Source organism: Telopea speciosissima, chromosome 8 (genome assembly GCF_018873765.1).
Source record: "Telopea speciosissima isolate NSW1024214 ecotype Mountain lineage chromosome 8, Tspe_v1, whole genome shotgun sequence".
NCBI lineage: Eukaryota > Viridiplantae > Streptophyta > Magnoliopsida > Proteales > Proteaceae > Telopea > Telopea speciosissima.
Window position 1 is genome coordinate 21,648,539 of NC_057923.1, and position 72,089 is coordinate 21,720,627.

The 72,089-nt window shown below is 40.3% G+C and overlaps 2 protein-coding genes and 1 long non-coding RNA gene across 5 annotated transcripts; 1 reads left to right on the forward strand and 2 right to left on the reverse strand.

Annotated features, from left to right (window-relative positions):
- The first annotated feature begins 12,045 nt into the window (after nt 1-12,045).
- LOC122670463 lies at nt 12,046-29,445 on the forward strand. The gene is made up of 3 exons (XR_006334211.1): nt 12,046-12,059; nt 27,328-27,332; nt 29,318-29,445. It is a non-coding gene; the product is annotated as an uncharacterized LOC122670463 (long non-coding RNA).
- Nucleotides 29,446-29,568: 123 nt separating this feature from the next.
- Nucleotides 29,569-38,691, reverse strand: LOC122670462 (heat shock 70 kDa protein 15-like). Of its 3 annotated transcripts, none has more exons than XM_043867343.1 (10): nt 38,587-38,691; nt 36,869-38,102; nt 34,659-34,886; nt 34,466-34,561; nt 34,172-34,381; nt 30,952-31,149; nt 30,694-30,840; nt 30,461-30,610; nt 29,974-30,104; nt 29,569-29,783 (listed from the first exon to the last, which is right to left on the reverse strand). In XM_043867343.1, the coding sequence occupies exons 2-10, from the start codon at nt 38,036-38,038 to the stop codon at nt 29,573-29,575; spliced, it is 2,541 nt and encodes an 846-aa protein (XP_043723278.1). In that variant the 5' UTR covers nt 38,039-38,102; nt 38,587-38,691; the 3' UTR covers nt 29,569-29,572. The 3 variants fall into 3 exon arrangements, with proteins under 3 accessions (XP_043723278.1, XP_043723280.1, XP_043723279.1); XM_043867345.1 differs by having other exon boundaries at nt 30,952-31,146; nt 38,587-38,690; XM_043867344.1 differs by having other exon boundaries at nt 38,522-38,588.
- A 29,341-nt stretch (nt 38,692-68,032) lies between these two features.
- LOC122672151 (transcription repressor OFP14-like) lies at nt 68,033-68,887 on the reverse strand. The gene has a single exon (XM_043869650.1). It carries the CDS (start codon nt 68,882-68,884, stop codon nt 68,033-68,035), a length of 852 nt encoding a protein of 283 aa, XP_043725585.1. The 5' UTR covers nt 68,885-68,887.
- Nucleotides 68,888-72,089: the final 3,202 nt, after the last annotated feature.

The following is a 72,089-nucleotide window of genomic DNA, read 5'->3' on the forward strand; positions in this document are numbered from 1 at the left end:
TCGGGATGAGATCAGGCACTAGAGGGTTGGTGAGCCTGCGATTGGGTTGGTGCTAGCCTAGACGGACTATACCGACTTCCTTCTCCAAGATATAGTCTGCGTCCCCCTCACCCGCAAGGGACCTCAGGTAAGATCTTCTCCATTTTCCCCTCTTCTCCTTAAATTGTTAATCTAGCTTTTATTTTGATGTGTTTCTCTTCTTGACAGTTTCCAGGTCGCCCCATGATTCCAGGGGTCTATGGTGGTGGGAGTTCTTCTCGCGCCTCCCGAGTAGGGGAGGTGGAGTCAGGTGTTGGGCCTTCTGGAGAGGTTCCAGCCCTGCGGATTGCTAGTCCAGATGACCACATTCCAGGGTATCATTCGTGGTTCATTCGCCACCACGAGCCTGGGATAGTTGAGGTCATCTTACCACCCCCTCGGGCTGCAGATACGGACCTAGGCCTCCCTCTTCCTTATGATGGGGTAAGCACATCCGACTTTCCTAACTTCATCCATTATTTTTCAAATTCTTGACATTTTGGGTGATTATCATGTTTAGGTGGATGCGAGCCGATATGCCGATATGAGGCGCATGATGGCGAGCATGGATGAGATGATCATCTCGCGTGTGGACGCGGGCCATAGTATGGTAATGCTTCGTCTCTTTCCCCCCTTCTCTTCTTTCTTTTTTTTTTCTTTTTTTATTTCAATTTTTTATTATTATTATTATTTATTATTTTTTTTCTTGCTTATCTTTTGATTTTCCTCTCTCTCTCTTTCTCTCTCCTTTTTTAGAGGGTTGAGCTCGACCATTGTCGGAGAGAGATTGAGAGACTCAGGCTTGCAAATGATCAGCTGCAGTTCAACCTTACGCGGATTGAGGTCGAGAGGGATGCCCTGATAGCGTCCCAAAGTGGAGAGGGGGGAGGCTTGGATGTTGACGATTACTCCCCTAAGTCATGACCGCTCCTCTTTTTTTTTTTTTTTTTTTTTATTATTTGGAAATATTGTTACAACTATGTACATTTATTTTCCTTCTCTTCTCTTTTTTTTGTTTATACATTTTGGTATGGATACTGGTGCAATTTTTATGTACACTTTTCTTCTTCTTTTTTTTTGTACACATAAACGAATTGTCTATGAATTCATTGGATATTTCTTTCTTTGAAATGCACATGAGACTCCATCCCTTTCCTTAGAAGCACAAATTCCATTGGTAAATGGTTCCATTACATGAGCAAGGACAGAGAAATTGAGAAAAGACAGACAAACAAGTAAAGATAGGAACATCCAATTGATATCACTTATTTGTCACATTTTTTGGATAACAGCATCACCACTTCTTGTGTCACATCTCTGGGGTTCTGAAATTTTCCATCTTAGGTTGTTCCTGCCTCGGAGATACTAAGGAAGTGATATAAAAACTGATGTGAGTTAAACCCATGAATCTCACATAATTGTTCCCTGATGTTTCTGATTTTTCTCTCTCGGCCTTCATCCAAGGGCAGCTCCATTGGATTTCTTGGACATCTCTGTCCTCCAAATATTTCTTCCAGTCTTGGACCTTGTGGAATTCTGACTTTTCCCTTTGTATTTGATAATGCATAGGCCGGAGGTGAGGACACGGAATTGGTGTGACCAATTTTAGTTTTTCCATCAACCACATTTGGAATACCGCCGGAGATCCATGAAGGAAGTCTGTACCGTATTTTTGAGACTGACTCATGGTATCAAACCCTTTGAATGTTTCTGCTAAAATGGTAGGAGCGATGTCGCATCCTTCTTCAATTTGCCTCACCACTTCTGCAATTATTGGTGACATGCCTTTTCCTGGAGATGCTAACAAGTACCTCCCAATCATACAGAATAAGTACGCCCACTTTCTGCGTCGGATCTGTCTTTCTTCTTCAAATCCATTGTTGTTGAAGATCTTCACAACTTTCAACGCATCCACCTTGTCATAATTGAGAACTTGCTTTAACTCCTTCTTATTCATGGCAAAGAAATCTCCCAAATTTTTGAAGAGCTGTTCTTTCTTCATAGTTGGGAGGAACAACTTTCCTCGAGGGGGTGACATCATGCAAGCCTGGAATTCTTCAATGGTCGGAGCCAGCCAGACTTTTCCGAAGCGAAACGCATGCAATTGGGGGTTCCAGCATTTTGACACTTCCCTTAGTAAATCATGATGGAGCTTGAAGCAACCGATCCTTCCCAATACTATCAGATGGTGATCCTCTAGGAGTGTAGGTTCGTCCACATTCATCCGGAGAGTCCACTGACGCAACTGTTTGTCGAGCCCTTCTTTCTTTGGTCCTCTCATGCTACTTGTATCAAGGATTGGGTTAGCATTTTGCGACACAGAATGAATAAATCTTTTGTTAATAACCAGCTCTAGATGACTTTACTCCTAAGCTAGGTCAAGGAATGGAAGGCCAAATGGCGAGATTTACCCATATGTGCAAGGGACGCCGGCTGGAGGAATTTATGGGAGAAAACCAATACAATGCCTTCTTTTTTTTCTTTTCTCTTTTTTTGTTTTTTCTCTTTCTTTTTTTTTTTTTTGAGACCATACCCGAATACATCGAGTTGCCTACGTATCCCTTCGTAGTTCAAATTGCTTCACATATCTCAGACAAAATACTTCTTTAGCTGGTCCATATTGACCAGATCCCGAAGATCTTCTCCGTCAAGATCAGAGAGTTGGACCGCCTGTCCTGGCAATATGGTCTTGACTTTGTAGGGTCCACTCCAATTGGGTCAGAATTTTTCTCTTGGGTCGTGGATTGGAGCTCGCTGCTCTCTAAGGACCAAATCTCCTTCTTCAATGCTCCGAGTGCGGACACCCTTATTGAATGCCCTAGCCATTCTTTGCTGATATTTCTTGAGATTGTCCATGGCCTTCATCCTTTTCTCATCCAGGAGATTGAGCTCTTCGTACCTGGCCCTTACCCATTCCCCTTCTGGCAATTGACTATCGAGTAAGACTCGAAGAGAAGGGACCTGAATTTCTACCGGCAATACGGCTTCCATCCCATATACCAGGGAATACGGGGTAGCTTCGATAGAGGTTCGGATGGATGTCCAATACGCCCATAAGGCTAATGGAAGTTTCTCCGCCCAGTCGTTGTATGTATCTGCCATCTTTTGCAACATGACCTTCATATTCTTGTTGGTTGCTTCTACTGCTCCATTAGTCTGTGGCCGGTAAGTAGTAGACTTATGCCTCTTAATGCCAAATTGGTTACAGAGTTCTTCCACTTTTCCCCTGAAATGCAGGCCTTGATCTGAAATCAACTGTTGCGGCACCTCGTATCTGCAGATGAGATTCTCTTTTATGAACTTTGCCACCTTAGCGGAAGTTAGAACTGCATAAGATTGAGCCTCTACCCATTTTGTGAAATAGTCGATGGCGACTAACACGAATTGATGTCCATTTGAAGCCTTTGGAGTTATTTTTCCAACTACATCAATTCCCCAGGAAGAAAATGGCCAAGGGGCATTTAATGAGTGCAACTCTGTCGGAGGAATATGAATGATGTTGGCAAATATCTGGCATTTATGACATCGCCTTACGAAGGCAGCACACTCAGCTTCCATAGTGACCCAATAGTATCCCATCCTGAGAATTTTCTTGGCCAGCATCCTTGCATTCATGTGTGGTCCACATATTCCTTGATGGATTTCTTCCATAATGATTTGAGCCTGATCCTCATCTACAAATAATAGTTGGATACCATCATAAGACCTCTTATACAACAAGTTTTCTTGGAGGATGAATTGAGTGGCATATTTTTGTAAATGCCTCTTCTCTCTTTCTGAAAACTCTTCAGGATATCTCCTTTCCTTGATGTAGTCTACCACTGGAGCATACCAAGGTCTTCCATCCTCGGTGAGTGTATTGACTGGTTCTTCATATGCTGGGTAGGTCCTTCTTTCTATTAGAAGGGCTGGATCTTGTCTCGAGTGTCACATTCTACCATGGACGCCAAAGTGGCTAAAGCATCGGTGAATCGATTGCTATCCCTGGGCAGATACTCAAAAGAAACTTCCTTGAAGCATTGCGTTAGTTGTTCCAGATAGACTTGGTAGGGCTTCAACTTCTCATCCTTAGTCTTCCACTTTCCTTGTGTTTGACAGATCACCACAGAGGAATCTCTGTAAACTTTAATTTTGTCAACTCCTACAGACAGAGCCATTTCTAACCCAATAGCACAAGCTTCATACTCTGCTATGTTATTGGTACAACTAAATTCCAATCTGAAGGCCATTGGCAAGTAAAAGTCCTCTGGGGTTATCAATAACACCCCTACGCCAAATCCTTTTTGATTGGCGGCTCCATTAAAGTACAGTTGCCACCCCCTAGTTGGTCCGGCTTCTATGGAGTGCAAATCTTCATCTGGGAAGAGGTCCTCTATTACTCGGGAATCATCCTCTGAGGGAAATGCTACTAGATGGTCAGAGATTGCTCGCCCTTTCACAGACTTTTGACTGACATAAATTATGTCGAATTCTGATAATAGCAACAACCACCTAGCCATCCTCTCTGTCAATGCTGGTTTCTCAAAGAGGTACTTAATTGGATCCATACGAGAGATCAACCTAACGGGATGTGACACCATGTAGTGCCTCAGGCGCTTAGTTACCCAAACCAGAGATGTACATGTCTTTTCTACTGGGGCATATCGAGTTTCATACTCGATGAATTTCCTGCTCACATAGTAGATTGCATGCTCTTCTCCATCCGCCTTGCCAACTTGGGCCATCATTGATCTGACCGCTGTTTCTCCTACTGACAAATATAGGAGCAAAGGTTCACCGAACACTGGAGGGATAAGTATAGGAGGAGAAAGTAGATACTCTTTGATTTTCATAAAGGCATCTTGACATTTCTCGTTCCATTCTTTCGGCTCTTTCTTCCTTAGGAGTTTGAAGATAGGTTCGCAAGTGGATGTCAACCGAGATATGAATCTGCTGATGTACTGGATGCGGCCCAAAAACCCTCGTACCTCTTTTTCTGTCCGGGGTGGTGGCATTTCCGTGATGGCTTTTATCTTGTCAGGGTCCACTTCTATCCCTCTTTCGCTGACAAGAAATTCCAGTAATTTTCCTGCTTTGGCCCCAAACACACACTTCTGAGGGTTCAGCCTTAGCTTGTATTCTTTGATTCTTTCAAAAAACTTTCTGAGAGCTGCAAAATGGCCTTGTCGGTCAATAGATTTGACTATCATATCATCGACATATACCTCTACTTCTTTGTGTATCATGTCGTGTAGGATAGCCGTGGCCGCTCTTTGATATGTTGCCCCAGTATTTTTCAACCCAAAAGGCATTACTTTGTAACAAAACGTGCCCCAAGGTGTGGTGAAGGCGGTTTTCTCCCTGTCCTTCGGGCACATACTAATTTGGTTATATCCTGAGAAACCATCCATGAAGGATAGTAGAGCATGGCCTGCAGTGTTGTCTACCAAAATGTCAATGTGGGGTAACGGAAAATCATCCTTCGGGCTAACCCTGTTAAGGTCACGAAAATCCACACACATTCTGACCTTCCCATCTTTCTTAGGGACTGGGACAATATTGGACAACCATTGAGGGTACTGGGTTACTTGAAGAAATCCTGCATTCCATTGTTTGATTACTTCTTCCCTGATCTTCTCACTCCATTCCGACCGCATCCTTCTTAACTTCTGCTTGACTGGGCGAGCCTCCGGGTATGTTGGTAATTCATGTTGCACAATCTATGGATTGATGCAGGGCATATCCTTGTAGGACCAGGCGAAGACTTCCTCAAATTCCTTGAGGAGAGAGATCATTTGGGATGTTTCGTTATTGTTGAGAGAAGCACCAATTTTGATTATTCGAGGGCATTGATCGGTCCCTATATTTACGGGGTGGGTATCCTCTCGGACGGGTTGAGCTCTTCTTTGCTCCAATTGTTCTAACAGATTACGATGTTCTAAGACATTATCATCATCAGAAGAATAGGAAGAAGAAGAAGAAACATACTCAGAATCAGTAATTTCATTCATGATAAGGGGAAGAGTACAGACAGACTCAATGGACTGGACATTTCCACCGGACTCAGATACAGACTCAGAGACAGACTTAGACAGGACTATACTAGAGCTAGTTACAACTTCAGACTCATTAATATGGAAATCTTCCATCATTCTTGCCCAATTCGCTATGGATCCTTGGAGAGGTTGTATGAGAAGATGTGGTGCCGGTCCTTCTTCTTCTTCTTCAATAATCACCGCTACTTCGAACAGTTTGCCGATCCCTTGATCCCCTGTGACTTCCTTCTTGCTGGCTTGATCCAATTCCATGGCTATCCAGCCTACTTCGTTCTTAAAGAATATTTCAAGTCCTGGTAGATGGTTCTGGATTTCCATAGTAAGGGAAGTCTTCTCCCTCTTTCACAAAGTACCCATTCAGAGTCTTGAAATATGGCTCACCATTTGCCGTACTATTCTTCTGTCCTGTGGCTTTCTTCCTTGGGTTCTTTAGGTTAAACCCTAATCCACAACGGTTGGCATTGGTTGGTATCTCCGGGAACGCCGGTACCCCCTGTTGGTTTTTTTCTAGTCCTAATCCAGGGAAATATTTCATCTTTCTCATAATCTTTACAGAGGCCTCACTCCACATTGTCAGGAATTTTCCTAGACTTTGGTCTTCTTCACTTGCAGAGGTAGTACAAATGTGGCCGATTTCAAACCCACCCAGCTGCACTTCTTGCGAGGATGAACCACCTACTTCAATGTTGGCCAAAGTGTGTACCATTTTCAGGTCTCCAAAAATGGTAATCACTTTCTGGTCATATATGAATTTCAGCTTTTGATGAAGACTTGATGCTAGGGCTCCCGTTGAATGCAGCCATGGTCTTCCAAGCAACATATTGAAGGATGCTTGAATGTCGATGACTTGAAAGTCTATGGTAAAGCAGGCGGGTCCAATCTTGACACTGGTGGTAAGAATCCCAATTACCTCCCTTCTGGAATTGTCGTATGCCCTGATGGTTTGACTAGACGACTTCATTTTGTCTAGAGATAAACCCATGCATCTGGCTGCTTTGAGGGGCATCACATTGAGGGTGGACCCATTGTCTATCAGAACCTGGGGGACCTGATTCTTGTTACATTTCACCGCAATGTAAAGCGTCCGATTGTGATTCTTTCCTCCTGGGGGTAAATCCTCTTCTGAGAAAAAGAGTGACTGAATGGCATAAGTGGCCCCCACTATGTGAGATAATTCCTTAGGCCCCATTTCTATGGGCACTTGAACCTTGGTAAGAGCTTTCAAAACAGCTTCTTGGTGGGTTGGCGACGCCATTAATAATCCCCAGATTGAGATATTAGCTTGGGCTTTCTTCAATTGGTCTAATACTCGGTTTTCTGGCTCCACAACCGCCGTTGATTGGCTAGACCGATATTTTTCCACTGTCAACTCTTTATTCTTGAAGTTTCGGCCACTCCTGGTTTCGGCCACCCCTGACTCTCTTTCTTTAATGACCAACCGGACTGGGCAAAAGTCCCCATCTTCGTCACTATCAGTGATGATAAGAGGACCCTTGGGACAAATTCGGGTTTTACCTCCTTCATCAGACAAGGCCACGATAGACTTCCGGGCTTGATTTAGGATTCTTGATAGGGTTTCTCGCTTTTCAGCAGCCTGCTGGACTGTATGGGATTCTTCTGGTATCAATTGGCCAATGGCATGAAAGGCTTTCGAAGCCGCTTGGTACATCTTTCTTGCTTCCGCCAATGACTTATAGAAGCTGAGATCCTTCTTTTCTCCTTGAGAAATTAAACTTTCGGACCTCTTTTCTGGGGTTGAAATAACTGGGTGGATATTCCCTGTTGGGTCATTTACTGCTTCTCCCTCATTGACATGACACATATAGAAGTCATCATGTGCTCTTGCCCACTCACGGTATTCTCTGTTACCCTGATACGGAGATGGGGGAGGAGTCCCACATAGGTCTTGTGTCAAGGCCAAATTTAACTTTACAGAGTTTTCCAAATGGCGAATTGCTTGAGGGAGCGCCCACTGTTCTCTAACAGGTTCCAGCTGTCGAAGCTCCTCCTGGTACTTATCATCCAAGACCGCCATTCTCATGAGTGTTTCCTGGATTTTATCTACATCCCGGTGGATCTTGTTCACTCGGAATGATAATTCCCATGGTGCGGGTCCTCAAATGTTCTCATACTTCTCCAGACGCGTCCTTGGTTGCCAAGGTTCCTCATCCTCCGTTTCTTCTTCCCCTTCGGACACTTCAACATTGGATTCCTCTGATGCAGATTCTTGCTCACTTTCATCTTCTTCAGATGATTGTTCTTCTTCCAACGGCTCTTCCCTTTCATCGTCGATGTCCATAGGAAAGATACCTCTGCTGGGGTCAATCTGAAATTCCCCGAGGCTGATATCATTGATCCATGTGTCCCATGTTTCACTTCTTCGGGGTGGATCTGGATAGGAGAATGAATCTGAATACAAGACCAGGTCTTCTGGAGGAGTTCCGAACAGATCACAGGCCAAAGCATTGACTAACCAAGTCATATTTTTTAGCTCATGAAGGGTTCGAGCGAGTTCATCGCTCTCATTTGGCATCACCAAGCTCTCACAATGTGCTGCGAAGTTATTACACACTAGATCTGGAAATAGAGAAGTAGCCTTGTACAGGATCTCTTGAGTATGGGTGGAAACATCGAGTATATCTGTGACCTGGTAGAAGGCGCTCATGTTCCAACGCTCAAAATCTTCTCTGGACACAGTCCAATCGCCTCTGGGAACCTTTGGAGATGATATCTCCTCATCATCTCTGCTTTCATACTCATCTGATGATACGGGTTGAATAAGGCTGGTAGGGTCATTTTATCATCGCTTCCGATGTTATTTACCCAATCCATCGCTTCTACTCCTTCGTCCTCCATCGTTGGACTTTGCTCGGCATACTCTATCCATCCCTCGTGGATATCTTGGTCGTCTTCCTCATCTGAGCTGTTGTCAGTATCCTCCCCTATATGGACAAGAGAGACTTCTTTGGTCAGAGCTTGTCCAATAGCTAGTGCTGAGACTGCTTTAAGGAGCTGAGGTGTGACTCTAGTGATTTCAGTCCCTTCTTCTTCTTCAGGAACCAGGTGAGATATTTCGGATGATGAGAAACCATACTTGCATAATGGTGTCATTATCTCGAGACCCTCTAATCCATACTCCAAGAAATCCAACTTTCGAAGCCGGTTGATGGATGCTATACCTCTACCTTGGTCACATGGTTGCCCACCTGTTTGGATATTCCCGTCACAGTTGGTTCGGGCGCAATAAACGTAAATATGCATCCTTTCTACCCGTGTTTGTCGTGACTGCTCATCTCTTCCTGAATACCACGGGATGGGCTGGATCAATGTAGTAGGATCTTGGAATGGTGTCTCTTCCTGCAGCATGTTCACTGATCCTGTATATGACTCTGGGGAATAGGTCCCCTTCACCAGTGGTTGTGAGATTTTCCATGCAGGTATCTGGTATTCCACCCATGTGGCACCTTCTGACTTTGGATGATAGAAAGGGGAATCGGGCCGATCCACTTCCTGAGACACCTCTTATCAAATCTGTGGTTCTTTTTCCTCCTTAAGTTTCTTGGTCAACATTGCTATATAGACTTGTGCCTTCATTAGCTTCCTCTTCCCGACTGGATGAATCAAGGTGGTAGGATCTGCTTGCTCGGCATCCTCTTGAAGCATATTTACTCTATGGTTAGGTAGAGGATTTGTGGTGACATTTGGCAGCCGCTTCTTCTGAAGTTCAATTTTTCCCTCATCAATCAAGTCCTGGATCGCATGCTTAAGAGCTAGGCATCTATCCGTATGATGGTCTTGTTGGTCGTGGTAATGATAGTACAGATTGGGCTTATACCAGGTAGGTGGATTGTTCAAATCCACAGGCTTAGGAGGAACGGAATTGATCATTCCCTGCTTCTTGAGCTTGGTGAATAACAACGAGGGTGTCATTCCTTCGAAGTTGAAATTCCTCCTGGATGCTTCAGATTCAGTTTGGATCACAAGAGGGGTGGATCCTGCAGCTACCACTTGGACTTCTGCCGCCTGGCTGCTTGTCCCTACAGTATTTCCTCCTTTGGCTCTTGGGCTTTTCCTTGCCGAATAGCTTCCTGATGCTTCACGGGTCATACCCTGATTCTGCCTTTCTGTAAAGATCTTATCTTCAATCTTCTTCCCAATTGTCATAAGAGCATCAAATGTTTTGATGTGCTGGTAGTATATCTTCTCACGGTACTCCCCATACAGATTTTCTAACAATATCTCGACCTGCTCCTCCTCAGTAGGGTGGTTCCACATTTTTGCGGCCTTCTCCCTGAACTGCATGATGTAGTTTGAGAACTCTTCACTTGGTTCTTGCCTCAAGGTTTCCAATTCTCTTCGAGTAATATCCATCTCAGTGTTGTATGAATATTGCTTAGTGAAGGCTTTAACCATAGAGGCCCATGATTGGGTTTGGGTGTGATCAAGCTGGGTTAACCACCTCAAAGCAGATCCGGCCAAAGAATACAAGAACGCCTGTCCCATTTGGTTTTTAGAAAGTCCCCATGATCTGGCAATGGTAGTAAAAATCTTGAGATGAGCCCTAGGATCTCCCGATCTGTCGAACTTATCCAATTTCCATTTGAAATCTTCGGGGATTTTCCCTTCGGGAAAGAACACCAGGTCTTCTTCATCTTTTTCTTTGACTTTGCCCTTGACAACCACTTCTAGCTCGGCTACTTTTTCTCTCATTTTCTTCTCCCTTTCAGTCTCAGGAGGATCCATAGGGTGGCTATCTTCCCCTTCTTCTATTGGTATGATGATTGGAGTCTTAAGAGTTGCGGGGTTAGTTTTTCAGACTTCTTGCTCTGCTGGTCCAGCTATGGATCCGCCCCTAGATAGTTCATTGACCGACTGAACTAGTTGTGCCATGAGTTGCCGCATTTCAGCCATGTCTACTTGCAGCCTATCCACTCGATCTTCGACGTGACTTTCAGACAGGTGATCCTCCGGAGGATTCATGTTACTCACAAGTGATATCTCAGAAGATGAACTAGAAGAATGAGAAGGAATCAGGGATCTTGAGGAGAATGGTGGGTTGGCTCGAGTCAACCTTCCGTCGCGTCGGACCCAGATGGATAAGGACGGAATCGTGATTCTACGAAAGAGAGAAGAATACCTAGTTTAGACCCTAAGAAGGCTAAAGAAGAATTTTATTTTTTTTATCTTTTTTTTTTTTTATCTTTTCCTTTTGAGTTTTTTTTTTATGATTTTTTTTTTTGGTATTTTATAACATTTGTTTCATTTTATTATTTTATTCGACTCAAGTAATCGGAGTGGTCATCAGAGTTTCAGCAGACTCCTCTGAGACCAGGCTTCGAATGCCGTCATTGCCCAAGCATTTTTGAACACAATAACAAAAAACAAACAAAAGAAAGATCCTAGTTACCGGGTTATTGATGATTATGTTTGGAGTCAAGATGAGATGCCTTCTTTTTTTTCTCAAGGGACATGTAAGGTTCCATTATATGGAAGTGGACTTCCATTTTTCTTTGAGGGACCATCGTGGGACTATTGAATTCCTTATCTTTGGTGGTATCTCATATCAAAACCAGGTTAATCGTCAAATGACCCTAAACTCGGTCTTTCTTACAGCTAACAAAGGTTAGTTTGTGTCGTACCCTAATCATATGTGGTCTATTTTCCTACATGATGCATGTAATGGGTAGGCTTCCATAGGACAGAACAAGGCCACCCTTGACAGAACTGATATACCTATCGCTCGTGGTCGCGAATTGTAGGCACATGGTTCTTTTGATATACCTGGAGAATAGGTCACACAAACTCAGAGTAATCGAGCTAGTGCCTTTTTTGAGTGGCAAAGCACTCCACAGCACACTAGTGAATACCCTCATTGGTGATTCTAAACTCGTACAGTAAATACCAAGGGTTGTAGCTTTGCCGCGAATTACCCATGACTACTCATGGGGTCCAACGACTAACTACAGGGGTAAGAGGAGTTTCCATGCAGTGTATGTGTGCAAGAAAGTGGTACAGGAAGCGGCTATCATCCGATCTCAGAGTACTTAGCATGACGTGCCTCACCTCCCCGGGGGTAAAGGCACGACAGAGAGTACCCTCGCCGTTTGATTTCACTTCGAGCACTATGCATGATGCGGTTAGTACACACAAGGGTTAGCCAGACAAACATATTATGGTATTTATTTATTCATTTATTTTTTTTTTTTGTATTTTATTTTATATATATATTTTTTTTTATTCTTTTATTATCATTATTTTTTTCCTCTTTTTTTTTTATAAAAGTTTAGAGAGAACATTCTGTCATTTATTGATAGTACCTATTTAGAGAGTTTGACCTCGGGTGGACATTTGCCCACCACGTCCCCAGTGAAGTCGCCACTGTAAGTACCGCGGTCCTTCGGGACGAAGGTTTCCTCGGCCCTTGCCCTTTGTGGTATATGGCGACATAGGGTTTTGGGAGATACATGTGTGTGTGTATGGATGTGGATAACATTGTCAATGTATGATATCGATAAATGGGGGATTGGGATCATGCATTAAAATATGCTAATATAATGAGAAGTCGCCACCTAGGGTTAGGGCCTAGGACCCATTAAGTGTAGCCCTACCCGTGGTGAGCGAAATCGGGCTACGTGACTCCATATGGTCCGACCAAAGGTTCGGGTAAGGGGTCAGTTACGAGTGTGGGAAGGTGTTAGGCACCCACCTCGCCGCCGAGCCGGTCTCTCTCGTGTTAGATGCTACATAAGGACGAATGTTGTCTCTCTCTTATTACGGGGATGGGGGATATTATGAACTACATTCAGATGCTATGAATTGAACTAAAGCATAATAAACTACATTATATATGTGAAAAATGCGGACTAAAACGGTAAAATATGAAAGGACTACATTGGATCAACAAAAATGCAATAATTATACATGTATGGTTGTATGCCCCTGGCTCAGAGGAGATGGACGAATGGACCGACGCTGCTTCTTTCTCGGCAGAGTAACAGCTCTTTCGAATGATTTGGAAAAGAGTAACCAGACAGAATAACGTTTGTAACAAAGGAGTTTCGATGGTTATCCGTGCACAGACGGGATACCAAAGCCAAGGAGCCAAAGCGCTCCATACTCAGAGGGACAATCGAAGGATCTGTCCGCCACAAGAAAACTTCAAGCACTCACACACTCATGAGAGAAGGAAGGGAAATGAGGGTGAAAGGGGGGAAAAGAGGCTAGGAATCACTTGGGGAGGGTCTCTCCACCCAAAATTCCTTGGGAAATGTGGGAGGGGACCCTCCTATTTATAAGGAGGGACCCTTTCTCTCTCCTGGCCGGATAAGTCCTCCACGGCGCCGAGAGTGATGTCAGCAGGCTGATGTCACACCCCCTCATGGCGTCGTGGAAATTCGGTACACATCCCCACGGTGCCGTGGGAAGAGTCCACGGCGCCGTGGGAGCGCACTGCCATTTTTCCTTGTTTTTGGGCCTAAAATGGGCCATTTTGTGCTCAGTATGGTTCTTGGTTTTATGGGTCAGGTATCTTTGAATCTGAAAAGAGGGAGAGTGCGTCGTCCATCGTCCATGTCCCGTTGTCATCATCGCCAATTAGGGGGTGACAAAAAATCAGCGTCTACATAGGAGGATATAATAACCATCAATAAACTACAAATCATAGATATATACAGAAAATTAGGGTGGTTAAATTAAAAGAAGCCTTGAAAAAGATGAAAAAAAATTTAAAATAATAGTCCAAATGGTATCCTGATAGACATTTGGAAGTGTAGGAATTTGTGGTTTATCGTGGCTAAGTAGATATTTAATAAGATTTTGACCACAGGAAAAATGCCGGATGAATGGAGTAGAAGCATCATGGTACCGATTTATAAAAACAAAGGTGATATTCAAAACTGTAACAATTATAAAGGAATTAAATTCATGAGTCATTCTATGCAATTATTGGAGAAAGTAATTGAAGCTCGCTTGAGACAAGAAACTAATATTTTGGATATAACCAATTTGCTCTTATGCCAGGAGTTAACCACGAAAGCTATTTATTTGCTTAGGATACTGGAAAGATTTGGAGCATATAAGAAAGATCTTCATATGGTCTTTATTAATTTAGAAAAACTTATGATAGAGTTCCTAGAGAGTTAATTTGACCAGTTTTTTTTTTTAAAATGATTTGAATAAATATGTGGACATAATTAAAAAGGGAAAATTACACGTCACCCCTGGTTTTCAAATGAAACTCAAATCACCCCCTGATTTTTGAAAATACTCAAATCAGCCCCTATATTAGACCCCAATATGACAAATTAGTCCTACCGTTAGTTTTTTGCTATTAAGTGACGATGTTAGCCAATTAAATAAATTTAAATCCCTAAATTACCCTTAACACCCTAACATAGATTTTGAAGGGTAGTATTGTAAATTTAATTCTAATGTTTTACTACAAAGGTAAAATAGTCCTTTCACACCAATAAATAACGGCAGACTAACACCATTACTGTAGAGGGGGACGGATGAGTATTTTCAAAAACAGGGGGTGATTTGAGTTTCGTTTGAAAACCAGGGGGGGACATGTAATTTACCCATTAAAAAATATGTATCATGCTGTAGTGACTAGCATATGAACTAAGGAATTAGGGTAGTGAATTACTACTAAGAATTGGATTATACCAAGGTTCAAATCTAAGCTTGTATTTGCTTGCACTAATCATGAATGAGTTGACTACAACCATTCAAGATTAGATCCCTTGGTGTATGCCTTTTGCAAGTGATATTGTTTTGGTGAATGAAATAAATGATAGAGTACATATCATCTCCCTCCTCTCTAGTATCCATAATATCAAACCCCTCCCTCAAGTTTTGAATAATGATAATGCCCTCCCCTTTTTTTGAAAGATTCTATCAATCATACCCTAAGAGGCTAACGGTGTTAAAACAGCAGTTCAAAAGATGATATTACCCTTTAATTGGAGTTAAAAAAGGCAGAAGCCTTTAATTGGCTAACCTCATACTTTTTTTTTGTATGTTTTTTTTTTCTCTTTTGCTTCTTCTGCTTCCCATTGCAACCCATGACCGAACCCATCTAACTACCGCAGCCACCAAATCCCCAACTTCTTCTTCTTCTCCTCCACCATGGCTGAATGCACCGAATCATCTCCTTCTCCTTCATCTCTCATCTTCTCCGTTTTCTAATATAAAAACCCAACTCAAACCTCCAAACTCCATGGCTGCCACCAAACAAACCCTCTTCTTCCCCTCTGCTTCTTTTCTTTTTCTTCTTCTTTAATATACTAAACCTGTAAGACCATCTCTATGGATTAAATAGGTAATTCCAAACCCTATGGATTCCAGGCCTTAGAGATTCCAGCACCAGACCATTATTTGAGAGATAAATTCCTTGAATTAGATCTGGCGGAAGAAAAAAAAAACAATGTTTGGCAAAGCTTCTAATTAAGGAACATGTATGTGAATTAAAAAAAAATGTTTTGGCCAGCCAAGGCTGCCATTACCGTGAATAGTTCACTAGGGACCTGAAAAACCAGTGTTTTGTTAAGACGACAGGAAGCATTAGTGCACGCAACACATTCACAGACCAAGCCACATGATGTCCGCACTTGCAGGCAGCATGCGGCCTAGGCTGCAAGCTTGGTGCAGCCGTTGTTTGCCCACTTTTGATGTTTCTCCCCCCTTATGGTCGACAGATAGCTAGCCTTATAGAGGTCGCCAAGGTGGAGCTACCCTTCCTCCGGTGACCTGAAACATATTAAAAAATAAATATCTTGCAATTTTGGGCGGCGGCAGCTTTGGGAAAAAAGGGCTTAGGGAAGAAGATGAAGTCGATTATGATTGGGTTAGGGTTTTATTGGATTAGGCTTTTATGTTTTACTTTTATTTGGTTTTGTTGCCGCTGGAATGTAGCTGGATGACGTGGAGACCTGCAAGAGGTGAAGGGGCACTGAAGAGACCCGGAGTGGACTCCGAGGGAGGACTCTTCGATGCCATAGTCAATCCGGCAGAACAGTAAGAGAAGGGTACATAAAGAGTCAGAGCCTGAAAAGTGAACGTACCTCTTTGTGGTCCCCCTTCCTCTTAATAGGGTTTACGATTATCGAGGCTATGATGATTCCTATTTCTGTATGTCTCTCACCTGATCGTTTGGTTGGGTTACGTGTCCCCCAAGTTATGGGATTGTTTCCTGTTATAGTCACGTCAGTAGTTTGAGTCCAACTAGGAATGTGGAGCATGCTTTTAGGTGTCGTGTGACCCAAGTCTCCCTCCACGTTTCGTCTTCCTGTTAGTGGACCGTTATTTGGTATAACAGATGCCCCCCACTCCGTGGGGCGCCATAGGGGCCCTGGGGAGTAATCCTTTTCTCCCCTGAAGCCCGATCTTGGCCAAAAAGTGATGTGGGAAATCTTCGGAGTGCTGTTTCAGCCTCAAAACGCCTCTGAATGGCCTAAAAAGCGTGTACATCATCACCTTTAGCGGTGTATAGTATAGGGCTTGTCGAGAGCTTCAAAATGATAGGTATTTCGACATATATGGTGTTTTGGTCCGACACTGACCGGGTGGCTTTTTTCTCTCCTCTTTTTTTTTTGGCTGGTCAGGTCTACTCGTCTGGATGCTTGGCCTGGTAGAACGACTCGGCTAGTTCTGCTCTTTAGGGCGTCTGGCTGGGCAGATCTGCTAGGTTGGTTCTGGGCATCTGGATGCTTGGCCGGGCAGATTGCTCGCCTGGTTCTAGCCGTCTGTGATGCTAGACGTTGCTGGGCACCTGTTCGGTGCATTCTGGTCGTATGCGGCGCTGGACGTGGCTAGACAGACTTGCTTGGTGCGCTCTAGCCATCCGTGGCACAACGCGTCACTGGGCAGGCTGGTCATTTGCAACACTGGGCATGGTTGTGTGGGTGGTGACGTTCCATCTCATTGCCTATGCCATTTAGCCGCATTAACCCATTTGGCCTCCTTAAAGCGGTGATTTTGGAAATTCACATTGATTACTTTTACTTTTACTTTTTTTTTTTGTTAGACCTGCATTGATTATGGAAACTGAAATCAAAATATGCCACGTCAGCCCTACTAGTGGAACCCTAAAGGCGTGACTTCTGGCCTTCCTTCAACCTCTATAAATCGGTGGGAGCTCATTCCTTTTTCACTTAAATTTTTTTCTCTCTGGCGTCTTGGTTATCCTTTGGTGTGCTCAGTTGGCCATCGCTTGCTTGGGTTGTTTTGCTCTACTCGTCCTAGCTTGGGTTGCTTTGCTCTATCACCAGTAAGTCATTCTTCCCTTAATTTATTTAATGGCTTCTGATATTTCGGCCCATCCAGCCACCGAGGTTCCCCTTGAGGATTCTTCATCGAGTTCTGACTCAGAGGAAACACGGTCGGATTTGGCCTTTGATGGGTTGAGTGCCACAGGTGAGGCGCAATCCCCTTCCCTTCCAGGTGAAGAGGATGAGGGTGAGAACTTTATGGAGGCTTGTGCCACAGCTACGGGCTGGACAGACCCCATTTTAGAGGTAGCAGCGAAGGATGTTCCATGTAGCCTCAAGAAGCTAACCTGGTTGGGACCAGGGATTTGTATAGTATCCCTGACTCTTTTAGAATTAGGGCGGCAAAGGATGGGGAAAGGGCCAGCTTTAGGAACCGGGATGAGATGTGTCTCTACAGGGATCATTTGGAGGTCGGTCTTCGTCTGCACTTCCATGACTTCTTCATTTTGTTGTTTTGCTATTATAAGTTAGCCCCCCGCCCAGTTTTCCCCAAATGCTTGGTGTCTGGTCGTTGTGTTTTGCATATTTTTCTCTCACTTGGAGAGAAGGGTGAACATGGATCTATTCATTCATTGTGTCACCCTGTACAGTTTTCCTGAGGGAGATGGTGGATCTGTTCAACCACCATTGCAAAATCCAAATAAAGCATTAGTACTAGATCAAATACAAATAACATGCATTGCGAAAATCAGTCTAAGAACTCACCAGAGTTCAACCCACACTCAACCAAGATAGACTCCTTCTCAATCTCAAACGACCGGAGCTGTTGCAAGCTGCCCGACTTGGCTAGAGCCAACGAGGTTTCATCTTCAGCATCGAGAAAAGGTTTTTCATTCACCTCGTCGCAAACAACCGCCACCCACAGGATACTAAAAGAAAACCCTTCCTCGGATTTGATGAAGAAAAATCGGTTCTTCCACCCATGGATTGACGACTTAACCCTGTCAAGAATTTTAATGTCGTCTCTCTGGCAAAAATAATACCGACCATCGCCCTCGGGAAGACTGTACAGGGTGAAATAATGAATGAACAGATCCATGTTCACCCTTCTCTCTAAGCGAGAGAAAAATATGCATATGACCAGACACCAAACATTTGGAGTGAAATGGGCAGGGGCTAACTTATAATAGTGGAACAACAAAATGAAGAAGTCATGGAACGGCAGAAGAAGATCGGCCTCCAAATAATCCCTGTAGAGAAACATAATTTTAAAAGTCAGGGATACCATACAAATCCCTTATCCCAACCAGGTCAGTTTCCTTGAGGCTACATGGAACATCCCTCGCTGCTACCTCAAATGGGGTTTGCCCATGCCGCAGCTGTGGCATGAGCCTCCGTAAAGTTCTCACCCCCATCCTCTTCAACTAAACAATAGGGGAATGCACCTCACCTGTGGCACTCGACCCATCAGAGGCCAAATCTGACAGTGTTCCCGTTGAGTCAAAACTCGATGAAGAATCCTTGAGGGGAACCTCGGTGGCCAGACGGGCCCCAATATCAAAAGCCATTAAATAAATTAAGGGAAGAACAACTTACTGGTGATAGAGCAGAGCAACCCAAGCTAGAGCGAGCAAAGTAAAACAACCCAAGCAAGCGATGGCCTACCAAGGACACCAAAGGATAACCAAGATGCATAGAAAAAAACTTTTAAGTGAAAAAGGAATGAGCCCCCATCGATTTATAGAGATTGAAGGAAGGCCAGAAGTCACGCCTGTAAGGTTCCACTAGAAGGGCAAACGTGGCACATTCCTAATTGATTTCAGTTTCCATAATCAATGCAGGTCTGACAAAAAAAAAGTACAAGTAAAAGTAATCAATGCGGATTTCCAAAATCACCGATTTAAGGAGGCCAAATGGGTTAATGCGGCTAAATGACACAAGCATGGAACGTCACCACCCATGCAGCCATGCTTAGTATTACAAATGACCAAAACTCGCTGAGCAGTTTGCCCGACCATGCCCCGCTAGGGGTGTCAACGGTCTAGGTTGGGCTGGGCTTGCACTAAACCCTAACCCAACCCTAGGAGCCTTAACCTAAACCCAAGCCCAGCCCAGCCCTGCCAGGGCCAAGCATACCCTCAATCCAGCCCGACCCTGGCAGGGTTTTCCCAAGCCCGACCCAGCCCTGAATATCTTTGCCCATGAGCTTGTGGAACTAACAAAGCCCACTCAGTCTACCCACTTAACAAAGCCTAAGCTATAAAAAAACATAATTTTTCAGAAACAGGCTATTACTAGACTTGAAACTTCGACCAATTGGCCATGGTAGAATAATTTTAACCGTTATAACGCGAGCCTCTCTTTGTATGTTTTTAAATATATAGTATATAATACAAGGTCAGGCTGGTCCTACCAGGGTCGAGGCCTCAACCTAGACCTGACCGAGCCCTGCCAGGGCCAATAAAAACTAAACCCAACCCGGCCCTATATTAAACACAGGCCTGGCCCGACCCTGTTCGGGCTCAGGGCTGGTTAGCACGGGTTCAGGTTGGTCGGGTTTTTCCCTACACCGTGTGCCACAGACGAGTAGAGCGCGCAGAGCAGGTCTGCCCAGCCACGTCCAGTGCCACATACGACCAGAATGCATCGAACAGCTGCCCAGCCGCGCCTAGCGTTGCTGAGGGCCAGAACCAGCCGAGCAGTCTGCCCGACCAAGCATCCAAATGCCTAGAACCAGCCAAGCAGATCTACCAGGCCAGATGCCCTAAAGAGCAGAACTAGCCAAGCAGTTCTGCCCGGCCAAGCATCCAGATGAGCAGACCTGACCAACCAAAAAAAAGAGGAGAGAGAAAAAAGGCCACCCGATCAAGGCCAGACCAAATACCGTACCTGGGTCCCTTCTTCCCTTTTATACCTAGAGTGATTATCGAGGCGATTGGGAGTCTTCCTTACCTCCATTATCTGACGCGTGGTGGAGTGGAGTTGGTTATTCCCTCTAATGAGGGATGATGTTTCCTAGTGGGGAACAGAATCTTCTCTTATGCGATGTTGGTTTCAATTGCTCTTTGAGTTGTGCCATGAATCAGTTGCTTGCCCCCCCAAGGCAAGCTTCGTGACACGTGTTGCGTTGTCCTTCTAGTGGATTACTTGATAAGATCCTACTATGTGTCGGCCGCTTATTGGCTTGCTATTTTTGGACGTATCAGATGCCCCCCACTCCCTTGAACACAGAATGGGTGTATGGGAGTAAGTTTTTTTTGTCAACTCTGCTCGTCTAGGTGTTTGGCCGGGCTGACCTGCTCTGCTGGTTCTTCCCATCTAGATACTTGGCTGGACAGTGCTTGTCATATTCTCTTCGTATCTAACCTGGAGTTCCATTAGATTGCTAGGATGTTTCTTGCAGAGCTCCCAATTGAGGTCCTTGTCGCGGATCCTGGCAAGTAGAGCAGTGAATTCCACCTTGGGATCAAGGTCCTCTACTTCCAACTTGACCTGGTTGAACCAAGTTAGGTAGGATCTCAGAGTTTTTCCACTTCTCTGCTTTACAGTGGTGAAGCTCACTGGTGTCTTCTTGTAGCTCCGACTACTCGTGAAGGCAGAGGCAAAGGCTGTGCTAAGCTACCTAAATTCATGAATGGAGTTTGGTTCTAGGTGAGTGAACCAAGTCCTGGCGGCTTTCCTCAATGTTGAGGGAAGGCGCGACACATGATCGTGTTAGAGGCCCCACAAAAATCCATTATTGAGTTGAAGCCTTCCAGGTACTGAACAGGGTCGGTGGTGCCGTCGTAGTATTCGAATGCTGGCATTTTAAACTCCCTGGGGAAGGGGACAACCATGATTTAATCCGAGAGTGCTGTCTTCCCAGAGAAGACAGATTTCTCGGGCAATGGCTGTCTCTCGGCCATCTTCTGGATCTGCTCCTGGAGGTCCTTCAATTGTTTGTTCTAATTGTCCTCTACCCTTTTCACGGTCATCCTTGGGCTGATGCTTTGAATGTGCCTCGTTTTGATCGGCATCTTTCTCCTTCTATTTTTCGACCTCCCGGTTGTGGCTGTGCTAGCTCGCATGGGTGGAGCCCGAACTGCTTTTATCGCTATTCTCGTCCTGACTGTGGATTCGCAGAGGAATAGGAGTGGTCCCATGATAGGCAGCCTGCGCGAGGGCCTTCGAGTTTTGTTCAAGAGCCTTAGTCAGCCTCTTGACCTACTACTGAAGGGCCAGGAATTGGCCTTGAGTCACCGGTGCCTGAGGATATAATGGGGGTAAGGCCCGGCTTGGATGACCTTGTTGCTGCTTTATCTTTTGGGTTTCGCCCCTTAAGGTCTTCCCGTCGCGATTCGCGTTTAGCGGTGCCAGGCGTTGATCCTCTAGGGGTGTAATGGCTCAGCTCCGGCTACTGTTGTTCTCAGCCTCATTGTTTGATGTCGATCGTTGAGTATTTCTGGTATTCACCATAGTGGCCTCTGCTCTTTCTGTTCCCATTGACGATGTCAATCTGTTGCTGTCGGAATGTAGTTGGATGACATGGAGACCTGCAAGAGGTGAAGGGGCACTGAAGAGAAGACCCGGATCTGACTCCGAGAGGGGACTCTCCGATGCCAAAGTCAGCCCGATAGAACAGTAAGAGAAGGGTACAGAAAGAGTCAGAGCCTGAAAAGTGAACGTACCTCTTTGTGGTCCCCTTCCTCTATATATAGGGTTTATGGTTACCGAGGCAGTGATGATTCCTGTTTTCGTACGTCTCTCACATGATTGTTTAGTTGGTTCCGTGTCCCCCAAGTTATGGGATTGTTTCCCGTTATAGTCACGTCAGTAGTTTGAGTCCAACTAGGAATGTGGAGCATTTTGTTAGGTGTCGTGTGACCCAAGTCTCCCTCCATGTGTCGTTTTCCTGTTGGTGGACTGTTATTTGGTATAACAGGTTTAATTTACATACATGTTCTTCAGCGGTTGCGGTCTGAGCATATACAACTAGCAACCGATTGAGGCAAGAAGTAGGGGTGGCTATTTCAATCAAGTAGGCTAAGTTGGGAGGAAGAAGAGGAAATGGGGTGGTGGTGTTCGTCGCTTTTGCGAAAGAGAAAAAGGAGAGGGGCAATGTTGCAAGAGGTGGGGCATGCAAGGAAGAAGAAGAGGAAGAAACACAAAAGGGGTTTTAGGGGGAAGAAGACGCAGAAGGGGTTTTGGGGTTGAAGAGGGCAAAATTGGAATAAAATTACATTATGGGTATTATGGGGTTTTAAAAAATTTGTAAATGCCCACGTCATCACTTAATGGTGTTCTTTAACTATTAGGGTACAACTGATAGAATCTTTCAAAAGTAGGGGAGGGCATTATAATTATTCAAAACTTGGGGGAGAGGTTAGATATTATGGATACTTAGAGGGGAGGGGGGGTGATATTTACCCAAAATGATAAGATAAATGCAAAGTTGGATTTACGGAGATCACCTGAAATGAAAAGGTTTTGAGATAATTAGAATAAAAACAGAGTATATGTGTATAACTTTAGTAACAATATGACTGAGAGTGATGTGGTGAAAAATGATGATAGCGAGTTAACATAAAGTGCTAACTTTAGATACCTAGGTTCAATCATAAATAAAGGAGAAATATATGATGATATTATACAAATAATTAGAATATGGTGGATGAAATGGAGGGACGCATCAGGAGTCTTGTATGATCGACACATCCTTTTTATAAAACAGTTATACGACCAACAATGACGTATGAGACTGAATGTGTTTTTTTTTTTTTTTTTTGGGGTAAAGTATGAGAATGAACGTTGGACAATAATAAAATACAGTTAGACAGACTTAATGTGGCTTCTACCCAAAAAAAAAAAAACTTAATGTGGTTGAAATAAGAATGTTGTGGTGGATGAGTGGTAAAACTAGAAAAGATAAAATTCATAAAAGTTGAGGGTACCCACTCATGGTGGATGCCATCTGGGCGTAGGGGTGCCAATTTTGGATCAAAACTGGGAACCGGATTAGAATCGGAACAGACCCACCCAATAGCTTATTGTTCTAGTTTTGGATCTACCGATAAGTTATTGGTCAGGTTCCGGATCTACCAATTAGGAACTGGTGGAACTGGTAGAACCAGAATAAATTCATATCCCAACATTAATTTAAGGCTCGAAGTCATGAGAGCTAAGGTCAAACCCTTTTTTTTTTTCCAATTTTGGTTGGTACCACTTGTCTCATATACTATTTTACCAAAGATTTGGCTGTAAATTTTTAAGGTCTATTTGGGAATGCTAAATTAAGAGCATACCTTAAAATAATCATAACTTATGAGGGTGGTGGTGTTCCTACTTATTATTATTATTATTTGGTAAATTGGTGTTTCTAGTTATTAATTAATACAAAACAAGAGGTAATATAGACTAGTTATGTGATTTGAGGAAAAAAAATGAAGCATATCTCGTGTGATTGAAATTAGTATCTTATTATAATATTATTAAATATATGTAGCATGTTATAGGGAATTTTTTTATTTTTTATTTTGATTGGATTGCTTGGAACCATTTAGGAACCGGAACCAGCCCACCCATACCAAGGTTTTGAGTATTTGGATAAGGATTAGCTAGACAAGACAATGTATAATGGGATTAGCCAGAGATTGATTTGATATTATGTCTTAAATCTACCAATCCATTGATTAGGGCCTGAACAAGATCGAGGGATGAAATTGGTCAGGCTTAAACAACCATGACATCTCCAATTTCAGGCCTTTAGTGGTCCATCAGAGTCTAGTCAACTCTACTATGATGAAGACAAAAGGAGAGATTATACCAGTGAATTGGTGAGGATTGGTAGGTGGAACCAATTCTAACCCTATATCCCAATCTTTATATCCTTGAATGAGAGCCCTGATCACCAATCCCAAACATATTATTGCCAGAGTAAGGATCAAGCAAATAGACAATGCTCCAGTTAGTGAAGACAACCATCCACAAATCAAGAAAAAATAGGTATTCGTCTTAAAAATCATTGATGCACCATTCTTAACTCTTAGTTAGTAAGTTCGGGAACGGCAATTGAACGGGAACGAATACGTACAACAATTAAACGGACTAGACGGTAATAATATTTTTCAAAAATCCGGCTTCATAAAATGCATACGGTATTAATACGGTACACGTTTAATACAGGTATAATACGGCATAGACGGCAATAATACTTTTAAAAAAACGGACATATATTCATTATATAACATGCATTCATCACCTAATAAACAAAATAATATCATAATTTTATGAACTAAAATAAACACAATAATATAATATGCTATATAACATCTCTAAGATTATCATTTAACATACCAAAATATCAATAATCTACAAGAAATGAATGTAGATTGTCTGAAAATGAGATGAGCAAGTTGATTACCTTATCATTAAATCATTCTTCCAACATTACATTTCTTTCTATCTACAATGAGATAATCATATATTTTTAACCAGATGTGTTCTTGTGAAGGGGGATGAGTTCCCACTAATTAACCAACACAAGACAAGAGACAGAGTTCCAGATATGGATCTCCACTGTACACATTAGCTACAAGAGACAGAAAAACAAGAATAAAATAGAATAGAGATTGAGCCGTTCTCACCAATATCACACCAGATTCATTTGCTTCACTACCACCATCAAAGTTCAAAGACCAGAGAAACAAGAGGAGAGTACAAGACTTAAGTGCCGCTTTGTTGAACGGAGATGGGGAGGATGATTGGAGATGGAGGGCGGCTACTGTTGCGGCAACAGTGTTGCCTGCTACGGTTGGATGTTCAACGCAAATCGAAAGGGACGAAAGGGAAAGTGAAATCGTTTCCCTAAATTCTAATCTTTTGGGTATTTTTTTTTTTTTTTAAATGTATAATACGCTTATTATATGAGTATAATACTCGATCGATTAAAAAATATGTTTTTTTATAAAAATATGGGAAAATACGGGAACGGGAGTATTATACGTTTAAAAATTCAGGTACGCATATAATACGCGTATTTACTAACTAAGTTCTTAACTCATTCAAGCACTCTTAGCCAAGAAAGTTTGGGAACTAGTGGTGAAATAGGGCCGGGGTTGGGTTGGGTTTTTAAAATCCTAGCTCAACCCAGAGTTCTCTTAGCTCAACCCAAGCCCAACCCGACCCTAGGTCGGGCTGAGATATCTCAGCCAAGGTCCAACCCTCCCGGGGTCAGCCCAGCCCAACCTAGCCCTGAGTGATCCTGATTGGGTTGGGCTGGGCTGGGCCGGGTTGGCCTGACTTGCCCTGCTTTTTTGCCATTTACGTTGTCTATGTATTAAAAAAATGACACATGTGATTGAGTATTGGTTTGTTTCATACTTATTTAACTAATAGACTTTTCTTTGGATTAAAAACTTACCCTAATCTTAAAATTGTAAAAATTTCCGTTCAGTAGATAATTAGCCATTTTTTTTTGGTAAACCAATAGATAATTAGTTACTAAATAAAAATTGTAAAATGTTAACAATAAATTGTAAAGCATAACCTAACATAGGGCCAGGCCGGGTTGGGCTTAGCCCGAGGCCTCAACCCAGGTCCAACCCGACCCTAACATAGGGCCTGAAAATTTCAACCCTAACCTGCACTCAAGGTTGAAAAATCAAGCCTAGGCCATGTTCGGGCTCAAGATGGGCTTGAGCCGACAGGGCCAAACTTACACTCCTATTGGGAACACTACTGAATCTGAATTCCTCTTTTTTGGGGTAGACTGATGAAAATTAAATACTTCCCTACCGCTATTTTCTTCATGTAGATTGTCCTATGAGTGCTTCAAGGGTGGAAATCAATTATAGGGGGCACATTCCTTTCTTCTAAAGGGATTATTTATCAAGTGGATAATGTAAGAATTATTAATACATAGACTAACCCATGGATTCCAGGAGTTGCAACTTCCTCGGCTCCTTTCCCACTTCCTTAGACAACCCCCCCTAATTGGGAGATAAGTTAATTGATGACTCCTTCAATTCCTGGAATTCTGATTTGATTTATCATTTGTGGCAATTAGATATAGCTGAAAAAAATTCTTGATATATTTGTGCTGTCATTGCCAATGGGGAATATACAAATGATTTTGCTTACAGATTATCAATTCAAACATCTGTTCTCCTCCTAATCACATTTGGCAAAAAACATGGCATCTTTCTATTGCTCCTAAAGTACAAATTTTCATTTAGAAACTTTACTTGGATAAGTGCCATTACCAAAGCTTCTGAATTTATGGGGCTTCAACATTCCTAGTCAATGTCAACATTATGATCATCCTTCTCAAGACATGGATCATCATTTTAAGAACTGTCGTTTTTCTCAGGAACTTAGGAGTACGTAGAGATGGATTCTACTTGCTGATTAGCACATGAAGCATTTTAGAGTGGATTGTCTGCTTATTAATTCATCCCATGTGATCATCCATTAATAATATGAGATTGGCTCTAATGTCTACTATAATTTAGCACATATAGATCACATTTACTGATAATATATTTAGACACCAATGAAGAAACGTAAACACTATCTTTTATCTCTCAAATGTTTTTGCTTCAGAGTTTATGTAGCTCTACAATCGTTAACTCAACATTTCAAAGGACTGTCTTCCATATTGCTTGAACTCCTCCAAGTACCAATGTCGTCAAAGTTATTGTGGATGGTGTGTATTTGGGGAATTTAGGTCCAACAGGTATTGGAGTTGGTATTAAGAAATCATGATGGTCAGTTCCAATGTTAATTGCTTTGCAAGATATGTGGGGCATACTTATGCTTATGTACGTGGTAGAAGCAACGGCTATTCGACAAGATCTTATGGTAGTCGAGTTACACGGATATCATTATCTCTGTGTAGAAAGTGATAATCAACTTGTTATTAATCTCCTTAATTGAAACTTTCATTCTATTCCATAGAGAATATCACCAAACTTAGTTGACTGTTTCTACTTATGTAACCGTTTTAGTCAAGTAGTTCTCCAGCATGGTGAAGGTAATATCTCTTACAACTTTCATCTAATTGGATATGATCAGACAAGATTCCGTAGCATGTGTTTTAGGAGTACACAAACATCAACACTATCTTGGAGCAAGATTGTAGCAGATCTCAATTTTATGACTTTTCAGGGAACTAAAATAAAAATCCAGAAAACTTCAGCTTTCCACCAATCTAATCCAAAAAACTTATAAACCAAGGTTATACTTAGTTATTTGGTTGTTAAGAACATATATATGACTGAAATCAGCTAGGATGCAAAGAACATCTGACTGTTGATATCAACATCTGGCTCTCCATACTCTCAAACCAAGTAGAACAAATCCCTTAGATCAGATTTTGTTATTTTTTTAAGCCTAATCTCACAAGGAGATGTGTGTGATGGTGGGTAATTTTCTTCATCAGAATAGTGGAAGCTCTGGTTTATTACTTTGTTATGAACCTACCCCATTTTGGTTGTATGTAAAATCATTCTGTTCTGTATGTGTTAGATTTTTTTTTTTTTTGCATTTTTCTTTTGCTATTGTTATTTTATTGTATTATTAATTCCTCCCAGAGATTGCTTTGATACTGTGTTTGTTAGTATCATTGAAGTAAAGAAGAGTAAAGAAGAAACAAAATGGATAGTGGGAGTTCAATGTGAGCCTATTCAGAACATGTGACTAGTGATGTTAGCTAATGACTCCATACATTCCACAGATGTAGGGAACCATAATACTTCAACTTGAAGAAAACTGTCGTGAAAGCCCTCTCTCGAAGGGTGGGGATTGGGGACTAGCGTAGAAGCAAGCTACTCCTCCGCAACTATTTTCCGGTGATCTTGCAAGTTTTTCCGGTTCTCTAGATCCACCACCATAATTAATAACATGCATTTATTATCATGAAGCATCAAGGCATGTTTGGGTTATCAGATGCATTAATTATGGGATTTCTTAGCGTATCAATGATGCATATTCACTAATCTCATTTTTATTGATCTTTCTCTCTGTACCCCAGGAGAGAGAGAGCTCTTTATTCATGTACTTCTTCCAATCCTCTCTTAAACTGCTTAAGCATTTTATTGTCTTTCTTATTTGTTATTGCTTGCTGGGCATATCTTCGTCTACATCTGGATTTCGTTTATTGTGTCACTCTCCTTTGGGCATTGCTTATTGGTACCGCTAACGGTGGCGAGGATTTTGAGTTCCAGTCTTTTATTAGGGGCCTAGTGAGGGCTTTTGTTTCCTCATCCTTGGGTCCTTCTTGTTATATCGTGAGGATTCTTGGGGTCATTCTACATCCCCTTATCGCACTTGTGAGCTGGGTCTCATCTGTCTTGATGGTAGTTCTAGCTCTCTTCGTCATATTGTGGAAGTAGTCCTATGGTGAATCACGAATCCTTCTCCTTTCTCCTCAACTGACCCGGACTCTCTAGTGGGAAGGAATTATCCATCACTCGCGCATTCAGAGATTGGCTTGAGCTTTGGTAATCTTTTGATTGAAGTCAATGCAATTCATCCATGCACATTGTGAGACTATTTTTGTCGCAGACTGACGTTAGCTGGGTTTCCTCTCCTCCGGACCTTATTTGTAGTACTGCTTTATATTTTGATTGTTGTTTTATCTGTTTTCCTCCGGACTTTAAAAAAAGGTAGTGGGAACCATCTGCTAATGCTATTTTCCCGCTCCTACGTTCGGCTATTTTGTGCTACTGAATTTTTTTTTTTTTTTGTTTTTTGTTTTGTGCTACTGAATTTAAATGGCATAAAAAGACTCCAAAAGGTCACTTAAAACGTGGATCACATGATGCCATTCATGCTTCCTCACTCGCAGAACACGAGACACAGCTGCAAGACTTCTTTCCCTTGAACTCTGTTCAATTAACGTTCTCTTAAACTTCAAAACTTGGACCGATGGAACAATCCATATTTGCTGCAGAGTTGAAATAGAAAAGCCAGCAACGAGAAAGCTAATAAAGAAGGGGAGATGAATAGAAATATAGCTTAAAAAAACACAAAAATCTCTACCTGCGGAAGAAATGACAAAAAAAACAAAACACACAGAATAACAGTAGCTTTTCTCTTAAATCCCTCTTGAAAACCGGATTCTAGAGATCATCCTAATAAAATAAAGGTGATGGCCACGGGTCTAGGTTGATGGTACAAATTCAAACACGATAATTCTTAGAAGTTAAAAATCCCATATTAACCCTTGCACCTCAGCTCTACTGAGACTCTCACGCTGTAACTGAAATGATAATACAAACGAACCGATCTTTGGCTCAAATGAATCATAAAAAATATGCCTCTTTACTCCACTTACGCTGCATTTTGGGTGCCCTCTGATTTATCAGTTTCCATGGGCTCAGAAGTAGCTGGAGGCACCTCACCATTGCCTTCTACCTGGTTTTCACCACCAGATTCACCACCTTGGGATTGAGGTTCATTGCCCTGGGGTGGAGGTGGAGGTGTCTCAGTTGGAGTTGATGGCTTGGCTGGCTTAGGTTTCATCATGATAGGCCTGCAGAACCTGTACAACCATAACCAATTTCAATATATTGAACACAAGTAAAAAGAAAAAAAGACAGGTAAACATCCATTGCAATGAGATATGACTACTCTCAAGAAGAAACCAACCATGCCAATCACAAACAAGATGAATAACATAACTTGAAGAAGACACAGGAAAGAATTTAAATCTAAGGGTCATTTGCTTGTACCTGTCAACTGCTTCTGCTTTCCTTCTCACATCAGCTGACAGCAAAACGGGGGGTGAATATTTTGGGAGGCTTTCCTGTTGCTGCATTTTCTCTCTCAACCATGCCTCTGCTTCCACACACTCATTTACCACCTACCAGACATCAAGGAATGAGCAAAATAAAGTCGTACCCAGCCATTAAACCAAATCAATGACATTCTAATAAAACCGAGCACATTAGGAAAAGTCCAATAGTATTTTTTTTTTTATTTGGGAGGGGGGGTGGGAGTGGGCGTGCGAGTAGGGGAGGATCTCATTTCTTAGCAGTTTTGCATTTCATTTGTTGTAAATAAATATTGAAATGAGATAAAAGGGAAACAAGACCACCTTAATACTACCTTCATACTGGTGTTGTATGGCGTACTGGTGAGTTTGAAACCAAAACTCAACTACAAGCCAGGGGGAGGACCCCTTCTACAAAAAGAGAGAAATGATGATAAAAGACTCACCTTCTGTTTCTCAGCAATGTCAATGTGATCAAATTTAGGATCATTCGACAATGCTGCCTCTCTGAAACTGTTGATGCAATAGATAAGTTGTTCAATTGCTGGTCCTCTCTCCAAGTTGTCCTTGTAATGCTCCTCAATAGGATCCCCTAGCTGTCACTCCATTGAACCATATCAGAAGACATCTCTAACCACAGCTGCCAGTAAAACTGAACATAACAATGGGAAGTCTTTACCTTCTTGAGTTCCTCAAGCTTAGCAACATAGACACCCTTGGTTTCATCCTCACCATCTTCATACAGCCAATCCTCAACCTCCTGTAGTTTAGCAATCAATCCCTCCCCCTCTGAAGAAGTCACAAATTCTTGTAACTTGTCATTCAACTGGAAAAAACAAGAGAAAAAACTCATCAAATCAGCAGCTTGGCACACAGAAATAGATCATATGCTCCTAAATGTAACACAACATTATCTATCAAGTGTGCACAGATTTACCTTATTTCTCATGTCATAAACGTAAGCCTCCACTGCATTCTTCCTGTCCTTCGTTTCTTCCATCACTCGGTCCTGGAGGGCCATTTCAAACTCTTTCTCCACTGCTTTTTGCACATCAGCAGGTGGCATTCCCCCATAAACAAACTCTGTAACTGGGACATTTGTCTTCTTTACCTTCTTCTTTGGCGCCTCAACCTGCTGAGGAAGAATGTCAGCAAACTCTAGCTCAGAATAGGTAGAATAGGAAATACCAACTGAAGCAGAATCAAGTTCAATTATCTCATTAAAAAAAGCTCAAAATACCAAAATATGCTTTCATTTACTTTCATTTCTCTTTTATTTCTTTTTCGCAGTTCTCATCTCTCGTGTCTTTCATTCCTTCTTTTCTTTTACTTTGATGTGCAAGGATCCATGTAGCAGAACCCATTTAGATGGGATAAGGCTTAGTTTGTTGTAGTTTGTTGTTGTTGTTGTTGTTGTTGTTGTTGTTGTACTAACAAAACCATAACATATATACAATACAAGTTAAACGAAATTGACAATTCCGGTGGAGAAGTGACAGATTCAATCTAATGCCATGGTGTGGTGTTATGGTTCAGAATCCTACCCACAACAGATTTGTATGGCTCACAACCAGTAAGCTATCACCCCACATATAACTCCCCATTCTAGGGTTTAGAAAAACCCAAAATTCAGTTCAGTTGAAGGTAATCAGCAGTACTTCAATCTCCCAAAACAAGATGAAAATAACGGTCGGATATCTAGTGATGTAACAAAATAGAAACTAGCTTTTAAATTTAGAAACAGCACTATATCTCAGCATCCATATGGCAGAATAACATGAAAACATGAATGTAACCAAACCAGTGGCTAGATACCTCAGAACAACAGGACACAATTATTAATTTGGATTCAAATTCAGCAATCGCCAGTATACACCAATCTGTAGGGAAGAAAGCTGTAAAATTCCAATCAAAGGACAGGTAGGTCCAGCAGTAATCAACCTCAAAATTACACCTCAATCTGATGGTAAGGTATGAGAATACCCATACCCCATTGCTGCTTGCCAGTAAAGATATAAACAGAAACCAGAAGCTTATGTAACCAGTACTTAGATAATGGAAGCATATGAAGTAGGTTCAACAGTCCTCAATCATCTTCAACAAAGTAGCATTCAACTTAGAATAAAGTTGATTTACATACTTCAGTGCCAGACAGTTTAAATGTCAACTCATATCACAGGTTAAAAAACTTCAAAACAGTACAACCACAAGTCTTTATTGACGATCAGCGGGAATCACAATAAGGGTAGCACAAAACTGAAACTTTTAGAACGGGAAAATTAGAGCAAGCTGAAGAAGAAAGGGGAAGGGAAAGGGGGATATGATCAAGGCCTCTAACCTATGGCCTAGGTCAGTCTCTCACTAACCCCAATCACAGTACTCCAAGTTTTGCAAAGAATCTCACCATGCTCACCAACTCCCACAGCAATGGAGGCAAACAAGCCAATTCATTCTTAACTTCAAAATCATTGAGCTTTACAGCCCACCTTTCTTCTATTAATAACTTTGCTCTATTACAAAATAGAAGTCTCTTAAAATAGTAACTAAGATGTAGTAACATATTAACAATAATCTACTACTAACATGTAATAATGAAAATAGAAGCAAATAACTAAATAAAATCCTCTATTGACTTCCTATGCAAGACATAGCTAAGAGTCCATAATGGGCCCAATCCTGGCCCATTAATTGGGCCTAAATCATGAACAGCAAGTGACCTTTAAGGTGCTGGGCTCAATGGAACTTATGGCTGGCTGGCCCCTCTTCTCTTCTTCCTTCTTTGAACTACATCAAGAAGAAGTTAGGACTACACCCATTTCCAAACCAAACCACATATGAAAGAGAGAAGCAACTTAATATTGTGACCTCCCACATCTATATACAAAGTGAAAAACAAAAACCAGCCATAAGAACACCATTTTGTAATATAAGTTTCGAGGAAAGGATTGGCCAGCTTATACTATATGGAATCAATTAAAATGAAACTGCAATTCCCAACTCTGGGAGTTAAAACCTAACTTAGATGGTTTCTTTGTTCTCTTCCAACATCGACTAACTCTGTTTCAAGGGTACTTGATTGGTAGTTTCTTCTTTTTGGTGAGGAGGGGGGGGGGGAGAGGATGAGCAAACACTTGGCAACACAAAAAACTAGTACTTGATTAAAATTCAACAATGTGACAAATGATTTAAAGGGATGTCCAGGAAATCATCCAGGACAGGACTGGGATGCCTGATAGGTTTTTACCAGCCATCCCCATTTCTGTGGTCACTGGCATTCCCTCCTATGTCTAGGATGCCAAAACAGCCATCCATGATGCTCAGGACAGGCAACACGTCCCCCGGTTGTAAGGAATTCAAAAATGTTTTTCTGAACATTGATTGTATCCATTCCACACCCCAAGAAACAGACATCAGAGTAAATAGATAGCATAAACTGGTACATTGAACACATGGCCAGCTCAACTCTCAGTGTGTCATCCATCTGATGGGCAGTCCAAATTGACTGTTCCATTCCCTTATTTGGTTGAACCTGCCAAGCACTAGATATCTTCACTAGCCCATATAGAGAAACATAAACCAACCCCAATCCAGTAAAGGAATATGCATCAGCCAGCTAAAGAATATCCTGGAGCGCATGTTGATTGCGCAGTTATAAACCACTAAAGGTATAGTGAAGCACAACCAACTCCACTATTGATTGATCATAAAAATATTTATCAAAAAATCAAAGATGATATTAGCAAACTTGAAATCAAGGAAAACTCAAAATGATCTGACAAAAAGAAACAAGAAAGGAGAAGATACACAGCAGATTATCCACGTGATCTGAAATTGAGTATAAACTCTTACACATCGTTATTCATTATCATATCGACTCCCACTTAGAAATGCAAACATGCACAGATGATTTGCAGAGTAAAAGAGAGACACAATCACATGGTATGTCTCATCATGTACAGAGAAGTAAGCCAATCTTTTAAGGTTAATTGGAAGATGTAAATTGTCAGGTAATGCTAATTTGAAAAACCGTTTAAAAGAAGCAAATGGACTTCAGCCAAACTGCATCCCACACAGAACCAAGTGGAAGCAGAAATTGTGAATAAAAAAGATCTAAGAGAATAGAAAAATATATGTGAAATAGGAAAACCACAACCAACCTTTGCATCTGTTTCCATCTGCACAGGCTTATCCCCAGACTCAGGAGCACCATTTTCAACACCAGATGCATCAGTGCTACCTTGGGCATTTTGCATGTTTACATCACTTTCAGCTGCAGTGTCAGCAGGAGCCTCATCAGTCTCCATCTTTGTACCTTCCTTTGCTGGCTCCTTTACAACTGGAACTTCAACTTCTTCTTCCTCCAGCAACTGAAATAAAATTTACCATAAAAAACTGGAAAGAATGCCAATAAATAGAAGTTGAATACAGCTACTACTACATCCAGCACTTACTGTTGCAGATTCCACAGACACAATGCCATGCAGATTCAAACGAGCTTTCACTTTCAGTTTTGCACGTTCACCTTTTGCAGATTGGAATGGACCAAGCTGAGAAGGAAATTCAGAGTATAAGTGAGAAAATAAATGTCGTACATACAGGCTAGAACTTAAGTCTATGAGTAAACCCCATTAGCAGCTCAGTTACCGTGTAAGTGCTGATCTTTGCCGGTGCCTGCAATTCGCTCACATCAGCATAGTGAACATCAATTGTAAATGTTCCTGACCTATAAAATGTCAAGGCCTTGACACTGGGCAGTGGATTTCCCTTGGGGAAGACTATGGTGCTTTGCTGATGATTTGCAGAACCAATTTGGGAATCAGGTGCAGACCCTTTCCATGACAAGGCAATTGGAGAGGGAAAGTTCTCATTGACCTGAAGAAAAAGAAATGCAACACTTAATAGTACGAACATTGAATTATTTAAAAAAAAAAAGGCCAAGAGAGGAGGGGGAGGGGGAACCATAAATTGATTCACCTCCTTGCAGTAAGATTTGAAATAAATCAGAACAATTCTAGTTGTAACCAAAACGAAACCAACCTTCCAAGAACAACATCAACAAATTAAAACACAATACCCACTAATGCAACAGCAAAAGCAAAAAAAATGTTGCGAGTATATTCGCCAAGTAGTTGAGAACAACTTGGGTAACAGTTTAACATTTCTTAATACTAGAGCATCAACTGCCAAGAAAATGAAGATTGCACAAACACCAAACCTAGTGTGCGCATACAGTGTGTTGTAATAGATGGGGAAATAACTGTTCCAGGCTACCTAGCAGGTACCCAAGCCCAGCACACCTAGCCCTTGTGTGTTTGTGCACTAGATGTATTTATTATTGAAAAAGAAAACAGCTAAACTAGACCAGCAGTTAAGGGAACATATTCCTTTCACATCCAACTTCCTCAAGTGACTCATTTTCTGAAGTACTTCTTTAATTCTTAGTTCTTACTAGTAGCTCTAACACTAAATGATCCTCACAAAGGAGTGAGGAAATGGTTCTTTTGTACACAAAGAATTTTGTTTACTTAAACCTTTAGAAAAAATCAAAACAGCAAAAATCTACAACTCCAGAGAATCAAATATTTAGCCAAAAACATTAGAGGGGAGAGGAGGGAGGAGGACCTCAGACTCGCTCCATAGAAGTTAAAAGCAAATGCACCCACATATCCCAGACCATTAATTAAGTCTTAGGCTGAGCTGGGGCAATCAAGGCCAATATACAAATAAAACTGGACTAGGTCCTAGCCAAACACAGTAGGAATATACAGCACTTGTAACAAAATCAAATATTGGACACAAATTCTAACATTAAAAACAAACATCCAATCACTGGACGAAAGTCAATAAGCCCAAACAGTGAAACAAAATAATAACAAATCTCAAGCCAACAACTAGTGGTTACCAAACAAACCTCCTTTCAGTACGCATTCCCATCTCAAACTATGGAAATATGGGTTGACATATAGATATCTATTGAGATGAAATTCCCAGTGACATAAATAACAGATAGGAAAAGGACTCAACTTAGTAGAAATCATTATTACAGGCCGTTCAAGTGAAGATGCAGATGGCAGGCATGAAGGATAAAATTGAAGCAATAATGCACCTCACGTACTCATCTGACCATAGTTGTCAAGGCAACTAGGCGACTCAAGGCGATGAAGGGGGCCTAGATGCCTAGGCAACACCAAGAAGGCACTTAGAGGCAATCCAAGGCATCGTCCAACAAGGGACACCTCGACACCTAGGTGGTGCCTTGGCAACGCCTTGACAACTATACAACTATAGACAATTGCTGCATGTGCAGAACAAGGTAAATGTTAAAAATATAACAACAAATAACATAAAATGCAGCAACTTATCTCCCAGACCATCATGTACCCAATACTCAAACAACTTTTCATTGGGATTCTAGGAAATTGGAAGAAAAAAAATTGAATCACAAATTCTCATTGGTTACTTCATTATTTTTCTTCTCAGCAGCTCACAACCTTAAGACTAAGAAACTAAATAACAATATCCCTGGACTTAGAACACTCAATTTAATTAAAACTACGATCCCTTCCCCCCCCCCCCCTCTTTTTACCTATTTTAGAAAGTACCTCTCTCTCTCTCTCTCCACCCCCTAACAATTTATTGTGTATGCATAGGTTCTTCACCAGCATTCTTTCGCCTGCAAAAGCAAGCCCTGAATACGAAAATCAATTTATTTCACATAACTTGACCAAGTAATTAGAAAATCAGCTAGAACTTGCAAACACCTGATTTGTTTCAACATCCCAAATTCTAGGATTAGATTAATCAAGAAGTTCAACACAGCAAATGAAACCTGAATAACAAGAAGAAGATATTACCTGGAACTCCCGCACTTTGAAAGTTGGACTGAGGATTGCACATTGAAGTGCACAACCTCGGGCAACACATTCACTGGCATTCATAGTGCGCCTTGGTTCCTTTTCAAAAAATTCAGTCAAGATTCTAATGATTGCGGGAACACGTGACCCCGAACCAACAACTTCCACTGAATGGACATTTTCGACAGTTAGTCCAGCTTCTGCAAGAGCCTTCTGTAAAGGTACCTTCACACGCTCCAAAATTGGAACACTGAGCTGCTCAAACTCCTCCCTCTTGATGATGCCTCTGACATCCTTGTCATCCATTAAGCACTCTATGTTCAACGGTGCCACCGGGTTTGCACTAAGTACCTTCTTCAGCTTCTCACAAGCAGCACGCAGCCTAAGGCAAGCCCGTGCATTTTGGTAAACATCCATCTTAAGCTCTTCTTTAAACTTTGCTGCAAAGTGCTGGAACAGAACTTCATCGAAATCTCGACCTCCAAGTGACCGGTCAAATGCATGTGAGAGAATCTTCAGCTGCCCTTTCTTGAAGCCTGCAATGCATACCTGCATGCTTGCATGGCCAATGTCAACAAAAGCAACATTTAATTGGTCGTTCTCAGGCAAATCTGTCTTGTATATTCCATAAGCTAACGCTGTGGCAGTCGTTTCATGAATCAAATGGAGAGGATGCAAACCAGATATCGTAGCGGCATCCAAAACTGCTCTTCTTTGAAGATCTGTGAAATACACCGGAATACCAATACAACAGTCCACTACTGCTGCATTCAGATTCTTCTCTGCTATGCTCTTCAGATTTGACAATACCATCCCCAAAAGCTGCGTTGGTGTAAAGGCTCTTGCTTCTCCCAAGTATCGAGCGTGAATTAATGGATAACCATCAGGCCCTTCTGTAACGGTGAAGGGGAAGGCTTTAAGATCAAGTTGGAGCTCGGGATCAGAAAATTGCCTCCCGATCAAACGTTTAATCTGAGAGACCGAATTTTTTGGGTTCATCATTGTGGAAGCGGCCCCAGCGGTTCCAATGAACCGCTGTTTCTCACCAAAGCAGACGATAGCAGGAGTCTCACGTTTTGATTCATCATTAAGAACAACGTCTATGCCTCGCTGCCGAGCAACAGCAACAATGCAGCTTTCGTTGCCGAAATCAAAACCAACAACGCTCATTTTCGCCGGAATAAAACCAGTCCGGTTGGGCAAATTGGTCTACTCCGGACGAAGAAACAGAGATCTGAGCAACAATGCAGAAAAGGGAAATAGTCACAATTTAAAGCCATTAAGAACATAAAACATATCAAGATTACCTAACAAAAAAAAAACAATACAGCATGATCCACGTAAGAGTATGCTTCCGATGCAAATATGTAAACATGTAAATCAAATTAGGTGAAGAAAAAGTTATCGTTTTTACACATCTAAAAGACCTTGAAAAAAATCCGATCTGATCACGAATCAACGCAGGCTCTATAGACAATGACTCGCGTCAAGTTCTAGGGTTTATAAACTGGAATATGGGGAAATAATCATAGATTCTATTTCGGAGATTAAATGAATGAAAGTATAAGAATACGAAATATGAACACCTTAAACTGAACAAAAACAGTTTAAATTCAGAAAAAGCTGCATAGGTTACAGATCCACAAAGCTTACATGTTTCTGACCAGAAGAACTGACGAATCGAATTCAAGAAAATTAGGGTTCGTATCTGAATGTACCTTTAGGTCTTCGCCGAACTTCTGTATCTGTTTTGGAGAGATTATCAGGTCGGATGTCTAATCGTGGACGCACGGGAGGTCTGAAGCTGAAATATTGGAGATGTCTGTTTCTATAATCCTCTAAAGACCTGGAAATTTTACGAGAAAGAAACCTAATTAATAGATTTAGCAAAGAGAAGGAGATGATTTATATGAAAATTTGTCAATTTACTGGATTTTCGTTTTGGGGTTGCATGGTGGCGCTGGAGAACTCTAGATACTGTTTCTAGAAAGATCTATTGGTATATATGATGCAATATATATAAATGGGTTTTTAACAAATGCCCCTGAAAATATCCATTTGTCCAAATGCCCCCTATAACTTTTCTAATTGCAAATACCTCTGTACATTCAAAATAGTATAACATTTTGGTCCAATCCATTAATTTGGAACTTTAAACGTTAGTTTCAACGAATCTAATGATCAAAATGCCTTTCTAATAAAAATCCACCAAAATTAAAGAATAAAATAACCAAATTGTCCTCATCTTCCCCAAATGAAAATCAAATCATTTGGGAAAGATAAACCCTAAATCAAACCTCCAAAAACCTATTAGAAGTTCTTTGTTTAGATATGATGACAGGGCTTTCTTTCATTTTGCATCCATAGTAGGGCTTTCTTTTCATTTTGCATTCGGATCTCTGTTTTTTCGAGATCACTGATTGACAGGGATTTCTCTGATTCTTTGTTCTGTCGCCCCTTTTCTTTTACCGTCTGTGGCTACTGCAGCCATGACGGACACATATTGGAATCAACAACAGCCTATACCTAAACGCCCTCGGGCTGACTACGGTAAGTTCTTCTTGCTTAAACATGGATTTTAGGGCGAGTTGTAGCTTTCTGTTAATCTTTGTGCATTGATGTAGTTCAATTTCTCCCTTGCTTTATTTGATATTTTTTCCAATCAGTTCTTTTTGTGGCTCAATGAGGCTCGTTTATGCGTCTTCTGCTTCCTTTAAAAAATGTTTTACTATTGAAATTCCCAATAACGAGCTTTTGAACCTAGGAATATCGCATGAGAGGAATGTGATAGTAAGGTTCAAGGTCTGGAGAGTGGCTTGAGCAACCCAAACTGTTATCCCCCCCCTCCCCCCCTCCCCTTTGGCATTTACTTAATCATTTATTAGCTCAATTGGGTTTGATTTTCAATTTTGGAGGTTTGAATTTAGGGTTCTATCTTCCCCAAAATGATTTAGGGTTTGATTTTTAGTTTCATACCCAAAATCATTTGGGGAAGATGAGGGCAGTTTGGTCATTTTATTCTTTAATTTAGGTAGATTTTTATTAGAAAAGCATTTTGGTCATTAGATTTCTTGAAACTAACGTCTAACGTCCCAAATTAATAGACTGGCCCAAAATGCTATACTGTTTTGAAAGTAGGGGGAGTTTGTAATTAGAAAAGTTATAGGGGGTATTTGTTAAAAATCCTATATAAATAAAGTTGAAAGGTCTGAGGACTTTCACTGTTGATTTAGTTACATCTCAATATTTGGAAAATTATTCTCTTTAGTTCCTTATAGATCGGCAGTGATAATGTGGATGTTCGACACGTGGCAGTTCAGACATCCAACGGTCTGAGCTCATTGACTATGTTGAGCTTAGACCGTTGAATGTCCGAACTGCCACATGTCGAACATCTATACTAGCACTGCCACACTACCGAGCTATATGGAATTAGAGAGGATAATAATCCCTCAATATTTAGAAACAACGAAGGTACAATTCCGAACAGGATGATTTTTAATGGGATTATACTTATTGAAAGACTTTGTAATTATTTTTGATTTGGTAAAAGGTTACATGCATGCCATGTATATACATAGTCATGCCGTCAACCATTGGATGAGAGATGGATTATTATACTTTTGCCCCCCATTCCCATCCAACAGTTGAAAGGTATAAAAATTGAGTCTTGCACAGATAAGGGAAAATCTTGTCATTTTCACAGATTGTGGGTACGATGACCTCCGGAGCAAGTGTTCTCCGTCTTGCTCATGGGCAATTTGAAGTGTTTTATTAAAATCCCTTAGTGACAGGGGGATTTAGGCATTGGGGTCATGATATACATATTAAAATAAGGGTTTTTGACAAATGCCCTCTAAAAATATCCATTTGTTCAAATGCCTTCTTATAACTTTTTTAATTGCAAATGTTCCCTTACTTTCAAAACATTATAGCATTTTGATCCAATCCGTTAGAATAGAACATTAAAGGTTAATTTTTGAGAATCTAATGACTAAAATGCTTTTCTGATTAAAATCCACTAAAAATTAAAAAATAAGATGATCAAATTGCCCTCATCTTCCTCAAATCATTTAGGAATTGAAATTAAAAATCAAACCCTAACCATTTAGGGAAGATGAATCCTAAAATCAAGATTTTATCCAAAGAATCCAGAATAGATGAACATGAAAGAAAAAGTAAACATAACTGATTGAAATTATGAAACAAATTTGATAAAGAATATGAACTTTTATTAGTAAGAAAGGGCTGTCTTCAACCTCTCGATAGAATATGGAGGCGGAAGAACAAAACTTTCTTTGAAAGAGAGAACTCTCTCCTATGAACATCAATCGGATTTAAATTCAGAATTAGTTAGCCAACCTATAACCCTTTCAAATCAACCAATTATCTCTTGAACCAGTAGTCTGAGATTTAATTAAAAATCTCTGAACCAGGACCTGGGGGTAAAGCAAGGAATCAGGTCTGTTGTGGGTTTGATCTCATTGTAGGAGATGATTCGAGAAGCAAGCTCTACAGTTTAGGTCGCCTATAGAAGGATTTTCTTCACCACAAATCTCAGACCCAATGGGTTAGAATCCAAGGAGTTATAACAGTGTCTGCTAAAGGGTACAACAGACAACAGGAACAAATAAGAAAACTGAATATTAATAGGAAAGAGAAGAAGAATAAGAGATGAAAGAGAATAGACTGTACCTTGGATTCAAGGAAGATGGAGGAGACGAGAAATAAAGCAGGGAAAAGGGGCAGGATCGATGATGAAGGGGAAGGAAAACCGTACGGCCAGTACTTGGCTCACAACAACTCAAGTCAAAATCATTCCATTCGTTTCATGGATTTGTTCTTCATTTTGTCAAATTTGCTTCATAATTTCAGTCAGTTATGTTCTCTTTTTCTTTCATGTTCATCTATTCTGGATTCTTTGGATAAAATCTTGATTTTAGGGTTCATCTTCCCCAAATGATTTAGGATTGGATTTTCAGTTTCAAATCCTAAACGATTTGGGGAAGATGAGGGTAATTTGATCATCTTATTTTTTAATTTTAGGGGGTTTTAATCAGAAAGGTATTTTAGTCATTAGATTCTTTAAAACTAACCTCTAACGTCTCATTCTAACGGATTGGACCAAAATGTTATAATGTTTTGAAAGTAAGGGGGCATTTGCAATTAGAAAAGTTGTAAGTGGCATTTGGACAAATGGACATTTTCAAGGGGCATTTGTCAAAAACCTTTAAAATAAAAGGAATCACCACTTAGGATTCAGGCCTAGGACTCAATGGAGGGGTAGCCCCATCTAGGGTGAGTGGAAAGACGTATGATTCCATATGATCTGGTCAGAGAGTATGAGTAAGGGTAAGTGGTCAAGTTATGAGCGTGGGAGGATGTTAACACCCCATCTCGCCCGATTGAACCGTTCTTTGTACTAGATGCTTATATGCGAACATTCTCTTGTATGATGTGCCCTATCTCAACATGCATGACTAATTATAATGCATAAAATGTAAAAAAAAAAAAAACAAAAAATAAACATGTTATTTTTGTAAGTTAAAAATTATTATTAACACTAAAACAAGTTACTTTAATGGTCTACATTGTGCTAAAAATAAATGATAAAGTGGGAATGTATACCTGAAATCAAATTCAACGAAATAAAATAAAATGATGAAAACTTGTCCTCAATCCGAATGTGAAATGCGGAGCATCTCCCCAACTTAGGTGGAATCGGACAAATGGACCCGTCCTTCGTCTAACTCGTCTATGTTTGTAAACAATCTTAGTTTCATGAATCTTTCTTGAAAACTTACCTCTCTTCTGTTGGATAGAGTAACAACCATGTAAAATAAGTTTGGGTCACTTGGACTTCGGGGCAGAGTAACGATTGTAAAAAGGACTTAGACCACTCGAAACTCTGGCAGAGTAATTGTTATAATAGAGACTCTTACCAGTAGAATCTCGGGTAGAGTGACGGTGCTACATGGGCATAATGGGGACTACTGAAAAAAGTATAATGAGTCTACTAACTTGAGCCACTCTGAATGCAGACAGAATATCAGGAATCAAAAGTTGAAGTGAGGAACTGACGAATGACAAAGGGGATCACTAATGTGGACACAATCAAGAAAAAAAGAGAAAAAAAGGCCTAAATCGCGCTTCCTGAGGCACCAAGGGTCTCCTCTCGAATGGTAAGGGGACCCTCTATTTATAAAGGGCCCCAAGAGACGACGGCACCATGTGTACAGAACCATAGAACGCTTTGCATGCTAGATTCCTAAAAAGGGGATTTTTGGGTCTGTTTTGGTCATTTCATTTTTATTTTTATTTTTGGCTATCTTCTTAGGATTTTTGGTCCTTCATTCTTTTTACTTCATAAAAAAAATTCTGTCGGGGGAAGGTAAATAGTACCTCCTTCAGAATTTGGTTAAGTGGGTCTTTTGAATCATTTTTAGGTATGTGAGGGTGATAGGATTTAGGTGTAGGATCAAGAGTCCTCCTTGAGAGAGATGTCAATGTTTATCTGTGTCCTGTTGTCATCATTGTCGGGGGATGACAAAATTTAATGTCTACACATATATACTCAAAAGCATGCTAAATAATGGCAACACTTGAGAATGACATGATGATTAGTCACATTCAATTTTTTTGAGAAAAAAATGTTTTTTTGAGAGGATTTAGCATGCCGCCCACTCAAAGTAAGCTAGGGAGCGGCAGACACAGGAGGGGATAACCATGAGTAGGGAGTCTTTTCACTAGGAGGGGAGAAAGGTAGACACATGGCTGGGCAACCTGTTGGCGTGCCCAACCTTATTTATTTATTTTTTAATTAAGAAAAACCTTTTTTTACCCCTCGTTTAAAGAATTTTTAGGAATAAGGTAAGGGGCAATCAAAAGAAGGTTACATGTTCTGAATCTCCGTCCTTATTTGTACTATTTACAAAATGTCTAACTTCTTAAATTGTAGGGTAATGGATTTAGGTCTATGTTAGGGTATAAAAGTTCGAAGATATGGCCTCCTATAACTCATTCTTTTTTCGTCGATGATTGTCTCCTCTTCCTGGAAGCCAATCATAGCTCCCTTCACTCTCTTAAGCCCATTATGCGCATTTATTGTGATGCATTCCCCAATGTATCAATCTTCAAAAGTCTTTGGTAACATTCAGCTCTAACACCCCAATGTGGTTGAGAAGAATTATTGCTCGTATTATGGGAGTGCAAGGGCCTACTAAGCCTAGCAAATACTTGTGGCTGCCTAGGGAGTTTGGAAGGAAGAAGAAAGAGACATTTCATGAGGTCCAGGATAAGACTCAAAAGAATCACAGGTTAGAAAGAACAATTGCTATCACAGGCAGGGAAGGAGATTCTTCTAAATGTTGTTGCCACAACCACTCCATTGTATGCCTTGTCACATTTTAAACTTTTGAATGGGCTTACAAATGAGTTGAACAAAGCCGGGTGCAAGTTATTTTGGGGTCAACGCCAAGATGAAAGGAAGCTTCATTGGATTGCTTGGAATTGTCTCATTCATCCAAAAGTTGGAAGGGGGATTGGGACTCAAAGATCTGAAATTACAAAATGATGCAATGCTAGCCAAGGTGGGGTGGCAGCTGATTCAACATCTAGAATCATTATGGGCTCGCGTATTGAAAAGTATTTACTTTCCTTGTTCAAATTTTCTCAATGTGGGTACAACATATTGCACATCTTGGAGTTGGCGGAGTATTCTTTCTCATGCAGGTCTTTCTTTGGATTGTTAGGACTTAGGAATGGCCACTCCATTAGAGTATGACATGATCCTTGGGTTCCATCAATTTATGGATATTGGATTTAGTAAAGACCTCCAATTAACACACAAATTACATGGGTAGCTGGTTTCATAGACCAAAAGGGCAGATGGAAGGTTGCATTGATGAGGTGTTTGTTTTCCTTTCTAGAGTGTGAGACAATCCTAAAGATTCCTATGAGTGTGGAGAGATGTGATGACAAGCTTTTTCGGAGATGACACCCTAAAGTAACTTTCACTGATAAGCCAACATATCGACTAGCCACAACAAGAGTACAACCTTCATTAGTTTCATCTCAAAGGGCCTCTCTTATTCCTAAAAAGATATGGAGAATTCTCTGGACTTCTGAAGTTCAACCTATGATTAAAAATTTCCTGGGGAAAGCATGCTTGAATACCATTAGTGTTATGGCAAATCTAAAACAGAGCAGAATAGTAAACTCGGATATCTACCCTCGTTCTGGAATTGTGGGGTAGACTATTGAGCATTTGTTATTTTATTGTCCATGTGCACAACAAATCTAGTTCGCATATTGTACCACATTGCAGATATGCCCTCAACCTCAAAGGAAAATGTATGATTGGTTGTTTCAATGGGGAAGTATGTCGGGTCTTATAGAGCTGGAGATTCAAAGGCTAGTTGTTGCCTACTTTTCGGTGATTTGGGAAATCTGAAAAAAGAGGAATGCACGATTGTTCCATGTGGTTGTACCTCCCTTCTTTCAATGATTTCTTGGGTCGATCACCGAGTAAATGAGTACCTTTCTATAATCTATTATATAGGATCGAATGCAACCCAAAAGAGGGTGAATTGACATGTGACTATTTTAAACAAAACATAACAAACACCCAAAAACAATCCCATCATCACACAATGACAACTAATAGAAAATAAGCAACAAGTATATTGAGTGCTGTCATGAAAGATATTATCAAGTGTTTGACATAAAGTGCATGTAATGACGAAATAGAGACAAGGATGCACAATGTCAATTTAGAGTGGCTCAGATCCTACTAATCCTACATCCACTACCTTGACCACAGACCAAGGATCTAATCCACTATCAGATTCCTTTTTCGTAAGAACCAAGCCCTTCTCCACTCAATCACAGTCCTTTGCATTGAGGAGCCAAACTACACAGGCTAAGGATTTCCTTACCCAAGCTACATAGGACAAGGATTTCCAACCGAACCACATAGGTTAAGGATTTCCTTTCACAAGTGTACAAGGTACAATATGAGCTACACAAGCTCAAAGTACAACAAAATGGCTTGTTCTTTTCAAGTTTGTACCTGTACAAACTTTTAGCTCAGTTGACCAGCACAAGATATAGAAGTCAATGCAGCTCAGTTCGCAGCCCTTTCAAGATGATTTGGACAATATAGCTTTGGCCACAACTTCTTAAGATGATGAATTGATATAGTTTGTCCACTTGTTGTTCTAGTAGTTTTTTCCTGACATCAAATGACTCCATCTATTTATAGACAACAAACTAGTTGCTAGGATCAAGCTAAGTTTCTCATTCAAATAATTTGAATTGTCTTTACATTTCAAAGAAAACTAGCTATTGGAGGTCCACTTCTATTCCAAATTTGATGGAAGTATTAAATATTTTTGGTCTCCAATATTCAACATTTATTTCCTAAGAAAAACTAATTGTCAGAGCTCCTCAACATCAGTGAAGATGTTTAGAAATCCCACACAAGTAGTTAGAGTTCAAGTGGACCATTAATAATCAGTCAAAGCTCAGTTAAAGCTTAACCGCACAACACTAATTTCTATCATATGAAAAAGCGTACAATTTTCACTTAAGACTGTGACTGTAAGGACTCAAGATTATCATTCTCGGGTTCAGAACGATTTCGGGCAAGGAAGACTGTGTGATCGTTTGTCTTAAGGTGACTTAGATAATTGCTCTCGAACATAGATGGAAGCTCATCATGAAACATTGTCAGGTCCTTATGAGAACTTACTCTTTTAAGCACGCTTGTCTGTTTGAGGTGACAAAATTTTTCTCATTTGCTCATTCAAGCACGATGTGAGAACATGTGGAGGTTGGGGGGTGAAACCAGCCCTCAAGGTCTCAATGACAAGGAGTCACCACCTAGATTAGGGTCTAAAACCCTTATTAAACATAAAACAAAAATGACTCCATCCTAACTTATCCAATCCAAAGGTTGGGGTCCATGTTAGGTTGCAGTCCGGGAGTAGGTGTTTGGCACCCGGTCCACCTGGTGAAAACTGAACTTTTACCCTAGGTTGAATGTTTTTGGTTGATCCTAAATTGAAATAATGAGGATGATAAGAAATCACACACAATCACAAAAAAAGGGATAAATGACGTACCTTGATCCAGCTTTGCCCTACATGATTAGTATACTGGAATTTAAAGCATACATGACATCATGTAACGAAGTCCATCGGCTGCTAAGCATGCTGAAAATCATATATACATGCTGAAAATTATAGAATTGCCATTCATAACATCAAGGCATGGAAAATTGGCAAGCATTATAGACATAAATGTAAATATTCTAAACATGATGGAAAGCATGTGTAACATCAGGACTAATAAAATAACAAAGGTAAATTCATGCATGGAAAATTGCAAAAATACCTTTGGTGCTAATTTTAGCCTAAAGGGGGTGAAAAAATGAAAAAGAAGGGGAAAATGGATCTATAACTTGAATTCAAAGAAAATCGATCAAAATAGCGATGAAAACATGATAAAAACATCAAAGTATCAAAATCTATTTGAAGAAATCGAATCAAAACATTGAAAAATGGTAATACCGATGAAAACTTTGATTGAGGAAAAATAATGAAAATAGTCTATTCTAGGAAGAAGAAAATCGATAACAAAAAAATAGCAAAACAATGGCATAAAATCCGATAAAATTAGAGTGGATAGTTGAAGGGGTTGGAAAAACATAATGAAAAGAGTTCTTTGAAAAACCTATTCGACAAAGCAATATAAGTGTGCACGACACCACTGCCCCATTACTGGCAGCAATGAGTTATGCTCAATAGAAGTAAGATATAAAATCACAAAAAATTAGAAAAATATGAATAAAATACTAAAATGAAGAAGACTCACCTGCCTAGAACTTTCGTGAAAGAAGAAAAATCTTTTTAGTGGCCTAGACTTAGGTTAGAGAAGCTTGAAGTCGGAACTGACATAGTAGCACAACAACTTAGGCTCCAAAAATATGTTTCAATATCCACTTATTGAAGTTTTTATATACCGGAATTGTATCGGAATCCCATCAGAATCCCTTAAAACGTATAAGGGTTCACCAATTTATACTGTAAAGGTCCCAAAACCGAACAAGGTATGGGTTCTCAACTTCCATTTGGAGGGTATCTTCTTACCATAAGAAGAGGGGTTGATCTTGACTTTGGATGGAAGGGAATCACTTTGATCTACCAAAGGAAGGTTTTTAGGGTCTTGTGGAAGGTCTTTTGAGTCCTAAAAGGTATATATGGGGATACTAAGGTCTTGGGATTGGGAATACAAATCGAATCCCAAACTAGGATTCACAAAATCCTTGGATTTTTGCCAAAACGGAATGGGATGAGCAAAATGGCATAGAGTGAAATTCAAATGGTGCCATTTCTAGGAGAATGACACTGACTTAACTACATCAAGTGTCGTTTTGATGGTATTGGGTGCTATTTTGGGACAGAATGTACCTGGTCCTAATGCAGCACCAAGGGTTTATTGTAGTTGATTCTAAATCTATACAAGCTAGGGTTTGGGTCTATGGGGTCAGTCTGAGTCTATTTATATTTGTCAAAACCATTTACCATTATTTTTAAAAATCATTTTGATTCATTTTAATCACCTATACCATCATGAGAGTTGAGAACACTGCCTGGAGGCAAGGGGGATACTACGAACAATAACAAGGGAACTACTTCCATACTTTAGGTAGATTCCGAGCTCATCATCGTCTAGGGCCATAATGGGGTATCTAGAGAATGCCCCTCTTTGACTGAGATTGTAAAACCGTTGAAAGTCAAAGAAGTGATTTCTTGAACACAACACATTGCCTTTGTCTCCTCCCCAAGGTAGTATTGCCGAGCGGGCAATCCCTGTCTTGTTTATCCAGCTAGCTTTTATCCTTGGTACTAAAAAACTATTTGTAAGAGAGCCAGTGTGTGAAAAATGACTTGATACCTTGCTCAGGGATACCAAGGTGGAAATCATGTAAAAACACTTAAAAAAGCGTGTATTAAAAGAAATCATGTTTGAAAATAAAAATGCCTAATCGATTCGGCATAGCCAACAATAATTCCTCATAACTTATCAGTCTTGTATGATGTAACACATCACTTCACTTCACTTCACATGGGAACTTTCTAAGAAATCTGGGGGTAGCTTTTTGAGCCTTGAACCAAAGGAGTTCCGAAGAAAGAAAACAAATCTACATTTCTTGAGAATTCTGGGGTAGCTTTTTGAGGCCTTAAACTAAAGCAGTCTTGAAGAAAGAGGTAGCAGATGTTTCTTGAAATCCCGGGGTAGTCCTCTTAGACCTTGAACCAAAGGAGTTTCGAAGAAGATAGATTATATCTCATTTTTTTTTTTTTATCTTTTTGATTGTTTGATCTTTTTACTTTTTTATTTTTGAAATATAAGGTAAGGGATACTTACCTGTGACTTAGGTGCTTCTTTTGATCGGGTCACGAACAATGTGCCATTTGCGAGGGACTTCTATATCACATTTCACAAATTCGACCTATTTGTAAGACTTGGTTGAACTGTAATTCACCATAATAATTTGATGAGTCTTGCATCCAATGGTAGGTGTATCCTAGGATGTGCATGCATTGCACAGTGTGGGTGTGTTCACCCTCTTCTCTTTTTCTTTTTCTTTTTTCCTTTCCTTCTTCTTCTGTTTTTTTTTTGGTTTTGAAACGACACCAGCAGACTGGCACGGGGTGCCGTCTAGAGTGCGTTCTATGCCATTTTGGCGATGTGTTGCTTGGGCTTCTACAACTTGATTTTGGGGGGTTTTTTAAGTGGACCCGAGCCACTTTGGCTCACTCTGTCCTTCTTCTTTTGTTTGTCTAAGTTTTTTCCTCTGAAAACCTTCTTGGAATCCCTTGATTCAAGCTTTGATCTTGGGGATTTTTGAGATTCTTCTCTGTTCTTGCGATTTCGAAACCCTAGGCACAGTAGTGCTTGGGTTAGATCTTTTGAAGCCCTTGGAGTTTGGTCCTTGGGAGGGAAATCTATTGGTTTGACCCCCTTTGATCATCCCAAACCTCTCTTTGAGTTCTCTTCTTCCTTATTTGCTTCTATTTGGGTTTTCTTGTTTCATTCACATTCTTGTTTGAGAAACCTCAAAGACTTAGGGTTTTCTCTAGTTGTGGTACCCTACGTCACCCAAGGACAAGGGTAAACGCCATATGGTTGCTAAGGAGGAGCCTCCCAAGATGCTGCGTACATGTGGGAGTGGGATCACTATCCCATAGAGGGTCCCCGAGGCACATGTTGCTTATGAGGTTGAAGATTCTTCCTCTTCTTCAGTTTCTGATGCGTTTTAGGAGGAGGCTCATTGGAGTGACGATGAGTACGAGCCCGGCATGCATGTTCCATGGTATCACGGGAAGCACCCAAAGAACACCGCTGCCCATATTTATAACTGCCAGTGGATGAAGGACGCGGTAAGTGATTTTACCTTGCTTTTTTTATTTTCTTTTTTGTCTTGATTGATGATGATTGTTTGTGCTATATTCCCTGATTTCCATGCACCATTGTGTTATGGATGATGTTTTATGAGTATTGTGTTAATCTCACCAATGATTTGGTTAATATATTCTTTTATGCTTTCCCTTTTTGTAGAAAATGATCTACATTATTATACGGGTCCACTAATTAGGTGTTGGAGTGGTACAACTAGCTATGCCCCATTGTATAGGGGAGGATCTGCGAGATGGGCTTTAAGGATTTTGTAGTTGCAGGTGTGCAACTGTGATCCCAACCCTTACTATGCTTTGGTGGAGAGGTGGTGGCCATCAAGTCGCACTTTCAATTTTACCTGTGGGGAGATGACTATCTGTTACACCCACACCCGAAATATACCCCGGGGCAATTTAGACCTTACCAAAGGGCAATGCCATGGTGGCACTGGCCAATACCTGTGACCTCAAACTTAAAATATTATTATAATTATCCCCTTGAAGTCTTGGAAGTACGGGTCAAAGCCCCGCAACTTTCCTTGAAGTTTGGGCCCTGACAGCAGCACTGGAGTCACGAACGGACTCACTTGAACTGAATCCTCTCAAGGATCCACCCGTGCTGTTACCTGTCCTTTTGATTTATTTTCCTGTGGGACCCACATCCCTGTGTCCCGGACACCATAATTAGGTCCCCGGACCAGATAGACCCCCACCCTTACCATTAATTGGTTAATTGGGCCATAAAAGTGGGCTCACAAGACTTAACTTGATTAATGAATGGGTTTTATACCCTAACTTAAACCAAATGGACCTTAGAGGACAAATAGGTCCTATGGACTTAGGGTGCACCCCAAACATACCCTAACTAACTAAATGGACCTAATGGTTTAAGACATGGACCAAACCAGACCTAAGGCCCAAACTAAAACCCATTTAAAGCCTAAGGGGTTAACTATATTCTAAGGACACCTAAACAAACAAGACCTAAGGCCCTTCTACCCCTTAAAAGACTAACCTAAACCCCTTTATTCCCTTATCTCTCCCCCTCTCAAGCAAATCGTGGAGGAGAAGAGACAAGGAAAGGAGGAGAAGGAGGAAGGAAGAAGAAGAAGTAGAAGTAGGAGAGGAATGAGAGGGGAAGGGAAGAAGATGGAGGCCATGCCAAGATGGCTGGCTGCCCCACATCTCCTCCTCTTGCTGTCCGAACAAGGGGCGAAGGAGAGGAGAAGAAGAAGAGATGGAAAGGAAGGGAAGAAGGAAAAGGGGGTGGGTCTTCAAGGCTGGCTAGGGCTGGAATTGGAGCTCCTCTCACCAAGGTAAGACCTGAAACTTGGTACTTCTTCATTCCCATTTCCATTTTGGTAGATTCCTTGAGCTTGAGCTAACCTAGGGTTCCATTTGGGACTCAAGGTGATGCTCGATCCTTAATGGAGCTCAAATGGTGTTGACCAAGCCCTAATAAAGACCTATATGAGCTGCTTTGCAGCTATTGCTACTAAACTTTGGTTCTAAGCTATGAAACCCCACCCATGCACCAATTTGAGACCAATCCTTGTGTGATCTTGGATCCATGAGGTGAGCCTAAATTCTAGTGACCCTAGGGAGACTTAGATACCCCCTCCATGACCCTGAAGTGCTAGGGTGCTCCAACCTCTAAGCTGGAGAAGAAGCCCTTTGAAATTTTGGAAGAGACTGCCAGCGGACGCACGACCGGATCCACCAGTCGTGGTACCGTTCGTCAGTCTGCCCAGTATAATCCCTGTGATTTGACTTGAACGGATGAAGGATCGGATTCAATCTGTTACCTCTGACCATGGGTTAGTTCACTTTCGGGCATGTCTCAGGGATCGAACAGATGTAGGGGCGGAGTAAGTTATTTCATCCGCCCATAGGTTCGCTCGCTCTCATGTGTGTCTCAGAAATCGAACGGATGCACAATCGGATCCAAGTAAGATGTTCCGCCCGTGGATTCGTTCCTTATATTTTACCTTTTGGCCTGAGCGGAGTCAGGGGCGGACTCACCTTGATACATCCGCCCTTGAGTCCGCTCGTGCTGTCTTGGTTGAAACTTGATTTTAACCTTGGGGGCCTAGCATGGGACCCTTTTATACATGCTTTAATGATTGCTTTTGTATGTTTAGGCTACCCAACTCGATGGATAGCTGGTGCACCAGTGAGATTCATGTTAACCACGCCGGGTGACACCCGAGTTAGGTGAGGGAGTTTTGGGTGACTTTGTTGGGTTTGAATATATATATATATATTTGGCAATCTTAAGCATGCTATTATATAATTATAAGCATTGTGCACATTACATTATTATTCAAATGTGACTGTTATGAATGTGATAATATTCCCACCATTGTATCGGGCTACGGTGCCGGGTGTGCCGGTATCGGAACCCCAATTTATTTAATTATGAAAACTATTATATGCCATCTTGATTTGTATGTACCGTGCCGTGCTGGTACCCGGGTACTAGATGGAATGGGACGTTGATGCATTCGGAATACCTCTCGGGACGATAAGACTTGCATATAGTATATCTGTGGCTAGGATGCTTGCTCTCTTATGCTACAATCCTTGCCAATAGGGGTTTATGTGTTGGATAGTCTGAGCACCTATGGTCTGTGGAGGTGGGAGAGGCCAGGACAGGGGTAGTAATGGCTATCGGGGTCTGCCACTGGGTGACCTGATGGTTTCTACTGGCATAGGCTCCCGTGTGATAATTGAGGATTCCCTGGGACGATAAGTTAAGTGACCCTTAGTGTCTCCCGAGTTATCACAGTAGCATACACTTGACTGATAGAATTTGTGTGCTAGGTGGAAAATGAATCTAACATTAGCATGCATCATTCTGCTTGATATTGATTGTGTGTATGTGTGTGCATTCCCCTTTGCTCCCTCACTAAATGTGGCTAGGATGCTTGCTCCCTTATGCTACGACCCTTGACAACAGGGGTTTATGTGTTGGATAGTCTGATCACCTGTGGTTTGTGGAGGTGGGAGAGGCCAGGACAGGGATAGTGATGGCTATCGGGGTCTGCCACTATGTGACCTGATGGTTTCTACTGGCATAGGCTCCCGTGTGATAATTGAGGATTCCCTGGGGCGATAAGTTAAGTGACCCTCAGTGTCTCCCGAGTTATCACAGTAGCATACACTTGACTGATAGAATTTGTGTGCTAGGTGAAAAATGAATCTAACATTAACATGCATCATTCTGCTTGATATTGATTATGTGTATGTGTGTGCATTCTCCTTTGCTCCCTCACTAGCTGGTGTAGCTAACCCCGTTGCGCAACCCCTTTTTAGTTTATATGCAGGAGGTACTACTCTTGATGAGCACCGTTGAATACGAATCAAGTGAAGCTGGTGGCTGTGACTTGGATGTAGATGGACACCCAAGAATGGTGCCCTTGTGGTAATTACTTATTATTTAATTTCTGTATTCATTCCACAATCATGTATAAACTTTATGTTTATTTATCAGGAGAGATTGAATGGTTACAATGTTGAAATTGTACTATGTGTTATCATTAGAGAACCGATGCTCTATAATTTCACATGACTTAATTAAATTTTGCTTCCGCTAACTCTGTGATTGGAACGATTTATTCCATTTAGGTACGTTCCTTGCTGTTATCATAATGTGATGACAGGGTGGACTGTGGCTCAGGACACTGTATCTGTGATCCTGATAGGTATTGGGCTGATGTATGTTGTCCCAGTCACCCCTTATGTGGCAAAATATCTTACATCGAGATGGGGCTGTGACACTATCACCCCTTGTGATTTCAACATTTGCACTGGCCTGCCTTTTATTGGCAAGGTTGTGGAGTCATGTCCCAATTGCTAGGACTTCTCTAAGAATGATGAGGTTAGAGAGATTGTGGGGAGCGTGTCCAGGTCTACTAGGTCTTAGGTCACATAGTTCAAGTAGATCTAGGAGAGTAGGAAGACCATCGTGACCGACTCTTCTCCTTGGGCCACCCAGGATCAGCTGGATCGATCCTTCTGTGAGGACAATCGGCTATGGCGGGAAAATCGTCTCATGTCCTCTACCTCATCCCTCTTTGGGGAGAAGAGAGGTGAATTGAATGTTGGAGTCACCACCTAGAAGAGGGTCTAGGACCCGAAATTGTAAATGTATGACTCTCATAAAAATACCCTTTTGGGGATAAATGGTCTGTTGGTCTGGGTATGGGTCAAGTTACGATTTGGGGAAGGTATTAGGCACCCCAGTCTGCCTGGAATTGCCAGTCTTTCTATTGCTAGGCAGGGTAGAGTTATAACATGCTTTTGGGGAGAGAATATAAAGCACAAAGAGTAATAAAAATGAGGAGTAAAGTACAAGAGAAGATGAGGGAACACATATCCGGAGGTTTGGCTACAAAACAAAGGTTAGTATACTTGAAAGTAAAGAAAAGGACTCAAAGCCTATATGACTTAAATATGATCAACATTAACCCTAGCATGGTAGATTGGTGGGGAGATGAAAAATAAAAGAAGAATGGCTTAATTTACATGCATAACATGGGGGAACTAGAGAATATGAGGATGCACCCATAAGTTAAGATCGATGATACATAGAATACGTGAGCATGATATATGAATTCGAATATGCATGAAATATAATACATGAAAGCGAATATAGGGAGTCTTAGACTACATGGGATGAGGATCATACAAGATGCATGCATGCAAAAAGAGAGATTCATCATGGAGAAGGGGGATGTGTGATCACCATCTAGATAGATGAGATCACACTCCACCGGAGATGCAAAATAAATGGACTGAACAATAAACAATAAATTGGTTAAAAGTACTAAGAGAGAGAATCTACTACCTAGTTTGGAGAAGATTGAAAACCAAAGATGTGAAGGTTTCCCTTTTGTGACTCAAGAGGTTTGTACATTGAGCAAGTTTCGTTGCTTGTGGGGCTTCTCTTGTCTCTTTATAACCGCCACTTCTTTGTCCAAGCACCGAAATCACCGGATTGATGACTCTAAGCTTTGATCTTGAAGTCTCAAGTGTGGGTGGTAACACTCAAAGGGCAGAGAAGGTAGTAGCTAAGGCCAAGTAGAGAGCCAAAGACTAAGGACTCAAGGCACTTGAATGGGGGAACTTAACTTGGGCATCAATTCAAGAACAACTAAGTAGGGAATTGAACTAGGGGTTAGGGACCTCCTCAACGTGAGAGGGGTTGTATTTATAGATGTAGAGGGGTGTGTGCACTCCTAATTTCGTGTAAGGATTTTGGGTTTGATCCAGATCATCGAAAGTAGGTGTCTTTGCATCAACGGTGGGTGTATGATCAAGGTAAGAGCTAATTGGGTGTGGGGAAGTGTTTATGTTACAGTTTGGTTCAATTCCATCCCGAACCCTAACCCGAATCCAACTGTAGGTCCGAACCCAAAGTTGTAGCCTCATGTACACTATGGAATATTGGTTAGGTAACGAGTAGAAGAGGAAGAAGGAACCCTTGTGTCAATATGTCAGCTGCCGGCAAAACGATGGATACCACCCCCGTGCAATTGCAAAGTTCACAATCAAATGTACCATTCATGGTAAGCAACTTTAATTCCGTATTGGGTATTTTAGGCATATAAATATTGTTGGGAATGTGTTAATGCACGAAAACACTAATGCTCGTGGTGTCCCAACACTTGAAACAACATGGGACCATCCACTGGTCGATGGACCTGGTTGACCTCTTCCATTGACCTGTGCTGTTGTCATGACAAATCTCTGTCTCTGGAGTACGAGGCCCGATGTCTCAAGTTAGGTATCTCGCCGCCGCCTTCCATTTACCTAAGTGGAATGTTTCCCCAACAATGTTGGAACGGAGGACCCCGTATCAAACCATGTAAGCGATTTTGGCTTAAAAATCTATTTTTGACCAAAGGAACCTTTGCCAAACTAGCCCTTAGGCCCACACCTATATAAACTCAATAATTCCTAAACCCATCACTATTCAAAACGTTGAGTAAGAGTAGAGAAAGAAGAGAAGAAAAGAGAAGCGAAACGGAAGAAGAAGAAGAAACGGAAGTAGGCTTTGGAAACTAAATTCTAGATTTAGGTAAGAAATCCGTCATCCTCTCTTCCCATTCCATCCTAGTTGTTCTTCCCACCAAACCCTCTCTGAAATCAATTTGTAATTTCTATCCAGCTTGTATGTGAATGGTTTAAGTGTGAAACCCAACAAATTATCTCCAAGCAATCATAATTGTGAAGGTAATTCTTACCTTTTCTCTACACACTTCCTTAATTTCCTTTCTAGACCTAAAATCCTAATGCTAACCCATCTCTGATTCCAGAATTTAAATACCAACTTGCATGCATGAGAATTAACTTGAAAAATTTATGAAATTAAATCAAACCTTTTGCATGTATGCTCAATACCAATTAGAAGACCTAACTTTGATTCTAGTTTGAACTAATTACCATCAATTATCATCTTATATACTTAGATTATAGTATTAAGATCCAATTGCAGCCATGCATGATTGAATCCATGTGATAGGAACCAAAACCCCAATGCATGGGTGATTCCAACTCTAATCCACCAAATTGCCCATTTCCCTAACCCAATTTGAGTCTTAATAACCCAAATTCATATGTAATTATCATCTTTGGGATCAATTGGATGAAATCCAACCAAAACTCCTTCTAAAACCTTGTTTCCTTTTAAAATTCAATTGTTGTACAACCTCTAGTCGATACCAGTGGTCAACACCTTCCATAGTCCTGAGAATGCAAATCTCAGGAAAATTTATAAGCTTAAGTACTATAACCCTCTGGTCGATAGGGGTGGTCGACTGCCTCCATCGACCAGAGGTGCTGTCAAATGTGAATTTGATTCCAAACCTATCCTAACCTGATCCTAAGGTTACCATAGGACCCCACCTTCATAAGACGTAGCTTCTCAGTCATCGAACCTATCGGTAACCGACTCGAGAACCAATCCAGCTGCACGAACACAAGTATAACAAGGTGAGTGGGGATAGACGATTGAATTCTTTTTGGGAATATTTAATCCATTTTAGATTGTTTGTTAGGAACCATGCATATGTATGAAATTGTTCTTGTTAGAAACTATTCTATCAATTATTTTGTTTATAGCTTATGGATATGGAACTATGGAATGTCATTGATGTGATGTGGAATGTATTGGAATGTAAATCTTGTTATATTAGAATAGGTGCTTTAGTCGGCTCGGAAATGAGAGGTATGGTGCGCCGTAGTATGGGATACAGGAGCATTGTACTCCTCATACTCTACCATTTAGTCTGCATAAGGCTAGGAATGTCATTCTTTGGTGCTACAACCCTTACCAGCAAGGGTTCAGGTGTTGGGTAATCATGGCCCCCTATTGCTTGAGGAGTGGGGTGGAAATCCGGGATGGGGTCCAAGCTATGATTATCGGGGTCTGCCCACGGGGAGGTATGAGAACTACTACCGATGCAGGCTCCATTCAACAATTGAGGTTATGTCTCAGAGAAAGGGGAAGGATACGAGAATGTTTTCCCGAGTTGTTGTTGTAGCACAGACTTAGAAACTTAGGCATTTTTGATAGGTGGAATTAAGAATAAAATTGAATTCATGCATATAAGAATTTGTTTGTTTATGCTTGTATGTGGTTTATCATTTACTTGCTGGACTTGGTGGAGCTCACCCTTATGAAACCTTTTCTTTTTAGATGATCTTGTAGGTAGAGGTTATGGTAGCAGGGAGGATTACTTCGAAGCGAAGGCTGATGATATTATGAGCATGCTAGTTGTTTATCCTTTACTTGTTTGTTTTTTAGAAGATATTGTTTACTGAGCTTTACCAGGGCACTAATGTCCATTATTTGCTTCTGGTGTGAGAAAAAAAAACAAATATACAAACTGAATTTTATTAGAAAATTCATACATACAGAGATTCTGATATCACCTTCCTTTGTTGTTAGGATTTTGGGGGAAATTGGCAATCCACAAAAGCTGAAAGGTGTTCTAGCTCTTTTCTTTTAGAATCTAGTTGAGGTTTTACTATGTTTTTTCATTGATGTGAGCTTACTGTCCTATGACTAGACCTCTTCAAAATTGTGAAGGGAAAAAACAAGAGGAAAATTGGCTAGTTACAGTACTTGGGTTTTTTTTTTTTATCTTTCTTTTATACTGGACTTAAGGATCAATTTTTTTTTCTAATGCTTCCCATGAGGCTTGCAAGTACCAGTGACTAGTTGCAATACTTGGGATCTTTAGTCCCTGGTTTAATAGACTTTTAAAATCCAGGTGAAGCTATCCTTTTTATGCCTTCTACTTGTGGATGATCGCAACACCCAGGGGACAGAGCCAGTAAAGTGAAACAGAGATTCCTGCAGATAAAACATGTTAGGAGACATGGAGGTATTTTGGAGCACACTAAAACCCTAAGAGGGTTTTATGAACCCTAGGAAGGTGGGTGAACTATCTTCTATGGGTGAAAGAAACTTTGTCCTTATAATTTTATGTTTGTTTTCCGTTTGCTGTCAATGCCTTAACTGTAGCAACAAGGGTCCACGAAAAAAATTCAAAACGACAGCAACTAGCACGAAAGATCATAAGCAATGTATCCTTCCATCATGACCCATAAGTCCATGACCAAGTAAAAAAATCTGCCAAAGGTATCTAATGAAGTGGTTTGGAATTAATCGGGGTTTCTATAGTTTCATGGTACCTAAATATCAACAGGGTACTTGGAGACTATGACAAATATTTCTACATCAAAGAGATCAATCAATCTTTGCTGCCATCGATCAAGAGCCTTGATATAAGAAGACTCACTACAAGACTATTTACGACTGGTATGTACTGAAAAATAAGTAGCGGTTACTCAATAATATTAAAATACGTTTTTAATGGTGAAAAATTAACATCATTATTGAGTTGGGGTATTAATACCATTATTGAGTTGGGGTATTCATCACTTGGTTCCTTTTTTTTTGGGGGTGGGGGTATTGTTAGTGGGGCTTTCAATCATGCAAATAATCTTGAAGTACATACACTAGAGTTATTTTTACACTATTTTACATCTTTCACACCTTATGTATTTTGCATTGGACAACAAAACTAGCCTTCCATTCATCAGAAATGTGACATATTTCACCATGGAAGGCAAAATTGTCCTAAGCAGAAGCCAAACCTTTGATGGTGCTCAGAAGATACAAAAGGGATGTGGAATAGACATGGATACAAGGGTAATACATACCAAGAAACGCATGCATGAACACAGGCACATGTATGTCTTTCCTAAGAATAAGTAAATTACACTACAAACTTTTTCATTCCGTGTCATACATTACAAGTCTTGAAGAAGAGAAAGCAGCTTCTCAAATGCATAATACTCATTCAAATAGAAGGCATGAGCCATATATGTAATTCTTTAAAGCCTTTTAAAACAACCTAGGTTCCTGTTATTGCAGCCTGGTAGGATAGTTCGGATTTCAAATTTGAAATGCATGGTTACCGCTAAAGATTCGACATGGCCACTAGTACCACACCATCTTGCACACTTTGTAAAAGCTCTGGACCCTCTCCATCATTAGCCTTGGCCTACAACAGTATAGCAGGTGTGTGATTATTGGTTACTTCTTCAAAGATAATAAACAAATACAACGCAAGTATTGCACACAAGAAATAGAGCTTTTCAAGTGTCAATATATTAGAGTGATCAGATGGGTCAAGAGTAATTAATGCATGTGTGTTGAAAAAGAGACAAATTAATTAGTCCAACTCTATCAAAAATAAATTAGTTCAAGTCCAACACTTAATTAAGCAAGTTTCAAAAGCAATATTGACTAAAAAATAAAAGCATTAATTAGCTAATTGTAACTAGTATCTAAAGTACTGAAGTCTTAGTTTGGGGGGCGTATCAAGAACCAATGTTATTTTGTCTTCAAAGGTAAATCCATGATGCTGAAGCCTTTGAACATACCAGCTGAAAAGAAAAAGTTGCATTCTGCCCAGGTACGAAGGAAACAAATTCTGCAGCCTTGGAGAAAGAACAGCAAGGGAGTTCAATCGCAACCAGCAAGGGACATGTGCATAAGCACATATTGTAACAAAAAAATATATAAATTTAAATTCATTGTTGGATGATGCAGAAATTCAGAATAGCAAACAATCCAAAAATGAAGTAAAGCAAATGAAATGGATGGCTTGGATCCATTCACAAGCACATGTCAAAAGCCTGTAAGATTGTAATAGGCGAAGACAAAATTGGTGAAAACTGCTAAGCAGAGACAAAAAGAGAACTGTACAATCTCCAAGGTTTCTCACATACTTTAATGAGAAAACTATTATAGATGAGATGAAAAAATCTTCTATTTTGGAATTGCAAACTAAATAAAACAAGTTGTAAAAGCAGCATTGCTATTGTCTATGGCTATAGGAAGACAATTATAAGTCTATGAAAATATTACTGTGGAAGAAGCCAAATAATGGGTAAGGAAGTCATTGACTGATTACTGAGTAATGGGCTTTGTGGTAGTAGCATGCCCAAGTATATCAAATAGTTTCTGGACAAATAAGACAACAATAACAAAATGGTAGCTACATGTAACAATTGAATGATGCCACAATACAAGAAGCAATACATAACACAACCAATTATTATCATAAAAGAAATTTATCTAAGACAGTTAAGCAATAAACTACAAATCTGATAGATCATAGAAGATCAGCACTATATTTGGAAAATGTTCCTGGTAAGATGCCCTAGTTGTGATCCTTTAAGAGACAGAGGGGATAGTTGGACAATTGACATTTAAAAATGATGTAAAACATTCTAATATTTGATTTGATTAGAGGTGGTCTAGGTGTCTCGATTACAAATGCCATAGATGATTAAAAGTCAAGAAACTATGGTGAGGTGTTTAAATACCACATGGGATACTCATAACCATAATCCAACAAATAGTGCATCACTTGTGATGGTTAGGAATTGGCACCGTCAAACAATAGACTTTGAGAGTTCCTCATTCATAGTCTATTACAACAAATAAATATTTGGATTCAGAGGATATTCATTTAAAGATCTACTTTTATGCATTACCATAAGTAATACTTCAAAAACATAAATAACGAAGGAAACAAACCTCTATGGTTTGACTTTGGCTGAGCTTCAATGCACAAGCCCTCTGATTGTGACCTCTCACTCCACAATATCCACATGTCTTCCGTTTTTTCTCTAAATTCTTATTGGGCTTCATTTGTGGCTTTTCAAACCATGACCTGTCCCTTTTATCTTTCGGTCTTCCCTTAGTTAGACAATCAAGTGGGTTATCAACATATTTATGTTCGTTGCCAATTCCAACTTCTTCATCCACTCACTGTTGGATGGAATTTATAATCATCCACAGGCTCTACATTGATTGCACACGCCATTCCCTTCAACTTAGAAATATTTTCATTGATGTATTCAATGACAATATTAAATTGATCTTTAGTCATACAAGCCACTTTAATTAGTTCTATTGTGGCTAATCGTAATACATCTATCCTCTCACGTTGGCCTTCCGGTCCAATTTGAACATGGGGTAGTGCTATGCATGATTCACGTCGCCACCGGTGTGGAATATATTGATATGAAATTTTGAAACAATTGTTACGCAGCAATATACTTAGAGAATGACGACAAATTATACCACAAAACTCAAATTCCATACAAGTAGAAGAAATCAAGTCAAATCCTTCCGAATGAATAACAGTACGACCCCCCACTAATGTTCCATGCCGTCTCACCAACCATACACTGGGCTCTATGAGGATAGATGAATACTGGAAGGATTCTAATAGTTGGTTCTGGAATAGATCGAAAGCATACGGAGTCAAGGTTTTGCCTGCTTGATTTTCAATTGTAGCTTTGGTTAAGATGTTGTTAACCTTCTGTTGAACTGTTTTATGTTCTCCTGCTTAGTCCAGCAATTTAACAGCTCTACCAATCTAAATATATATATATATATATCAACATTAGTTATTAGACATTAAGTAAAATAAATAATCATATCTCATACATAATAATAAATACCAATTATAAAAGTATTTTAGGCGGATAAGTACTTGTCCAATAAAGTCTTGTAACAACGTTTGGGATTTAACATACTTCCTAATAGCATCGTTCATTGATTCACATCGATTAGATGTCCTCATCCCAGCAAAAAAATAGGATTTCAAATATGGCTTGGCCCACTGCTTACGAATTTTATACACCTTCTCCATTCTCTTATTCGAACTCAAACCGTAGTTTTCAAGCATGCAAGTCCGTTGAATTTCAAATTCCTCAACAGTTTCTAACTCATTCAATTTGTGGAAGACATCATGAAACTCATTCAACTTTGCACCCAACCTCGGACCCATCCAACTTGGGATTTTCTTACCTAAGTGCCACATACACAAAGCATGCTTTGTGTTAGGCAACATAATCTGAATGGCATCCCGAATGGCACGATCTTGATCAGTGATGATGGTTTGAGGAGCTTTCCCATAAAATTTATAAAAACTTACATACCGTAAGAATAATAAATAGGAATATAATATATTCTGGACAGTAACTACAATCCAAAATTTAGTATTTGGTAAGTTAAAATTTGATCATTTACCTTAAATGCCCATTGGAAGGACTTAGTTGTCTCATTTGCTAGCACACAACAATCAAAAACACAACTTGAACCATGATTTGTTACACCGACCTAAATACCTACCGGCATTTTGTATATGTTCAACTTGTACGTTGTGCCAAACACTACGATATCTCCATAATGTTGATACCCATATAGAGACACCGAATGTGACCAAGCAATAAGCTTCAGTCAATTATCATCATCGACCACATATTCATACCGAAAGTCATTGTCTTTTTCCTTCAACTTCTTGCAAATAAGTACAAGTCTATCTGCATCATTCTTCTTTTTAATAGTTTTGACAACCCGCAAGAAATTATAAGCATCCCTTGAGTTAAAAGGAAGTCCACCAACACTAACATTGAGTTCTTTTTCTAAAATCAATAGAATTTGCCTAACAGGAACCCGTGCTTCACTAAGGGTCAACAAACGGTCTCTCGTTTGTTCTGATATATGACGATACGAAGCTAAATGACGCACTTTGTTTTAGGTTTAAAGTTCATGATTGTGCTCATTATTAAATCGATACACCCTCCAAACCCATAAATCACCATCTTTTACCTCTCTCACACTCATGTATGCAGGACAATTGCATCTCTTAGATGTCCATTTGCTATTCTTCTGCTTCTGCAGGTAGTTTTGGAGATTTTCAGAACCATTATTTTCATTGACTAGATTCCCCAAAACATCATTACCATTGCTACCACCTAATATATCATCATCATTGTGTGTTCTTTCATTAGTTGGATGAAGATTATCCCCATTAGCATTTACCTTCTTCTGTCCACTGCAAGCTTTGAAACATACAAAGTCCTTCCTATATAACACCTCTATCACCCCAGTCTCGATTAAAAGTGCGTTGTTTCCTAACAGAAAACCCACGAGCTTTTGCATACCGCACATAATGCTCAAATACATCTTCAGAATTGGGGAACTCTTGACCTTCAGTTATATTACACTCTACCGCATCTAACCCAGTGACAATATCATCCAATTCTTGATCACTGTCTGATCCAAATCTAGAAACACCAACATCATTTTTCTCACATTTTAAAGCCTCCCCTTCTTCATAAATTGGTCGTTCAATAAAAAGTGGTTCCATCTACAAATATAAAGCATCAGTAATATACCATATTAGTTTAGAATTTTCAACAAATCATCATATATACAAAGAGTGTAATTACAATATTTTCTAACAAACTCCTCTCAAGCATACAAAATTCAAAACCACAAATAAAAAACCTCATAAGTAACAAATGCTCACCTATTCATATATCTTGTTTTATTCCCTTTCACAAATACCGGTTTCAAATGGAACAATAATAAAGTCAAAATGAAAAGAAAATATGAAATCACAAATGCATTACAGATGTAACAATAAGAATATAGCAAAAAAATCGAAGCCTTTTTGTCATTGGCACTAGCATTTCGTCTTTGGCCCTTTACCATTGCACCAAGGCCCACCCTCACAAAACTTTCCGGTTTACAAGTTATGTTAATAGGGGGTGGGTAACCTTGGTGTGTGAGATGTGACCAATCTGATTAGCTCTCTCAGATGCATTGTTATGAAGGCGGGAAGGCTGCCATGGTGTTTTAGAGGGCCAAAAATCAAGGAGACATTGCCATGGCGACAAGGCAACTCCCAAGGCGACCAAGGAGCCTGGATGCCAGGTGACGCCTTGATAACTATAGTTAGATGTGCCTCCATGATCAATACTTAAACAGTTTATAGAAGAAACAAGCCTTGCTCATAAAGATGAAATGACGTACTTCCAAAATATCAAAAACACTCAAAAACCACACATTCAACTCTAGTTTTCAATAAAGAGACCCGTTTTCAGCTAAACTTATAAAGGATTAAAAAATAAACTAGAAAATTATGCAAATGTGTATTTAAAAGAGAGCTGCAAACAAAAGTTTTCTCATATAAATTTGGCACTCAATCTCAAGTCTTTCTTGATTCAAAACTTAGTGAAGCCAGTGAAAACCAACACTAAACTCTTAAGCTAAGAAACAACTCCTTTAATGAGAATGAATGCAATGTAACAAGTTGTTTGCTGTTACAAACAACCAAAACTTCAAAGGAAGAACATCAACATGCAACCGCCAACTTGCAATGAAAATCAGGTTACATCAATGCAGATAAATCGTAACAAGAACAATGAAGTAGTAAACATGAGTAGTGAATTCTTGTCTGTAACAGATACAAAGCTATCAAAAACCCTAGATAGAGCTTAATTCTTATCTCTGAATTCCATATTCACCAACGATGGACATAGAAAGATTGGGAGCAAAAGGTAAATATTGTAGTTGCAAAGAGAGGGAGTAAAACCCGAATTTGTACTCCCAAGAAAACCCCCAAACTGACTAAGCACTTTAAAACCAGAGGTAATGCAGAGGAACTCTAAGAAATTTCTTACTGAAACATTAAATTTAATAATGCAATGGAGGATTACCTAAATCAGAACCTTGGGAATGCGGATCGCATCCTCTGGTTCTTCAATGTGAGCAGGCCAGAGAGAGATTGAGAGTGTAAGGTTGTCATAGCACCAGACAGAGGAAAGAGAGGCGGCAGAGCGAAGACCTTGGGCGCTTTTTCTGATTTTTTTTATTTGAGCAAATCAAAAACTTGGACTAACTTACAATATTTGCATTTTGACCGTTAGCCCAAGGTCTTCGCTCTACACTGTGTTTAGATCTAGGAAATTCAAAGTCCCATTCATTTGGGCTAACTGACAATAGTTGCAGATAAGATTTAGTATGAAATATCAAATTAGACTCCATCCACACCCCTCCAAACAAAAAAAAAAAGAAGAAAAAAAAGAAAAGATTTGGGTTTTAGATCCTCGGGAAATCCCTTTTCTTAATACCCCTATTCCCCCTTCATCCGGAGTTGTCGTAACTTGGGCTCATCATGCTATACTCGCGGGGAAGGAAAAACGAGCAGTTTACGCTTTAGTAGCTACCGTTTCACTGGCTCTAGTATCCACTGGCTTTCAAGGAATGGAATGAAAAGAAAAAGAAAAACATTAACAAACTTCTGTGTTTCTTTTAGAATTCAAATTATGCAGTTTTAGTTGGAGGTTTGAATTTTCCCTGATCATGGGAATTAGATCAACAAAGTGGTACAATTTTCTGTTCTGATGTAAATCATTACTGAATGGGTGGTTTGGGTTCTCAAGGTCAATATTCCAATCTGTCAAGAGAAATAAATAAAGATAACAAAACTAACCAATCTCATTGATAGTCATTTACCCTGCCTCAGTCACACGACAGTTTTCTATTCCATCCCTGCTACCAGAAGTGAATTTTATAAATTAAAAGCATCAGGTAATTGCGTAGTTTAAAATCCAAAGGAAGGGGGGGTTAGAACATAGGTAAGAACGGAACTATGGAGTTCATATTTTATATATAAAAGCATCAGGTAATTGCAACAAGCATTCATGAAAAAACAACATATAAAACAATGGCAAGACTGTAAAGACCTACTGTGCTAAGCAGAATGATGACATGAGTAAATAATTATGCCCCATATATAACAGGTTACAGCTTGTGAATTTGCCCATATATAACAGGTTACAGCTTGTGAATTTCAAATAAACGAAAAAATCAAAAGAGGAATGGAAAACACCTGATGAGAACGAGAGAGAAGAGGAAAAGCAAAAATAAAAGGAAAAAAAAAAACAGGGGAAATATCTTAGCATCAGCAACCACAGACCTCTTAAGAAAGAGAGAGAAAAGTGGAGAGAAAACAGGAATCGAAACCTTGCCAGGAGAGGTGAGGGTGTGCCGGATTATTGAGAAAGGAGACCGTGAGAGAGGCAGGCAACGATCAAGTTAGGGCTTTTATGCTGCCTTCTTACTCGAATTCTTCCACAGCGGGGTGAGGCTAGGTTCTCCGGCGGCTTCTCCACCGAGCGATCGAGTGAGGGAGAAGCACCTGCGTGAGAGAGAGGAGAGATCTGCGGGAAAGAGGCAAAAAGAAGAGAAAAATTGCAATCGTGTATTAGGGATGTAGTGTATGTTGTTAAATGACAAAAATATCCTTTTAAAATGCCATTTTATATTATAAATATAAGATTTTAATAAAATAATGAAATGTCCAAATTGTCCTACTTAATGATACTTATATGTATTTTTTTTATTATATAATAGTCTTTTTGCCTTTTTGTTACATTCGGAAAAGTAACCCACCCTTATTACGCTAATAACAACCCTTATCAAAATTTTCTTTCAGGTATAAAATTTTTTAACTTCCCTTGCAACCAAATGGAGCCTATGGTCCCAGCCCAACACCCACTTATCTATGCACGAGGGACTATCGACTGGCATTGAAACTACATAATATAATTCCATGGCACATACAACTAACCCTCAACACCAGTCTCTTCTGCCTCCAAAAATACCTTTCTATGTGACCATAAATAGAAATGTATAGAACCTTCTATATGGTCTTACTTGGAAATGTATAGAATAGGTGTTGAATACTATTCGTACGTGCATCATAGCAAACCTCAGAACTACAATGGTAACCGTCGACCAAAGGAGACTTCATACTTCATAGTCCATTTTTTTCCCCAAAAACTTATACACGAGCACACCGAATCATACCCCCGCTTGTGGCCGGCTGATCAGAATCTGATTTTTCACGAATTTCGAGACCGTACACCAACAATTTTTATATCAAAAGAAGACAACAGTGTTCCATCAAAAAAAAAAAAAAAAAAAAAAGACAACAGTGAAGTGTGAACTACCAATTGACGATTAATGTAGCTTCAGATGTACTTACTAGTTTAATTTAAGTCCACTTACACCAAATCTCGTTGCAGGCATGAAACACTGTATCACAAATGGACACAGAAAGATTGCTAATTTCTCCATGAAAATGCAGAGTAAGAAGAAAACCTTACATATAAAATCAATGTTTCTGTCAAGAAAAAGGAATTTCATAATCCATTAATTCCATTTACAACACATGTAACAAATTTCTTGAAATTTGATCATACAGGAAAAGATTGTAATCCATGGTTTCTTTGCTAATCTCCAATCGAAGAATTAATGGCGATCTGTTTTCCTTCTATGTGGCTTACCCGGCGAATTACTGGAATTCTGACGCAAAATCACCATGAGATCCACGAATGCCCCAAGTATGTATTTGTATGATTTCTTCTCGTTCAGCTTCAAGTAACAGACGAGAAGTTCTTCCATGAAATCCCAATCTACAGTTTCATGTTGGCTCAATCGATCTTCAACCATCTCCTCCATGGATTGTCTGAAATCCTCATAGGGATCTCTTGTGTATATGAGCACTGCAATGCTGTCATCAGGGAGGTCCAGATCGATACTCTGTATCTTAGCAGACGACAGAGCCATGGATTCACGAAGATTCGTTGTAGTCGTTGTCGCCGTCGTCGAGCTCGATCCAATGTCGTCGCATGTCGATAAGCTCGACCGCGACTCTTCGATTAATGAATTAGTGGTTCCAGGGGACACAAAGAACCGATTTGATGGCCTTACATCGGGCGGCGCCGCCTCACCCAACCTGGGTGATTCGAAAAGGAATGCTCCGGGATTGGTGTTTTCTCGGCGTTGATTATTGTTTCCATCATCGCCGCCTTCATTGTTGTAATTATCAGTTTTGCAGTAGAGGGAATTGAAATTTTCGTAGAGGAAACGATCAACGTCGGTTAGTGTTGCAGCATCATCATCATCATCTTTAGAGGTGTTGTTGGGTTGATTCCGATCAATGGAGAAGGAAGAGGTTTTAGGGTGTCTGCAACCTGATAAAATCCAATTTGAAGAGGTTTTGATGGAATTTGAATGGAGTGGAAGTTGTGATGGTGTGGGTTTTTTGAGCTTTGAGAGGTATATTTGCAGAGATTTTGGAAAGCTCTTGTTCCTGGCCATATTTTCTTTAAGACAAAAGGAATTGTAGAGAAGAAAAGAGAATAATAGGTGTGTGTGAAAATGTGGGGATGGGAGGGTGATTTTATATAGAGGTAGAGAAGTAACGTAAAATTTTAGTTTTAAAGCGAAGAATGCGTTATCAATGTGAGTAGCTGGGTATGGGTTAATGTCTTTAATTGAAGGAGTTAATTGTCTTCTAATAAGATTTCTTACCGTTTTTGAAATATTTTGGATTTAACGCCACCTCGTCACGCCAGACACACCATCCCTGTGCCGTGACACAAGGGTGCGGAAAATAACCACCGTACCACTGGTCATTTTTGAGGTTCAAGGGAATGCGACAGTCATTTCACGGGCCCTTGGATCAGGGCGCAGAGGCATCGTGCGTGGCGTTCTCTTTCCCTTAAATGTTTTTAGTAGCAATAGATTTTGGAGAGATTTTATGCTTATCATTCTATGCCAGTAAATAGGATACATTGCAGAAAGTCCTTCGAAGGGTTGACCTATTTTTTTCTCATGTGATAAATTGATGTGCTAATTCCAAACTTCAGATAGATCAAATTAATTACTAGTCAAATTTCAGAGTCAAATTCAATCATAGAAATGAGAGAAATCCAATGCTATAAACTTTAGATGAGTTAGATTGAGATCATAGTAGCATCTATGTTAATTTTTTGGTGGTGGCTGCCAGTGTGGCTTAAGGCTAAGGGACAAGTTGTTGGTTCGATTTTCCCCATCCTCCAACCCCTCCCCCTCCCCCATCCTTCGCTCTGGCCACTCTCACCTCTTGGAGTAGGGATGCCACCCTCGTTGTCCTTTTGGGTTGTCATCCCTAGTGGTATATGGGCCCTCAGTAGGATCTGATAAAAAAACAAAAAGTCATTCACCATGTTTGTGATATTAAGATGAGTTACTAGTTCAGTGGCGACAGATAGCCAGTAAACATCTAGCATTAAGCCTAGGGAAAGATTGAGTGTTCGACCCTTCTACCCCCACCGTCCCGTAATAGTAGTAGACAGTAAATAGTGTAACAATAAGTGACCCTCTTGGCCCTTCAGTGGGTCTCTTTTCTGGCCCCATGGTGGGTCTTACCCCCAAAAAAAAAAATAAAAAAAATAAATGACTCCATGATTCCAATATAGAGAGTTAGTTGCTAGCAATAGTTGCTTATATTTCCAGATGAAGTTTGGCTAGGCTGACACCTTCTAGGCTGCCTACTTATATTCCATTTGGACAAAGCACATGAGAGCAGGGTATGAAGTACGAATGTAAGATAGACCATAGAAGGGAAAATCTTTTCAACGAGATGTCAGAGTGCAATTTTCCTCTCACATGGATCGTTCTATTATTTTCTCTCTCATTCTCTAAATATATATGTACGTGGGTCTGATGTGTGGTGAACAGATTCTTCCCCATACATACAGCGTGGTAGGAAAAGTACAACCATCAATGACTGTAAATGTCTGCCTCCCCTACAGTACAAAGTCGATAATACCCTTGTACTGTTCCCTAATCCCTTATGAAAACAATATGAACGAATCCCTTGACCGTGGGTGTGGGAAAACTCGATCCAACAAAAAATTTCTAACATGTATTTGGAAAATGATTTCAAACCATTCTAAAAATATGATTTGAATACCTTGTTAGTAGATGATGCTACAAGGATAAAAAGTCATGGATAGAAGTAAGTGCAAACCTATACATTGCAAGAGCCCCTTTATAATTACTTGGCCGGTTGGGATTGTTCGTCGTTGAGGTGGATCACAAGAGGCTTCCTATGTATGGTTTTGAATGTCCATATATAACCCTTCCTTCCATATAGCCAAAAATAAGAGAGAAAGAGGGAGATAGACACATATGGTGATAGCTTACGGTATATTGCTAGCAGACCCAGACTTTCCCAAGAATAAACAATTCAAAAGCCTAAATGGTGGCCAAGCTTAATCAAAGTTTAGCCCTAAGATTCTCTCTCTCTCTCTCTCTCTCTCTCTATTACAACTTGCCATGCATGTCACTTTCTTTGTACCTTCGTGAGATTTCCCTCATTCTCAAAAACTTTCAAATGTATTACAATTACGTAGCCAACAAGAAACTGTACATTTACTGTACACAACTGTACAACTCAAACATATGGGTTAGACATACAATAAATTCCAAATGTAACACCAGACAATAAGAATGATTTGGCAAGGAGGGTGTACTAAAGACATTATTTTCATAGCTAGAAGGCACGTGTGTGGGCCTTGGGCTATAAAAATACTGGTAGATATAAGGGTGTCAAAATCAAATCCAAACTGTTTTTTTTTATAGTGGTAAAAAAGAAAATATTAACTTAAAAAATCGACATTCAGTTCCACTCTTATGGAAAGAGAATTAGTTAAGGGCAATAACCATACAAAAAGAATCTCCCTTATTGTGAAATGAGACATGTTGAGCTATACTATTGATATATAACAAGTCTTTTATAAGATTCCAAAGCCAGGGAGATATAGTTCGATATGGAAGAAGATCATGATCTGTGATTCGAGACTTCTTTTATCTTCAACCCCATACTTGAAGCATGGTCAAGACCTGTATGGATACTAACTAATTCTAGTTATATCACATGTCTTGCAGCCAAAACGATAAATCTGCCATTGAACCTTATACATGGGAACTATGGAACCATTTAATAAATGGTTCGTTTTGATTTAAAAAAATGAGATCATTTAGTTTGATGCTTCTACCTCTAGTAAGGGTGTTAGTCGGTACTGTTTTGGTTCAATACAGAAGGTAGAAAATGGATATCGAAATCATATTCAGTTCCACTCTTATGGAACTAGAATTAGTTAAAGGCAATAACCATACAAAAAGAATCTCCCTTATTGTGAAACGAGACATGTTGAGCTATACTATTGATATATAACAAGTCTTTTATAAGATTCCAAAGCCAGGGAGACATAGTTCGAGATGGAAGAAGATCAGTGATCTGTTGATTCGAGACTTCTTTTATCTTCAACCCCATGCTTGAAGCATGCATGGTCAAGACCTGTATGGATACTAACTAATTCTAGTTCCATAAGAGTGGAAGATATCACATGTCTTGCAACCAAAACGATAAATCTACCATTGAACCTTATACATGGGAACTATGGAACCATTTAATAAATGGTTCGTTTTGATTTAAAAAAAATGAGATCATTTAGTTTGATGCTTCTACCTCTAG

Bases quoted from the DNA above. Each gene is read 5' to 3' on its own strand.
- LOC122670462 (XM_043867343.1), bottom strand. From the start codon at position 38,038: ATGAGCGTTGTTGGTTTTGATTTCGGCAACGAAAGCTGCATTGTTGCT. The intron at 34,887-36,868 runs GTAATATCTTCT...CTTTTTCTTCAG, and splicing joins TCAAAGTGCGGGAGTTCCAG to GTCAATGAGAACTTTCCCTC. The intron at 30,105-30,460 runs GTGAGTCTTTTA...GATGTCTGGTAG, and splicing joins ACATTGCTGAGAAACAGAAG to GTGGTAAATGAGTGTGTGGA.
- LOC122672151 (XM_043869650.1), bottom strand. From the start codon at position 68,884: ATGGCCAGGAACAAGAGCTTTCCAAAATCTCTGCAAATATACCTCTCA.